We start from the raw sequence: 60,948 nt of genomic DNA, 5'->3' as shown, positions 1-60,948 counted from the left end.
CCGTTTTTCAGGGTGCTTTTAAGTAATGGCCGGCGCACGAGAGCACAAACAAAGCTGTGGGTAAATACAACAGGGGCAGAGAATGGGCCGCTTACAAATCAGACCTAATCAAAGTCCCAGCGTGAATCGAGGGACACTTGCGATGGCTGAAATGCAGTGGCAAATCTCAAAGACTCCATGAGGTTTTCCCCCCCAGTATACAAGCTGAATTTAATTGACTTCGGTGTCTAATATCCTAAAGAGTGCCATAAAGTATGATGCAAGTAGTTAGCCAAAATTTTTTATTTCACGCCTAACTGTTTTGTGGAACCATATTTATTATACAACAGATTGGATCAACGTACAGGTATAGAATACTTAACCTAGTCGTTTGTGTTAATGACAAGAAATGAAATCGGAAAAACTGCATTTTTTTGTTTTCTGCTTAAATTTCAATTGTCATCTTGATATCGGGGGTTGTTCTTCAACAGGTACTCCGCCTGAAACAAGACAAGCCAAAACAGGCAATCAGATCAGAGTGTCTGTGTCCGCTGATGAGCAAAGAAGTAGCTAGAATGATGCGTCCAGGACATGAACGCTCCTCTTTTAATAGTATAAAAGTGAGTTTATTACCAGGAAGTCCACTGGGTTCTGCGGCCGGGCTTTGCAGCATTCGATCAGGCCTTGGTTGAGGGTGGGCATGACGTTCTTCACCAAGTAGCTCCTCAGAGGGAGCGAGCGGGCCTCCAGCAGGTCATTCTCCTGCTGCTTCACCTCCTCCAAGCGCTTACTCTGCCAAGATACATTAAGCATCAATCTCCATATTAAGCAAACAGGGTTATCTATCAAGTACTTGACACTGTTAGTGTCAAACTCCACTAAAGGCGTTGCGTCAATGGGTCATTGTAGCTGCTCCACAGAGTGCTTTTATTTTGAAAGAGCTGCAGACGGGAAAAGCATTGGGCTCAGATTCGTCAATAGGCATAACTATAGTTTTGGTATTTTCTCACCGTGTACACAAATGTAAAGAAAAGCAGAGCTGAAACAAACTACAGCCACACACTAGTATAGTAAGTTACAACTATCTGCTTTCTGGAGCATGTTTGTCACTTTAAAAATGTCTAGGCTTTTCTTAATTGAATATCATAACCTATGTGAATTGCCAGTCAGTTTAGGATTTGTACACGAGTCAGTACACCAGAAAACAACCAATATCAACTTTTTCCTTATTGCAATACATATATGGATGAACACATGCCTCAGCCATTGAGACTTGAGCCTCAGTGGTTTTTGAAGTCGGACGCTACCATCGGACGCGACACAAAGCAACGCCAACGCTATGCCAATGCAATGCCAACGCTATGCCAACGCAACACTAATGCAATGCCAATGCAAAGCCAGCACAACAGCAACGCAGTGCCAACGCAACGCAAATGCAACGCCAACACATACAAAGGAAGCATTCCCTCCATGCTTGATGCCCGATGGCTGTATTGGAGCTTGGAGGGCATTAACATATCTAGTGGCAGCTAGCATTAGCATGTTCACATTAACATCAGTGTCTTTGCTAAATGAGCCTCCTGGCTGGTTAGCTAGCTAACAGTTAGTTCAGGTTAACTGAGCTGACTCTTCTCAAGCTACAACTCAGAGTGTTTTGGAGTAGAGACTAGAGCTAAAGACAAGACAGTTTACTGTGTCACAGTAACCTACATGTGGAAACAAATCCACCTTATCAGACTTGTTGAGGAAGAAATGGAAAAGTACCAATACTAAGCAACATTCCTACATGCTCACTTAAGGTGTAAATATGGGTCTAAGGTTACATATTAAGTGAGCATATAGGAATGTTGCTTAGTATTGGTACTTTTCCATTTCTTCCTCAACAGCCTATTCACCTTTACTTATAATGTTACTGAATTGATCTGCAACCACACCACAATTTTCATGTATCTCTGCTTGGTATATATTTAGACATTATTTGCACACAGCTAATTCTCCACTGGACCTCCATGATGACACCAGCTGTGCTTGATGGGAGATTTGTGACACAACTGCAAAGCCTCTACACCCCCCCTCCACATCCTCCCAGCACCTACCCACTCCTCCCAGCGCGCTGCCCTCTGCGCAGCCTCCTCCGCCTCCCACTGCTCCTCCTCGGCCTTCTCCCGGGCCTGCCGCCCGATCCTCTCGTCGGCCCTTCTCCTCTCCTCCTCCTCCGCTTCCTGGCTGCCGGGGCCATAGTTCCTGGGCCAGCCGACCGTCTGGATGATCTTCTGGGTCAGCAGCAGGTAGTCGGGGTCGTCGCCGCTGCTGTTCTCTGGACAGGATGACAAGTATGAGTGTTGTTGACTGAGAGGGTTGATGTGCAGTATGACACAGTCAGGGTTTCAGAAAGACAAAGATTTTTCAAGACCTCTTTAATGCTACCGTTTTTTTTATTCAATTTGAAAACCAAAATAAAGAAACTAAAAGCAATTTCCAATTCAACGAATGGAAGGTTCTGTAAATATAATTGAGCAGTATAAGACACCAAGAAATTAAATGTTTAGGGACATTAAGTCGAAGAAGTTTGTTATATTGTACTAACCCTGTTCTGTATTAATCTAAGAGTAGACATGAACATGAGTCAAACTTACTGAGACAAACTGGAAGTGCAAGTAATGTAATACAACATAAGAAAATGTGGCGCCCTCTCATTTTACTGGCATTAATAGAGATCAGAACACATATACACCGTTATCACATCTCTTTGGTGGGGAGCATTGCTCAAAAAGCCAAACACAAACTCTTTGGAAATTATAGCATGTAGCACCACAGTATTTTTGGAGTGTTGAAGAAACATGTTCATGTTACATGTACTGCGAGACAGGAACATCAAGTCATAGTCAAGTGTCAGACAAACCAAAGGAATGCGGGTTTGCAAGAACAGTAGACTGGCAGAGTACTGGCAGTAGTTGCATTATTGTACACATGCAAACATAGCAAGGCACACATTATTGTCAGATCCCTCCATAATTTACAGTAAGGGGTTTCCTCACTCAGAAGGAAAACTCATAAATTATGAGGAAAATAATTAGTTTAATTATAAAGAGGAGGGAAAACAGCGCTAACATATCAACCTCACCGGTGCGATCCCTTAATATGAAATCTGGACAATGGCACTTGGCAGTATGCGCCAATTTGAGTCTAGAGAGCCGTGAACACTAATGAACTGCCTCCCAAATTAGTCTTTCATCACCAAAAAAGTTGCTCCATTTTGACGCAAACCTCTCTAAGCTTCAATTCACTGTAGCTTTTAAAGCCATTCACTGGCGATGCTGTAATTACCCATGTGTTGAGGGACGATGTCCAGCTCATCGAAGTAGTTGAGGACGGTTTCGTCCTCGGCGTTGCTCTCCCTGTAGCTGGCCAGCCGTCGCAGGAAGTCCTCCTGGCGGTAGGAGGCTTCCTCTACCAGCCGCTCAGGCAGGTTCAGCACCCGATCCTTCAGGAAGGCATCAGAGGCATCCAGACACAATACAAATTCTGCAGCCCAGACAGAGGACACTGTTAGAACGACTGAACCACTGGACTGAAGCGTATTCTACATAAGAAGCAAGAATACCAAACGTCTCTACCGAACTACATGACTCAATGCTGCATTATTTTAGCTTTATAAAGGGTTCAGCGTGAAAAATATTTGATCATACTTTTCAGAGAGTATTAGACAGCATGAGGTAGGAATGGATAGCGCTAATGTGCTTCCCATAGGAAAAGATCAAGCTAGTATTAACTAGTGTATAAATGAAGATAGAGCATTTGTGCAGAGAAAACAGTAGTTCAATGGCTTTCATTTCTGTCACCATGAAAACATCTGGTTTTGTTATTGCCTAAACCTCCAATCCAGAATTTATTTGCCCATATAAAGTTTGGGTATATTTTCATTATTTCTTGAAGGATTTGACTTGTACGTGGAGGAAAAATGACAGTGTCTCGTACGCTAACTCCAAGACTTGTATAAGGAAAGGTTATAATTTCAGTTTAATGTCAGTTTTTACAAGCATTACTAACTTAAAGAGCCTTTACAGCTTGGAAATCCATGTAACACACTTGTTAGTTATCACACAATCAGTCCTTTTATCAAACACTCAGTGCATCAGTTTGAGAGTGAAAACCTGGGATAATCTTCTTGTTGTATGGGGGAATCTTGGATCTTTCATCCTCTGGTTCGTCCTCCTCAGCTAAAAAGACAAAAAAAACAACAACTATTAGCTTGAGATAATGCTATGGAGTAATGTAAAGTAAGACCAACCAGCTGTGTGTGTGTGTGTTTCTGCGTATGTTATACTGAGTGTATGTGTGTATTGCAGGGTTGGGGTCAATTCATTTTCATTTCAGCCAGCTGAGGAAGAATCTATCCTTCTGACTCCGGCTCTGGTGCACTGGGAGATTTGTGTCAGTCTCTCACCATAGAAAAGCTCCTTAGCTTGCTCGTAGGTCTTGGGGAAGGCATCCAGAACGAAGCCCTGGTTTCTGCAGGGTTTAGACTTCAGCTTATCCTTCATCACCCTGATCACAAGCTGCTCCTCCAAACGCCCTAAAGGAGAACAGCGTTCATTTCATCTATTACTGGACACTGATTAACTGATTAGATGCCACTAACCCATTTCATCATGCATATATTTTTGACATATGCTGTTTATCTGTATTCAAATTCGGTAAGAGAATCCAGCTCACATTTAATTTCTCCTTCTGTAAAAAGAGAGCCTCCTCTCAGTGTGCCCCCCTGTCAAAATGTAGATTTTGAATTGAAATTAATGGAATTTATCACCAACCTCTGTTAGTTAAAAAAAGTCTCCAAACCCACTCTTTGACTTGCTGTTTTGTTTATGTACCAGGACTGGGCCTTTTATTCTAAAAAATAATTCCTGATAGTCCCATACTGGGATTTGAGGTTGAAATTAAGACCTAAGGCCTCAACTGTGTCTTAAGCCTAGGTTACACTGGGTGATTTTAACGCAGATTCGAATCCCAATTGGAATCTGGACTAGTCGGTTGGGCCTGACAGTCAGTGTAGACTATCCTTTAGTGTGAACGGGCTCAAGACTGCCAACTCTGGCTGTTTGGCCTGATGCGATTTTTTCAAACATGTCACATTTTTCAGTCACAGCCTGACAAAATCAGCCAATGGGAGTTCAGCTCAAGGGGGTTAGAAAAAGAAAATGAACCAGAAGAGAAGTCACTTTTAACAACAACAACGCCCACCCGCGTAGCTATTTTATATCAGCAAGATTCCCAACTCCACTTGCTCCACTCTTGATAAGTTGATATACAATTTCACTTGGAGGAATAAAACTCAGCATTCCTGGATCAGTCCATATAAATATGCAATTACAAATTACGTAAAATACAAAATTCTATTTACAGTCAAGTGTTGTGGTCAAATGGGAAAACGTTTTGGAATGACAGATCAGGTAGTGTGTGATCCTTCTTCTTCACGTGTGACGCCCGTCTTTGTCCCATCGCGTAGTGTAAACAGCTTCCCAACCGGACGGCAAGCAAACCAGTCATTTAGTCTACTACTAGGCCCGACTAGGAACAGAACAGTCTTGTAATGTGACCTAGGCTTAACATTGACAACATGAGTCAGTGTCTCTACCTCCGTTCTGCTCCATACTGTCCTTCAGGGTGTCTAGGAGCTCCTGGGCTTCTGCTGCAGAGTCCTCCTCTACCTCTGGATCGTCGTTCTTCACAGTAGCTTCCTAGAAATAAGGATTGAAATTTAAGTCTGTGTGTTTTTTAATATCTGCATCATGTTTTCTAGCGTGTCTATGCTTGTGTGTGCGTGTTTGAGGAGCAGCTGACCAGTTGGGCGATGGTCTCAGAGATGGTCTCCTTCAGTCTGATGTGATGGAGCTTGTAGTGTTTACAGATCTGTTCAGCCACTGTGCTCTTCCCCACCGCAGGAGGACCCAGTACACACAGACGGATGGGCTGGAGAAAACACTCAACAATGAGTAATGCATTATCTGTTGCAATTTTAAGAGAACCAATAACATTGCCATTTTACTATATGATTATCAGGCATATGGGGAAATGGCAAGGTTCTCAGTTCTCTTAAAATTGAAGTCTGATTTAATTGGCCATTTCATTATAATATGAACAGTTTAAGATGTTTACACTATTGTATTCCTTGGCCATCTAAACATAGATGTACGTGTATTTTTTCAACCCAATCGTGGTCAGTTCAGCAAATATGGAGGAGAGCCCATTTGCTGGTAATGGAGGGAAAATAAATGGCTGCCACAGCCGAATCAGTACCATTTTAATAATGGCTCCAAGTCTGAAAATGTTCACGGCATTGAGTTGGACATGTAGACCGATTTTGGTGCTTTTACGCAAATCTGAATGATTCATGTATATTTAGCCTGCACTTTCTAAGTATTTGGACAGCATTATATTTGATATTTCTGCTCCACACTCTTATCCCTTGATCACATTTCATGCACTGCCCTCCAGTGGAAATTCATTCAGTTCAAATGAGAGATTTCATTGCTGCTGCAGCATTGCATGATGAAATTGCTGCTTTTAGATTTATTCTACTTATGCTTTGATTATACCTACATCAACTAAATGCAATGTTGTTTTACCCCGATGTCTGCAAGCTTTCTGTGATGATTTTGTGATGAAAACAGTTTTATCAGTGAATATAAGTTTTAACGAAAATAGCCTCCAGAACAGCCTGAATTCTTGGAGGCCTGGATTCAACAAAGTGTTAGAAATGGGTCTTGTTTCCATGCTGACTGTGTAGTGTCATGCAGTTCATCCAGAGTTTTTGGCAGCACATTCATGCTGCGAACATCCCGTTCCACCTCATTCCAAAGGTCTCCATTGGATTGTGATCTGGGGACTGCCATGTTCCTGAACCATCTTTTATCTTTATCCTCCTGAAAGTTTCCGTTTGACAAAAGCTAGACTGTGGCCATGAAGAGATGGACCTTGTCAGCGTTGTTTAGGTGTGCTTATGCTTGATATTTAAAAATGCTAAGTGTAGCGCCATTATTCTGTCTGAATACTTCTGTGTATCTTGAAATGTGTATGAAACATGAACAGAAACGTCTATAGCTTCTTCGATGTTCATCAAATATGGCTGAAAATACCCTGACAGTGTGCATACCTCATAGTCATCGTGTCATTTCATATCCAAAGTAATAAAAGTATGGAGCCAAAACAGTAAACAATGTGATGCTGTCTAAATTCTTTTGTATGAAGATTTCCGCTGAAAACATCTTCAAGAGCTGAGATTAACCCATGTGTGGAATATTGCTGCATACTGCTGTTTTTTGTATTGCAACAGTTTTTCATTTTCTTTGGCAGTGACAGTAAAAATCATACTTATTGCCCCTTTAAAAAGTTTCAAGGGCCCAAGGGTGATGGAAATCACTTACTCTTAGAATTCAAGTAAATTCAAGAAAACGAAAAAAACATCCAAATTTCAGTTGCATGCTTTTTCTGTGACAGTATCGATACAGTGTGTCGTGAGAACTTCCTTTAGGTCCAATACATACCAGCAGTCCCCTGGTCTGCCGGTACTCCTCCACCACCAGCTCTTTGCTCTCCATCAGACCTGCCTCACAAACCCAGGGGATGCTGAACAACTCCTTGAGGTGGACAGCCTCCATGCGAAGGTTGACGGACATGGAGTCAATTTCTATTTGCTGTAGGGGGGGAATAACGTGTTAATAACATGTTTTAGGGCTTTGTAGAGTTGTTAGTCATGGTTGTCTATGGAAGGTGTGTGTCTATTATAAATTGGTATAACATACGCTCAAATCCTGCGTGAGGAAGGCATCCTCAAATGGCTTTTTCTGGATCTTCCCTGGTCCAAGTGCAGAGGCAACCGTCTGGTGGAGAAAAGACTTACATAGCAATCAATCTACTGTATGTATGTATATATGTATCTACCTACATATCTAGAAAAGTATATATGGTATAAGTATAGGGGAGTATATCCACACAAAGAGGCCGGGATAATGTTGGATAATGTAATAACTTGTCAAAATATAATAAAATGTATGTATGTCAAACAGGGTCGAAAATGACTTATACCTGATATTGTAATTAGGGCTGCCCCCTAATAGTCGACCAAACGTTAGTCGATGAGAAGAGTCTTAGTCGACCAAGTTTTCATTGGTCAGTTAGTCGCAGGGAAAAAAACAAACAAAAAAACCCCCCTCAAACTCCATTGGGAGCTGCGCCTTGTTGTTAAAAAGCTATTAGACCAGGGTTGCACTTGGCGGGTGTATTGCTGGGGACCCAAGGATGTGCAGTGTCGGATTTGGTGCAATTTGGACACACCACACGTTCAATATTAATAAACTTTGAATAAACAAGCGAACAGCACTCTGTGCAGCAGCGGGGCTCAAAGCAAGCGACTAATAGCCTACGCCTATTGTGTGTTTTTTTTGGGTGAACCACAGTGTATTTCACCAGTGTTTCTGACCGCTAGAAGCCGTGACTTAGGTGTGTTTTTTCCCGTGAACCAGAGTGTATTTCACCGGTGTTTCTGACCACGAGTAGCCGCGACTTGGGTGTGTTTTTTCAAAAAATATATATTTAAATAATTAAATTCATATCATAAACGTGTGACGACTAGTCGACTAATGGCTTGAACTAACGAGTACTAGTCGACTAGGAATATCTTTGGTCGGGTGCAGCCCTAATTGTAATACTTCCTGATAATGTAATACATTATTACATTAACCAGCAAGTATTACATTCTAAGGGGTCTAACCGTTTTTTTACATTCTGGAGATGTTATTACATTACATTAACAGGTTTTATTACATTTTCAACCCATTTAGAAGGCCATTTTTTTAAGATTTTGACAAGTTCTTACATTATCGGTTGCTACACACACCTTCACAATGTCCTCCATGGTGTTGTTGGAATCATCCACAGCCAGCAGGTAGTGTGGCTTGGGCTTATGGTCAATGACGTTCTGAATCACACTTTAAAGCAAAGAAATTACAACGATTACTGAAATATACTCATTCTAATCATGTTGGACAGTTTATGCTATCAGTCACGCAGCTAGAGACTTGTGTAGGAGAAGATAAGCTCTATCCATGTTGTTGCAATTCCAAGAAAGCTGTGTGTATGTGTGTGTGTGTGTGTGTGTGTGTGTGTGTGTGTGTGTCCAACCTGGACAGGTCATTGATGTGAATAGTGGGGACGATGTTGTTGCCCTCTCCAAAGACAGGTATTGCATGTTCCTGACCCAGCCATGACATCTAATACAATAAAACAGAATATAATTCAATTATTTACATAAATTTATTAAAGAGTAACTAAACCCCAAACCCAAATTTGTGGTGAAGCCTGATGGTAAAAAGTGATGTCACCTTCTATAGAGTACATCACCTGGCACCAAAGACCAGCCAATAGCAGATGGCCAGTTCAGAACCCTACTTTTCACTACTGAATATTTCTGATATATCAATAGACAAAATCTACATACTGGGCCTATAAAACAGGATCGTGCTCATACTGGAAGTGACAATCAATGGTAGATGTGAGGTCTCACCTTGAAAATGAAGTGGAAGACTTGCTCTCCCATCCCGTACTGCAGTCCTGACGCCACCACGTACGTTGAGAACACCGTGCTTTTCTAAAAGCGACAACAACAACATGTCCATGCAATGTGTTTTTATGCAACAACATAAAAATGCACAGGAATTTCAAACAAACCGTTTTCCCCATTTTGACCGTCAACTTCTCCAGGTCGATGTGTCGTTTGAAGTTGGGATGTGTTCTTCTTCTCCTGTAGTCTTCATCAGTGAAAGGAATCTCTGGTTCGTCCTATTGCAAAACACAGACGCCATAGAAAACACCAGGAATGCCAATCACGAAAACCCAGATAGACAAAAACATGATGTGGACTGGATTGGGGAATAATAGATTACTTAGACTAATCTGATTAAAAGATAAATGGGTTACTGTAAAAAATTATATTCAGATTACAGATAGTTTTGAAAAGAATGGAATTAAAGGATAATCATTGCAGATTTAAGTCTCGTCCATTCCCCTTACATAACCTGACTACAGATGATGATTACAGTCTACAGTAAATTCTATGAATCTGAATAAACTGACTAGATAACTTTATACTCTATATGTTGGGGTCAAAGTAGCCCATAACTACCCAGGGTTCCTACTGTGGTTCTGATATAAAAGTCCATGATTTTTCAATGACTTTCCATAACTGGCTCAGCACGCTTAGCTAACAATTTGATACCTTCCACTTTCTTAATGTTGTTTCTCAGTCTGGTTTCCACTCTGAAAACTGAAAACCATCTAATACAATGCATGTGAGCAACAATACACTCTACTATATTCCTATAAAGTGACCCATTTGTAAAATTCCCTGACTTCCCCAGAGAATTTATCAAATTCCCTGACTTTCCCTGTCTGGAATACAGATTATATTATGAGGAGAGGGAAACCCAAGGATTTCATTATGTAGAAAAGTTTAAGACATCTTCCATCATGTTTCAGCCCCATGGCCTTCATCAGGATAGGTGATGTGGAGAAAAACTGGATTTACGATACACAAACACACAACACAGCATCTAGGTATCTACTCACAGGATCAGCTGGCTTGCTGCACGCCCAGGTCATCACCGTGGATATGAGGATGAACGTCTTTGGCCCACTAAAATTGCCCATTTCATTGTGGAGGGCTGGAAACACAGCACAAGAGGAGTCATAACCTAATGCATTCATTCTATTATACATTCATTCTCTCTATCTGCGTAACCTGCTTGGCTGGAGTCTATCCCTGCATACACTGGGCAGTCATAACCAAAAGGTGAGTGACGTGAATTCATATACTGAATATAAAAATTTCAAAAATATCTATAGATATTTAGACATACTAAGACAATCAGTTATGAAATTAGACACGAACAAGAAGCGCAAAGCTTTAGATTGCATTTTGGGTGACAGTGCCTTCATGTAGAGGATCCATATTTAACAGTAATTAATATATCTGTGTGTTTAGTGGGTAGCAATATTGGCTGTTATTATCAATACTTGTTATTGATTGTACATTTTTGGTCTAACACTGTCCAGACTTGGCCACACTGACATTACATGGATGCAATTGGAGCCTCTTGGCCAGAATAGAATAGAATAGAGCAAGTGTGAATGTACAGTCAGATGAAAACTCAAAAGGCAGCCTGTCAACCTGTAGTTAATTAGGCTGAGCAGGGGCTGAGGCAGGGCTTCACTGCTCTATCTGCCTACCTGAGACGGCCCAGGACGCCTCATCCACCTGATCGGCATGCTGGGTAATGTTGTAGATGATAATGTCACAGTCCATCAGTTGGTGGAGAAGCTCTTCCCTTCTCAGTTGCTGGCATACAGACATGAAATTATATTTTGTAAGAAACCTTGGCTTAATAAAACCTTTGTGAAAATAATTTACAGCAAACGGTAAAGACATCAAAACTATGAAATAACACAAATGGAATTATGCAGTGACCAAAAAAGTGTTAAACAAATCAAAACTATATTATATTTTAGATTCTTTAAAGTGGCCGCCCTTTGCCTTGATGGAAAGGCAAAGGCTTTGGGAAGAAATTCATACATAGACGTCAACTTCACTATTTATATTTGTCGAAGAAACTAATTTCAGGCATTTAAGCATAAGCCTTTAGATCAAAATGGCTTTAAGATGATGAAAAACATAGTACATTCAATCAGGTGTGTCCAAACTTTTGACTGGTAGTGTGGGTTATTAACCACGTTCAGCTACTTACAAAATACTCTTCCTGGACATATGGTCTTTCCTGTTCGGATTTGTCGGTAACGGTCCCAACGATCTGAAAGCATCTTTCCTTGCTGTGGTCTGTGTTCCTGCTCTCCTCCTCTTCCTCACTGTCCACCTCAGGAGCCAGAGGCGCTCCAGCCACACATTCAGACAACACCTGCATAGTGGATGAACATATGAACGAATGTAATGTTGTTTACCACAGGGAAACTTCTAGCATTAGGTAATTAGTTGAATTACCTGCTGTAAAGTTAGTTTGGGTCTTCAAACCAACCGAGAGCCTGCTGTGTTGACTCTGGTTCACATTAGCTATCAGCTTGACTAGCAATAAGTTAGCTAACGTTAACTGTTAATTAACGTTAGTCGGTCAGGTAAACATCCACATTAACATATTATATATTATACATTGCAAATAAAAAAAACGTTTACCTTAGCAATACATTTGGAGGCGTACGAGTCTATGTTGTTGATAAAAACTCGTTTGGGTGGCTGTTTGACTTTCTCCATCTTCTGCTCCGACATACTGATGTTAGCTGGTGTTGTTGTAGTGCTGTTGCCATGGAGCCGCGCTCCCTCGCGCCAACAGACAACGCGTACACGAAGCGTCAGCGCGCCCATTGTTTACAACGGCCAGACGCGCAACGAAAGCGTCAAACGTTGCGTCACCGCCTCCGCGCTCCCGCAGAGAGTAGACGGCTGTTTCTATGCAAAAGGCCATGACGCACGTTGTGATTGTAGAGTACAGGGGAGGACAAAATAACAGAAACACCCTATGAAAAAGGACTTATGCTTTGGAGATCTTAAACGTCTGACAGTCACCACTTTTAGGCTATATGTGAGTTGTAAAGTAGCATCCTTTACAGGGTGCTGGGGTGGCTGAGCCTATATATCCCAGCATGCAATGGGTGGAAGTCTTCAGTCCTTCACAGGGCTAACAGATAGACAGACACTCACATTCACACCTAGGGACAATTTAGAATCTCCACTCCAGCTGGCTGTGGGAGGAAACCCAGGAGAACGCAGAGAGAACATGCAAACTCCTCACAAAAAGGACCAGGAATCAAACCTGTGACCTGACTGTGAGGCCACAGTGCCAAACACTGACACACCGGGAGTTACAAAGAGGTCATAGTCAGTGCCTGAACTGAGCATCAGTCACAAAAAAATGCAAAATTTTATATGGAAAAGGGACACTGGACTAGACATCAGTGTATGCACAAAATTGGACACATGCATATACAGTCTTCATGCATTGTTGTCTCATTGTGAATCTATGCACGTGCACAAGCCTCATGCCCACTCCCACTATGAATGGATTTCCACACTTTGAACATGAATGTCTCGGCCTCCATAGACTCATTCTCGCCTTTGTCTTGCATTGGGAATGTCAAAGCAGCCTGTGAGGGATCTGCATGCAGCCCCTCACTAAACAGGTGTATAGTTCCTATGCACACACATACATTTCCATACACTGTACATGCATACACTCAGACACTAAATTTGCATTCTTTTGTCTAGGGTTTTTGGTGATGTGTTGATTTGCTAAAGATGGATCCTATTTAGTTGATTAATGCATTAGCTGGATTATTTTCAAGAGAGGTTTCTGTTTGTGTGTTTCGGGTTTGTTTCTGATCATCCGCTCTCTCTCTCTGAGGTTTACTTCCTGCTTCAGCATTGTCATGGAGGCGCGCCCATGAGAGTGTTGCTGAGAGGCCCTGGTGATTTCAATCAGCCTTATTGGGAGGAGACCAAGTGGACTGAGGAGAGGGGGGGAGGTTGTAAGGGAGTTAAGTTGTCTGTTTGATTGTTTAGGGGTTAAATGTATAGTTTGGGTAAAATGTTTATATGGTGTTTTGGAAAAGATTGTGTAAAGATAAAATGTTAAGTACTTAACATATGTATATATTTTTGCAGCTTTTCTTGTAAATATCACCCCTATTGTATTTGCAGTGGTTAGACACAGGGCATTTATATACTGGGGGGGTATTCAGTTATCGGGGTGGCTGGTTGTGGGTAGAGGGGAACCCTTGTACCTCTGTATTGCTGTTTTGTTTTGTAAATATAGCCATGTAAAGAATGCAGTAAACGACAGAGTTTTGATGAACTTGACCTCTGAGTGGATGCTGTGCTTCTTCCTCCTTGTTGTACATCTCAGTAGCCGCTGCTATCCTGCAGTATGTAAGGGGTACTCCACCACCGAAACCTTACACAGCCATTGTATCATTACGCTCAGTCATTATGCTCCGCTGTATAGCCTATTGTGAGCCATAATAGCCTATTGATTGTTAACAAGTGTAGGTCTAATTTGCCGTGTGATATGTGCGTTATTGTTGCACAATAGTACATGATTTAGGTGATAATATTGGAACTGAATTGAAGTGGCATGAAACAGAATTGAATTCCATGAAATTCCACTTCTAAGAGAGGCTGTCTTGACTCGCTAAACATTATAAATCAAACATTATGAATCAAATAAAAGACAGTTAAACAAATCAAATACATTCAATCATAATGTATGGATTACGATTACGTTATGCAGGATCAATTCTCAACTCATTTCCATTTGTTAATAAAGAAAATGTGAGTGTTTTATGTTCATCTGTCATTCTACACATTTTTCTAGTATGGCAGAACTAAACAAAAGTTTATTTGATAGTTTAATTGTAAATGTAAATAGTTGAAGTTACATACTGTACATGAAATACCACCTGAAAGGTAGGCTAGCTTTAACATTTTATGATATTCAGTATTGATAATATATAACATTGCATGTAATCTCAGATATGTGGTAAGAAAAAAACAAAAAAAACATGGAATTTCACAGAATTTAATTGAATTCCATTCAGCCTCCTAAAATTCCAGTTCAATTCCAATTCTTTTGCTGTAGGTCTTTTCAAAGTTCAATTCCAATTCCTCAGCTGAACTGGAATTGAGTTAATTCATGAATTGAACCCAACCCTGCACATTGCTATGACTTACAGTTGTCATGTTGTAAAATGTGGACATGCGCACGTTCTCACAGCACTTTATTATAGAAATTCTGATTTTTGTGTGGAAAGTGGCTTATGCAGTTTTTGTGCACGTGCATCGTTTATATATCTGGCCACTTGCAGCACTGCAGCTAGGTACTACTGGAAACTTTTATCCAAGACCAAAACAAAAAGATGCATAACCTGGTATAAAAAAAGCAACATTCAACTGTTCAGATATCTAGTCAAAATATGAATACTATGTAGTTATAGTTTAGTATAGGACTAGTATAGTATGTTTCCCAAAGTGGGGACCAGGTCAAGATCAAGAATAGTTACATTTCAATGTTGTTTAATTTACTAGAAGTTAGCCCAGTGACAGAAGGGGTTTGTGGCTTAACAAGCATCTCTTTAGGGATCCTTGACATGAATAAGTATGGGAACCCCTGTATTAGCTTAGAGTGCTCTTGGAGCTCAACACTACCTACTTGTTTGTCTTTTTTTCCAGCCTTTCATTCCAGTGAGGTAGGTCAATTGTTGCCCCTACTACAACCATGATGTGAACCAAGTACAACAAAGCTAACACTTCATTTTGAAAATACTTTATTGCAAAATAATTGAAGAACATATTTTTTTAATCAACAATAAAACACAAATCTAAAAGACTTGATCATCTCAGACTCTAAATTTCAAAGTGTTCAGTACATTACAATATCAAGGCAAAATATTTTACTGACTCAAAAAAATAATAAAATGTGCCATAGATGCTTTTATAAAACTTTACAAACCTTCCCCTTACCCCTTCCCATAAACAAATTCTAAAACTCTGATTATTTCTTTGGGACCAAAAAATACAAGCTATCACATTAAAGGGTTAAACAATGCATTAATCAAGTCAATAAATTAATCAAGGCATATTCACAGCATGGCTTCAGCAACACAATCATGGTGTCAAGTCAATCATTCTGCCTCCACAGCGAAGTTATCAAACTGAGCCAGTTCGAATGAGTGTGTTCCTATGGCTGCCCAGCCGTTCTTTGGTGTCAGCACCACAGCATTCTTCCATAGTGGATATCCATTCAGAAATCCTGAGGCATACTGGCCCTGGAGGAAAGACATGATCAAAGTGAGAATGGTTTTACTGCATAGACTCAGTGTCCACTTTATTAGGCACACCTCCTCATTTAGACAACCAGCTCATTCTTCCAGACAGTGAGACACACGGCTGGGACTCGGTATGTAAAGCATTCAGATGGGGTCGAGAGGTTCAGTTATCATGGATTTAGCCTATACTGCGAGCAACATGATCAACAAGTCACTGGAAGTTCATTCATCTCCTACAGAGCTGAGCGACCAGGGAAACTCGGCCAATGTGGGGACGCTCAACAGGCCGAGAAAAGTTGGCCACAGCTGAACTTTTCACAGTCATCAGCTGTCAACAGCCAATCAGATTTCCATACTCCCTTGTTTCCCTTCCGATGTGATTTCCTTTCACGAAACTAAATGGCCAAGAAGTTGATTACAGCCGTTCAAAGCTTCTCAGTTCTCTACAACTTTTATTTGAAAGACTACAGGAATAAGCATCCATCATTATGGTCGATAGTAAGCTCGGAAGTCATTTTATAGATTATAGATAGGTTTGTGTATTTTCGATTACTGCTATGTAATTAGTGCTTGCTAGATAGCCATGTTAACTCATCAAAACAATCATGCAATCAGAGCTCCTGGCCCCGCCCACAATTGATCAGAATAGAGTGACACATCAACCAAGTTGCTCACAGTGTGAATGCATGTTCGACTAAATGTTACAATGGCCAAGATGCATGATTTAAGCCTCTTTGAACGTGGTAAGATGGATCACACAAACAGCCAACCTTCTGGGATTCTCCACACCACAGTATCTAGAATTTACAGAGAAATGGTGCTATAAAGAAAAAACAACTCCAGTAAGAACACCTTGTGGATGAGAGAGGTCAGAGGAGAACGGTAAAACTGGTTCAAGCTAATACAAGCTCGGTACAACAGTGGTGTGCAGAAGAGCATCTCAGAAACACAATTGATCCATCCTGGAAGTGGATGGGCTAAAGCAGAAGACCATGCTGGCTTCCCCTGCTGTCAGCTAACAACAGGAAGATGAAGCTACAGTGGACACATGATCACACATGATGGCAGGGTAGCATGAATCCTGCATGGTGTCAACACTACAGACTGCTGGTGGTGGTGTAATGCTGGGGAATGTTTTCTTGGCTCACATTGGGCTCACTAGTACCAATGGAGAATCATTTGAACACCACAGCGAACCTAAGGTCCAGTCTAGCAGTTGTCAAATGGAAACTTCTAGCAGGATAAAGACGGTTCAGGAACATGACAGCGACTTGGGTTCAGTCCACATCTCAACCCAAGGTGGAGCAGGATGTTTGTAGCATGAATGTGCCGCCAAAAACTCTGTAGGTACTGTCAACACAGACCAAGATCCTTGTGGAATGTTTCCAGCACCTTGTTGGATCCAGGCCTCAAAGAATTCAAAAAAGCGGGGTGCTACTTAGTACTGGCTAGGTGTAACTAATAAAGTGGCCATGGAGTGTATATCTAGCTCCGTTTAAAAAAACTTTAGAATTACTAAAGATCAACAGAGGAAGTCTGTACTTACTTTTACTGTGAGTGTTAAGGTGTGCCAACCATACGCTCGGGTGCCAGACTGCCCCTCTGCAAGCACAGTCTTACCAGCTATTGAGGAAAGAAGAGCACAAAATAAATCAACAGTACACCAATTGCTGATAATGAGACAATGACAATGAGAGATTACCACTTTCCCCCCCATTTACTTTAAATATGTACTATGCAAAAAAGTACAAAGCTTAATGAAGCAGAGGGCGATTAGAGGGCTACTGACCAAGGTCATTGGTAACTTTGTAGGTGCCGTCGGCGAACACCCAGAAGAAGACTCCCATGGCGCTGCGGACCGACTGGCCTCCTTTATCCACTCTGGCCGCGAGGAAAACACCGCCGGTCTTAACGCTCTCCATGAAGACATCACACGAAACTGTCAGGTTCTCCCTGAAACACAGCAACATAAAGAACGCACACATGAAGAGAAATCAGATGGGGTTGTGTATAACTCGGTGGGTAGAGTGTGGCATGAACACAGCCAGGGTTAGAGGTTAAAAAGAAGTAGAGTTCAGATTCAAAAGGGATATATATTTTCCATACAGTTACAGCCCATTTACTTCTGTCTACATCTAGTTTACATTTCCCCCAATCATTTTGCAATGCAGGCTACATGTAATTCAATTACTTGTTTTTCACTGTTTTTTTCATTGTTTTTAAAATGCAAACTTTACAGTAGGGGTTCTCAAATATATAAATAACAGGGACACATATGGAAAAATTCTTGTTGTACTGAATTATCTATTCTGTGAATGCTATGAATACAATTGTTATTCTTGTACATTTTCTAATTGGGATTATTTTAGTTATAGTGAAATTCAACAGTTCCTTATTTTGCTGGGGGACCCACTGGAATTCCCTCAAGGACCCCTGGGGGTCCCTGGACCCCACTTTGCAAACCACTACTTTACAGTGTCAAACCTAGCTTAAAATTAAAATGTCTGTCCCGGGTAACAAAGATGACCCAAATAAGAATGAATGTGACAATAAAGTTTGTAAGGTGATATGTTTTTGAGGGATTATTTCCTGGAGATTTCCATTTCTTCCTGTGGGTGTGACAGACAGTAAGCAGAGAGTAATGTAATACATGCACTGATATGAAAACATTCAACTCATACACAATAGAAACTTTGACAAAACCAAATGAAGGCTTCATGTTTACTGTGCTGGATTCTCTCGCTCTGTGCAAGTTGTTTTTCATACTGTACAAGAATGAATGGCAGCAAATGGCTTCTTCTGACGGGGGGGGGGGAAATGAGCCTTGGGGTCTGTCTCAAGAAACCAGTTCAACATAGTCAGGGTGTCGTTGCGATAGCTCACTTAAAACCAAAAAAAGTCAAACCTGACTAACATGTAGTAACGTAAACACACATACACACAGGTATCCAAATGTGTAAAGTATGGATGTGTATTCCATGTGTTTACTACATGCATGACAAAACTTTACAGTATTGCAAACTGCTATGCCCTGCACACAGAAAAAGCAAAAGCCACAAGTGTTTTTCATGTATACTATCAGTGCGTAGTTGGTGCTTCGTGTGCTTATTCAAATGATGGTTTGTGTGTACTGTATTGATGCAAAAACACAATTTTTTAAAAGAGTTTGAAGAGTTTTGCAAGAATTGTTTGATTTTGCAAGAGATGTATAATGTTTTGCTGGTTTGGTGTAAGGTTTTGTGGTTAGTGTGTAGAGTTTTGCAAAAATAGCCTATAGTTTCAAAGATAGTGCCTAAGCAATCAGAAAAAACTGTAAGGTGTTGAAATTGTGCAACTGCCATCGCCTCACCATTGGTAGTCGCCTATGACACTGATGGTCTGGTCGGCGTCTGTCGCCCATGTGACGGGCCTCTGGGTGAGAACCTGGCGTAAGGTGAAGACGTGAGGTCCAGGGTCGGTCAGGTTGATGTAGTACTCGAACACCCCAGTCTGGTCGGCAAAGTCTGGAGCCTCGGTGAAGGGAGGGTTGGCTAATGGAGGTTAGAGGGATAGAGAGGGTGGGAGAAGAGGCGGGAATGGGACAATAAAGGCCTGTTCTCTTCATCTCTTGGTATCTAAGGACAATGGTAAGGCAAAAGCCGTTGGAGAGATATAAATACTCTACTAACTGCTTGGAGATTTGTGAAGGTTCACAGTTGATTCTTCAACATCACTCAGGATCACTTCAGGATGTAACACATCTAAATACACGTTCCCCACTGCGGCCCTGATGTAGAATTCCATGACTTTTCTAAGACTTTCCATACCTAAGTCAGAGAGCCTCCATGACCTAACAATGTTCTTCATTCTTGGTTTGTTAATTGTTTTTCTAAAGGGGTGAACAGTCTGGTTTCCACTCCACTTGGGCTGAAAACCATCTAAGGCAATGGAACAAGTTGGAAAATACATTCTGCTATATTCCTGTAAATTGACCCATTTGTCAATTTCCCTGATATCCCCCAACTTCTACAGAGAACTTTGAGCATTCCCCGACTTTCCCTCTCTGGAATACACTGGAATTCTATGACCAACGGAAACCCTGTAAATAGGTGAAGTTCTCTCTTGTATGTGCTGTACTTACGAACATTAAAGTCGTCCTTGTAGACACGGGGGAAGCGAGCAGAGGGAGGTGGGTCTGGGTATCTCCCTTTCAGGCCTGTTGTAATGGTAGTTAATGTATAAACCTCGTCTTCAGCCAGACTCAAGATGAACGAGCCATCCAAAAGCTGGAACCATCATAAACACGTATAAAGACATCAAAACTTTACTCGCATAGTTTTATAAAACCTTGTTAAAAGTTTTGTGGCTCAATGTGAACTTTCCACGGAGGAGAGAACTTGCTCAAAGCTTGAATCTCGCTTTCAACCAACTTCCAAACCCAGAGTTGTATCAAGCTGTCACATCTTGTCTCTTACCTTCAGCGGAGTGAGTTTTTCGAAGAAGGAAGGCTTTTTCGTCTTGAAGTCAAACTTCGACCGCCATACTTGGAGTGCCTTGATGGAGGCCTAGGAGCAACGAATACCCTTGAATCAGACGAAAGTATCAATCGTTACCTTTCCACAGTTTGATGGAAGATCGCAGAGGAACTTACAAAGGATCCCTTCAGCTGGAAGGTTGCATTCTGGGAGGTCACATTGTAGGCTGGGAGTGGAGGCCTAATGCAAACTGAATGATCGTGAGTCTGCAAAGGAGATGGAAAAAAAGATCATGTATCTCATGTGCTGTTTTAGTGTTTTAATGCAACATTGGTCTCTTTAGGTTAATAAATGGGTAGATATTACTTTTCAAATGAGAAGGCATTACTTCTGTGATACATCTTACTGGATTTATACAGCCTATATAATAACAGCAAAAGAAGAGCCAGATATACAGGAGGTTCCTTTTGTTCCTGGTTTCATAGGGGCAAGGAACACCTCTAAGAACCAATTTCTACAGAGTGCTACTAAATAACTGCAATCAATTGTATTTTCCTACAAACCCTCAGATTTATATGAGTAAATTCCAATTACTGGGAAACTTGGGTTTTTTTCTTGATCAATGAGCTGTCTCCAGAACAGCTAAATACCAGAAGGCTAAGCTTATCTTGCACACTAAAACTTTCACTGAAAATATAGTTCTGTTGTTTTAAACTGTCTCCTTGGGAAATATAGCTACACACTAAAGAAATTTACGAGGCAAATTGTTTAAGGAACTGGAAAATATAAATGTCTAATTACAGTGCCAGGAAAATCAAACCTTATAAGAAAAAAAAATTTAAAAAAAACCTTGCCATGGTTTCTATAACAACAGTGAGGTTTCCTTTGCCGTCAGTCAGGGCAACGTAACTTCCACCTTGTGCTAGATGTCCTACAGTCTGTAGGTAGGTCCATCCTGGCTGGGTGAACTGAGTGGTGTGGGCTGGGAAGAAGACAATATAATACAACATTTTACCACCAATATTTCCTCCATAAACCATTTCTTAACTCACTTGTTCATTAACATCAGTTGCTTTGCTACATTAGCCTGCTGCCAGCTAGCTATCAAAGCCAAGACTTTGATAGATTTGTTCTTTTTGTCCAATGGCAGAGAGTTGAAAATGCTTAGGCCCTACACAATCATAGTTTGACGACACACTCAGAGTCTAGCTAGCATTACGTAAGTCGGCTGTCACTAGGGTTGGGTACCGAACTCGGTACTTTTAAGGGTTCCGACCGAATTACGTCGGTACTACCGAGTACCGATTCACGTTAAATCAATCAGTGCCAGATTTCGGTACCTGAGAGCGCATCTGGGTGAGAGAGTAGAGAGAAAGAGAGAGAGCGAGACTACGAGAGCGAGATTACGTCACCCCTGCACCTTGTTCAACACAGTCAGGGCAATGGCAAGCCGAAAGCGGTCCCAAGTGTGGTTACACTTTTCAAAACTTGACGCAGACAACGCTCGCTGCAATATTTGTGATGCGAAATGCAAAGCTGGCCATGGCAACACATCTAACCTGAGGAAACACCTGGTCAAACACAAAATATTTCTAAAAGCTGAAGAGTGTACCGTATTTGATAGCCTGAAAGCCAAGTCCCCCACAGCTAGGGTGACCACATTTTCAAACCCCCAAACCGGGACCCTTAAAGTGTACCGCACGTTCATGCACGCGCACATGTATGCGCTTGTGCACACACCATAGGCGTTTTCATCAGGATGGGGGACAATTATTTCAGCGCTTAGCACACCTAGTGACTGCACCTTTCAACACCATGGACAGCGCCTCAGCAAACAAAAAAATATGTTTTGTCTCCAAAAATCCACCAAAACATAGTTTATTTGAAAACTGTATAATAACACTAGTAAACACAAAACACTGCTAAGCCACCGCTTATGGCCTTCTTAATATGATCTTTTATGTCGGCATTTCCACTGTGCGCGACCGAAAATGTACTCTTGCAGTGTGTGCAGAACGCAGCATTTTCGTTGCCGGCTACTTCACGAAGAAAAGAGTAAGCCTTCTGGAGGTCTTTAGAAAAGACTGACTTTCTCTTCGGCATGACAGCTAACCGTTAGCGTACTGACAGATTCTGTCAGACAGAGCCACAAGCGTCAAAGGCTAGCAACAGCCTTGACAACAACACATTGATTGATTGACACATACAGACAAATCAGTGTTGAATTCAGACACGTGGTGCATTGTTTATGTTTTTTGATTGGATTAGGTAATAATGAGCGGACAGAACATGATAAACATCTATGTAAGCGCTGAAAGCAAGTATAATACTATTATTAGTATTTTAATTGTGGTGAAAACCGGGACCGGGGACACCCATCTTGAAACCGGGACAATCCCGGACAAACCGGGATGTCTGGTCACCGTACCCGCAGCAGCCGCAGCTAACGTTAGCAGCACGCCTGCAGCCAGCGCCGAAGAAGTTGAACCCTCCATGGACAACGAAACTTTAAGTGAGGCATCGACAACTTCATCGACATGTTCAGCTAATTAATTAGCTAGTTGGATAAGTTGTTGTTGGAGATAACTGGGCTTTTTTCATTGTCTTGGCTGACGTTAGCTTAGCATTCTTACTAGCGTTATCATTATCATCAGCTTGTGAGTCGTGTTGTTTACACTCTTGCTTTCATTGACAGGTCACCCTGTCCCACTCTCAACCCACCCTCGTGTCACAGTGAGAGCCGCAGAGGTTACACCCTTCACCCTGGGGCAGAAGACGTCGTTACCCCTGGCTATACTTTACTTACTCCTCTTCATCCCCTATGGGACATAAGGCTGCAATGAGCTTCTCCCTGTGCTGTGACCTTGTCGTGGTGGAGAGGCTTGCGTGCTTCTAAGACCCTGAGAGCTATACTGGGGGGAGTCTATGGCTCCTGGTAGGTCTAACCATACCAGATTGGTCTCGGGTGAGGAGCCAGACGAAAGCCAGCACACCGGCCCTCCAGGTTTGGGGGTTGGGCGTGGCGCTAACAACGCTACCCCGCAAAAATGCACTGTTACAGAAACTACAATGAGCAAAACTATTAGCATCAGGCCCCACCCCTGGCTATGCCACCAGCTATGCCCTGGTGGTGACAGACTGTGACAGGTTGGAGGTTGGAGGTTGTAGGGACGGGTTTGGGAGGGGAGAGGGAGGTAGGGAGAGGTTTTATTTTGTGTGGTGTGTAAAATGTTCTAAATAAATAACAATGTTCTAAATAAATAACAATGTTGAAATTGAGAAGTTTGGACTTATTTTTTACAACTGAAATAGTTAAGTACCGAAAAAAGGTACCGTTGGGTACCGGTACCGAATTCCAGGTACCGGTACCGGTTCAAATGTGAGCGGTACCCAACCCTAGCTGTCACCATACACAAACAGAACGTGGTAAATCACATTTAGCACCATGGGACTATACAGAAGCTGTAGTTGTTGAGACATTGGATGCAGAAACGTTAGCATTAGTGTTAGTGATGCTAGTACACATTAATGGGGCTAAAAAGTCTGAATAATTACATGTAGAGCCTTCCAAACAGCTTTCAAGTTGTTTCACAACATACAGTAGATGATAGATACTGTAGAAGAACTTAATATGAGTTTTCAGATTTTTAGTCTCCAATTGTAAAAACTCAGCAAAACAGTGGTACAAGTGCTTTTTGGAAAGGCTCAATGGAGTAATAAATAATCATAAAGAAATAAAGAAACAACCTAGTTAATTTCACAATTGATGTAAAAGTACATCTAAAAATGATGTGGGTGTAATTTCCGGTTATTCTAAGGGGAAAACCACATAACCTCATTTGCATAACTTTGCTGTGTCCTCACGTAACGTTCCATTCAAAGTCAGAAATTCCCAGTTGGTAGGTCGTAATTACAACCTCTGTGTGTTCCAGTGGTCCAGCTCGGGAAAACCAGGGGAGAAATACGGACACCCGCAAGATTTTCTTTGTCCAATTTAAAATAGGAACTACTATTCCCCATGCAACAGCTAATGTCACGTCAAAGATATTTGGCAATGTTAGCTAGCATGTTAGCATAGAGCGTTAGCAATTGTAAGTGAAACTTTACATTTCAAATTTATAGGTTTAACCATTTACCACATTGATGTTTTTGATAGATTTAGGGTCATGCAATGCTGAAGAACACGTGTACTATGAGAATTATACATGTAATAACATTAATAACATGTTATGATAAATATGCTAAAAGTAATGCTGTGCAGCGTTTACAGTGTATGCTGCCATGTTGACGTGGCATCAGACAACATTTGCAGCAGCTAATGTTGCATCAAAGATATCTGTCAACGTTAGCTAGTATGTTAGCATAGACCGTTTGTCTATGCTAACACGCTAAATTGTAAGTGCAACTTTACATTTCAAATTTATAGGGTTAACCATTTACCACATTGGTGTTTTTGTTAGATTTAGGGTCATGAAATAAAAAGTGTACTATGAGAATTAAAAACTATGAAAAATATCTTAAAAGTAGCACTGTCTAGTGTTTACAATGTATGCTGCCATTTTGACATCAGAAACCTTGGGGGTTGAGAAATCTTTCCCAAGTTTCCAGCTTGAGGAGCGTTATATTATACATTTTTCCTAGTTGGAAGTCGGAATTTGCAACATTCCGACATCTCTGGAACGCAGCATTATACACTTAAGTCCAAATTTGTGAATTTCTACTCTCCCCTTTAGGTATTCCTGTACTATCTAGATGCACAGGGATACCAAATGTCATAATTGCGAAATATTCCTCTTAAAATGCAGGATGCTATCCAGACCTGTGATCCAGATGGGAGACTCCACTACATAGTTGCCACTCCAGGGCTCCTCGGCCGTCATCAACCCATCTCGTCCAAATGGCAGTTGCTCATAGTAGCTGGCAACCAGGTTCCAGGATATGGTGCTGGAATAAGAATCATAAGCCTCAGCCACACAGCTGCACACAAGGTTTCCTCTGCATATTAAACTCATTGCCAGTCTAATTTTTCCTGATATTTGTTTCTGACCACGTAAATATGCAAAATATGTCATCATTCTGAATGAATACCCAAAGTGTATTTTCCTTGTATTAGGACTTCAGAACAGTTCTAATAGTCTTTTTTTTTTCTTTAAAAGACTGCTATGTGATCTTGGAGTGTTCAGCCACCCATTCCCTTGTGAAAACACACCTGACTATATAGACTTTGCTGTCTACATCTCTTCGATACCCAAGGAAAACCCAGAAAAGGCAATGCAGGAGTACAATCTCTTCTTCATGATCCAAGGATGTAAAATACACAAGTGCGTGATCATGGAGGGATTATTCCAAATTGTAGCCCTCATCTATTCTTACAATACAATCTCCTACAATACAGTTAAAGTAATAATCTGTGATAGTCTACTTACGAAGTCATGCGTCCGTTGACGTAGTTCTGGTTGAGGATGCGAGCCCAGCAGCCTCCTCCCTCCTCGTCATTGAAGGTGCTGTAGTCCTCTGACGACCACAGCTTCTTCTGGGTCTTCAGGGCCTCCATCACCGTGATGGTGCCGGGGTAGTGGGCCCTGCCAGGTCACACATGGATATCAACTATCACACACACATTTTAAGGGTTTCATTTTTTTTTAAAAAGCTACCATTTTAGAAACAAAAGTAAAGTTTAAGATAGCTGAGAATTGAGTAACTTCCTACAGCAAGTTTAAATGGATGTCTGCAATCATTTGTTGGAGTGGGTGTCACATTTGTCTAATGCAGGATCTCTGATTATAGATTGAAACTCTTGTGCACTCTTGTTCTGTGTGCACACGGCCACAGAATAGGTAGCTCTGCATGAAAACCATACGTGACTGCACTTACATACAAACACACACTAGAAATTCACTTGTTATCACATGCATATTACAAATATTAGTAGAAATCATTTCTTACAGGGATAGATTGCGTGCTCAAATCTTTTACAGATGACTACAGGTTTAGCATTTCCATACAATCACACGTGACATCACATGCAATCGCATCAGGTTAAGTCAGGTTAAGATTCTCAAGGCTGAGAGATGTTACGGTCTCCGAAACGGAGACAAGAGGCCATGCAATACAAGCTTCATTCATGGGCACAGAAAAGGATCCTACCCTATCACGTCTACAGCTTTGCTGAGCTCTTGGTCTAGCAGCAAAAACAGGGTAATGGGCTCCCACAGGTTATCACTGGCTATGATCCTGACCCTCTCCAAGCCACTCTTGTCCAGAGTGTAGCGCAGGAGCTGGTGAACCCAGGCACAGTGGCACAGGGAGACGGAGAGGAGAGGAAGAAAGTGATTGTCAACTAGGCTAGGCTATACAGTATGAAATATTTAAATTGTACAATGGGATTTTTGCATTTTTCAAGGGCTTCAACTTTTCTTGACCTAAGGGTCAAGAAATATATCAGTATAAATTTCAAATCAATGTTTTTTTAAATGACCGCAGCAATATACTGTATATGTCCATCAACTTCATACATCAAAGTCAGTGACCTATGCTTATTAGTGACGATGCCATGCTTCAGTGGAAAATACTGTGGCATGCACATGGGCATAAAACACAGCAGCATGCACAATTGCAGCGTATCACGTTACTTTATAACTGAACTATCACTTTTGACTCTCCAAACGCAAGAGAAAAACAGCCACAAACATTCAGCTGTACTTGACCCAGCACACCAAATATGTCTTGTAAGAAGAAAGAACGATTTCTTTATTGCCCAGTTGAGACTTGAACACATGCCTACCTCATGAAAGGGTATGAAAATAAAAAGACACACCCGAAACCAGTGAGCATTTCACCATGTGCATCACATGTTTTGTAAATCAGTTATCAGGCACCAAAATCCCATCCAGTGAACTCAAAGAAAGTTATACAGACGTTGTGATTGCCATTGGGGCAAAGGAGTGATTATGCGGTGCAAGTTTCAAGAGTTTGTTTGTGCCACCTCTGGGTGTGACTTTGAGCCAACTCTACTTACCCAACCACCTCAACAGCATCGTTAAGGTAGGGGTCAACGTTCATAGTATTGGCGACGCTCCAATCGCCGTCCGCCGCGATGATGCCAACATCAGTTAGGCCGACTTTATCCAGCGTGTCCCGGAGCACCTTGGCGACAAAGGATATGCTCTCAGAGGAACCCAGCTATATTTAAAAAGGTTCTTGACTGCTGCGAGTCACACCTACTGTATATCTCTCACGTGGGACAAAACCAAATGTTGGTGGCTGTTTTTTTTTTCACTCTAATTCCCATTTAGGATCATGCTTATTCATACTGTAGTAAAACATTAATTTATTGATTACATCAATAAAAGGACATTGAAAGGTAAAGAGGTTAGGATTACCTTGATGTACTTGCTGTCAAAGTTTCGCTCATTCCAAATCTAAACAGATGAAATTGTATTTCAGTTACATAGCAGATTCCTTTATCTAGCTTTGCTAGATGCTAGCTGATGCTATGAAAAGTGTCCACAGTTGAGACGCTGGACAGATCTTATATAATCGACCTTATTCACACAGCGGCCATTTTGAACACTTGGGGTAGGAAACTCTACCTGGAAGATTATAAAAGTAGCATTACTTAAAAACATAAGTGAGGACAAAATACACATAAACTTGTTACCAAACTAGCTAGCACTCTTGACTAAACAACCACAATTACTTTTTGAATTTGGCTAGGAATTTGGCTAGAATTAGTTAATAAGCTACTAGCTACCAAGGCTAAATTCTGGTAGCTTGCGATAATGAACTAAATATATTACAATGTAAACATATCCCTCTGGATTCTTGAGCTCCATTTGTTTCGAATATGTTTGTCAGTGCAGAATCTGTGAAATGACAATTGCTTGTATGCATCTCGGTACACAACAGTATAGGACAGAATGGGATGGGCTTGCTCTTCCAGGTAGAGTTTTGCATCCCGAGTATTCAAAATGGCCGCCTTCTATAGCTCTACTAGGCATAACAAGGTGCCTGAACAGGGATGAGAAGCAAAGTACACACGTACACACCCCAACATAATCAATATCCAGATTGTGGTACTGCTTTGCGCCAAGGATCCAGGTCACCACATAGGATGCGGTGATATCAGGGAAGTCATAGGGCCAGTTCTTCCCATGGCCTACCCAACCAGGAAAGGCCCATGGCAAACCTGCACGCACACACACACAAACACACAAATGGTTAAAGGTGCCTTGAGTAGCATTTTAAACAGCAATATATCATTGTCAAATTAATAGTACCTTGGTATAATTACCGAAAACAAATGAGACCATGGTGGAGACAATTGGTAGCCTCTATCTCACACCGGTGGTATTGTTAGTACTAGTGTTTCTCAAAATGGAAACCACATTTCCCATAAACCCTGTTCCTTCCTGTCCTCCTTCCCCTCCAAGGAGCCTTTGTCTTTACTGAAGAGGATAAACAGGTTGGGAGAGATTTTTCCATCGGTCTTTCACTCCTTCCTCCATCTGCCATTGCCAGAAACTCTGAAGAGTGTAGAGGCCGGTAGAGGCCGACAATCCTCTCAGCAAAAGTCTGAATTGTTTACGTTAATGTCTCAAAATGAATGTGCTAATGATTTATTGATATTAAAATTATACGCACAGCACCTTTAATGAACAAAGATGTTTTGCATTAAGCTTGTCATGCCAGGGATTTTTAAGCTCATCTCTGTGACTTTTAGACACACACTTTATGTATTAAAACATTAGTTCATGTTTTTTAAGGAGTCTTTCTGATATATCATAAACTTTTAATCCGTCTAAAAGAGACACTTGAACTCAAAAACCAAGACTTTACACATAGGTTTCCTCTACTTTTCCTTTTTCAAAACAACTTATGTCCGTCTCGCTATTACATTCTCATGTGATCTTTATTTCCTTTTGACTTATCATGTGTTTAGCGCCTCATGGTCCGACTTCACTACAGTGTGCAGCATTAGCAAGAATGGCAATATGCTCTCTCACCTATTAGTGTGATATTTGGGTTCCTCTTCTTAGCTTCCCTCATAAGCCACCACTCGTAGCCCCGGAAGTAGTTCTCATCATTCTCATAGTGCATGTGAGACGGCTCCGTTCCATCTAGAAAAACAATGATCGCATAACATGAAAGTAACATATTTTTAGCATTTAATTTATCCAGGGTGCCCACCATGACCCTAATGTAAAAAACTGCTCATACTGTATATTTGGCCAATACTGGCCTTTTATTAATTATTAAAGAATTTCATTAGTTTGGGTTTCAGTGGAGAGTTTTAGTGTCCCATGACAGTCTAAATGCTGTTTCAGAGGCTTTTACACCCTGATAAGAATAATATTCTGGGGGAAACACTGAATACTTGGATTTTTTTGGCATGAACATTTTCAAAATTAAGATATTGAATATTGTCACAAAATACTGGCTATTAGCAGCTTCAGTCCAAAAAATATTATTATCAGTTGCAGCCTTCAAAAACCCATATTGGTCAAACCTTATACTGTACTACTATGTTAGTCTGTTAGAGGTCTGTTGTCCTGCACTACTGTACTGTACTCCCCATACTCTTTCCCATACCAGGAAACAGCAATTATCGGCATACATTTACATAACGCCACACAATCATTTACATTCTATTTCATTGCTTTTATTGTTCCATTCATTTTACTTTTACTGTTTCTACTGCTTGTTTTAGATTCTATTTGCGTTCTTATATTCTATGTTTCTTTCTTTCCTCGCTGTATCCTATTACTTTTGCTGCTGCAATGGCCCTCAAAGTTTCACTTGTACTCCACAACAGTGTAAAACTACTGGGATCCTTTTCTGTAAAGGCACCCAATGCTAGAAGTTTATTAATTCTGACCATAGACTTATTACTGCCTACACTGTAGCTAAGCGCAGTGACTGACCTCATCACTACATGATTGTATCACATGACTGTAACTAATTTCTTAGTTACTTAGACTATTGCACAAATCTCACCAGTCGTTTGAGCGTCCCCTCCGATTTCCACCTTCAGTATGTGCAAAGAGGCTCCAAAGTTAGGCTGGAGATTTCAAAAAGGAATAACAGTGAGTTTCCAAGTATTAGACGGAACTGTATGAATGATTTGGCCATGCATTAGGTCATACCTTGAAGAGGTAGTCTAATATCTGGCTGCGGTATGGTTCGGCATAGTTGACCAGTAAACGAGACGTTGCCTAAATGAACCAGGAGAAAGATAATACACGATAATGATAATACAGATATTCAACCAACTGTGGACTGTAACGAACCAGGAAGTAGATGACCAGACTAAACTCACCCCTCCACCGCTCAAACCTCCAATCCCGTCAAAAACTCGCCCTAATCCCACTTTGTCGTCCAGGACGTAGCTCTGACATGAGCAGAAATCTAATGATATAAACAGAAATAAAGCGAGAACTGCAGCCAGTCTGGGGATCATCCTGTTAAACTAGAATGACTGGGACGCGGGCGCTGCTCCCTGTCGGTGATCATGCCTCCTTTATGTCACGTGACAGCTGCGCAATCATGTGGCCTCAAAATAAATCAACAAATATTTTCAAAATAAACAGCTCTTCAAATAAAATAAAATCAAGTTAAATAAAATAAAATAAATTAATTAAAAAAACTAATTCAAATAAAATAAACATATTTTTGAACAAAATTAATTTTCTAATAAAATAAAAATGACTATTTTCAAAAAATATTTTCAAATAAAACAGCAACTATTTTCAAATAAATGAACTTGCCTGCTGAATCTATGCTGTGGATTTTTTTTGTTTTTACTTTTTGTGTTCAATTTTATTAATATTATTATTTAGTTATTATTATATTATTAATATAAGTGTTATTATGAATAATAATATCACATAAAATCAAATAAATCAAATTAAAATAAAACACATATTTTCAAATAAAATAAAAATAAACAAATATGTTTGAACAAAATAAACACATTTTCAAATAAAATAAAAATAAATATTTCAAATAAAATAAAGTATTTTCAAAATAAATATTTTTAAATAAGTCACTTGCCTGCTGAATCATATGCTGTGGATTTTTTTTCTCACTTTTTATATTCAATTATTATTATTATTATTATTATTATATTTTGGGGGATTCTAGGGAACTATGCAATGAATCTATTACTATCATAAAAGCAGGCCAATCAAAAGATCAACTCTGTGGAACATAGTGGTTGCTGTGGACCAACATACATGAGGTGTAATAAAGGAAACAGTCACAGGGTGTCAGTATTGTCTACTAAAATAAAGTTTACCTGCTTCCATTCTAAACAGCATCAGGCACTGTATCTCCATGGTGGTGTCTGCTGTTACATAATTGTGTGTAGATTACTCCATAAATCTCCCATAAACATCCCATACTACAGAAATACAGACAGGCAATACAAAAAAAGCAGGGTAGAAAGCATCCATAAATACAATATGCACACAGTGCTGTTATCTATGCTGTCTCTTGCTCAGTAAATGATGACTGTGACATTTAATATATTCAGACAAATGCACCCAAATGCACTCAAAGGTTTTTATTGCACTTATTTGGAACATTTTAGTGTTTGTTGCTTTTGTTCTTCGGTTTGCTGCGTTAACTGAGCTGTTTGAAGACATGTTTCTATTTTTAACTGAATGGACAAATACATTTGAACAATAAGGTTAAATCTCAAATCTTGGTTGAAAACAACAGGCATCCACTTAAGTATGTGCCTTCTATCAAGTTTAGTAATCTGTCGGTTTGGCATATAAATTGGCTTCTGATTAAGTTTAAATAGCTTGTTTTTATTTTGTTATTCACAGCCCACAAAATATCCAGCAACCTTGTGACACTTGGAAATCACTGTTTCATTTTGCCTGGCTAAATCAATTTTTGATCCATCAGATTATGACATCTCAAATCTAAATTAACCATGACAGAGTTGTTAAAAGTGCTCTAAGATCACAAATTTTCCATCACACTATCGTGTACACAGAGCTTATTTCAAGTCATCATAACAACATAATTTTGTACATGAATAACATTGCCCATTTTTCGTGACCAAATTTGTTTTCTCTTTATGGGGTAGGTTAGAGGTTGAATTTGAAAAATAAAAGAAAAAGGTGGTAACATAAAAAATACAGCTGTTACACATCTTCAAGTTTAATTAATACATTCTTTTGTTGCAACAGTCAAAATAAACTAAAATATTCCATAGAGCTGCTATCAGTATACCAATGTATATAATCCATATATATATATATATATGTATATATATATATATATATATATAGTACATGCATATTAATCCACATGATTCATACACACATTGAAACATTAACACACCAGGTGCATATATACCAACATGCCTGCACACAAATCCACAAGTAAATGTAACCCTGAGTGAGAAATGACACATCTACCATGAAGCCAATGAGATAAACCCTCGCATTAACACAGACATACAGACATAAATGGATGCATAAATGCATATGCAATTACATCAGATTCAATGCATAGAAATCCTGGTCTAGGTTCGACAAAAGCATCCCCGGCTAAGCTCATCCCAGTATCCCAGTCCATCATTAGTCAATAAAAGATGAACTCAGCCCTAAGATGCACCACCGAAAGCACGCCCAGATCTATATGCGAGGTTTAACTGCTTCTACTGCATTCGAAAGAGCTTCTAGTGCTTGTTTACTGGCACCATTCACCCATGCAATTGACAGTTCTAATACTAGTGAGAAAGGACAACTTCCACTGACTAACACAGACTAATAGGTTTCCACCTTGAGACTAACGCATGCAAGTGCCTAATGGTTTACCCATCCGATTCATTCTCTTAAGTATTTGTTAAGTAAAAAACATGGAAACTCTAAAAGAAACACTGACTACAATGACAACACAAAATTAAGAAATACCACCATTTTTTTTTATTGTAGGAGACATTTAGACTTATGCTTAATTGACCCTCTTGGTAAAAACGTCATTTCTCTTTCAACTTCAGCCTTCAGGTCCTCCATCCTTTGTCGCTCTTCTGCCTTCAGCTCCTTTAAAAGCTTTCGCTTTTCTTTTTTTCTAGCGCTTTTTGCTTTTTCGAACATCTTTGTGGTGTAGTGCCCCCCGCCATTATCCATAGTCATCTTGTCAATTTTATCAAGAAGCTGATTGGTCTGTGAGTGGTCCTTCACTTCGTTGTTGAAGACGTGATATCGCCCATGGCATGTGTGAATGATGTCTTTCAGGTCTTCACTCTGTGAAACAAATTCTTTAATTGTTTTTGTCTTCAGTTTGTCTCCATGAGTGAACAACACCATTGAGTGTTTCGCCGACTCTTCACCGAAAGTGGTTTGAATCATCTTCACTGTTTCTTTCTCCTCCTGCGTGAACCTGCCCAGCTGAAGAACCACCAGGAAGGCATGAGGACCAGGAGCAGACAGAGAGATGCACATCTTGATCCTCTTCAACACTTCCTCTTGGGTAAAATTTGTGTCAAACAGCCCTGGAGTATCGATAACGGCAACCTTTCGTCCTCCGACCTCTCCCTTGGCTTTCTTGCATTCAGATGTCTGGGAAGTCGGAGACAGTTCAGACTCAAAAGCTTCTCTCCCCAAGATGGTGTTTCCTGCTGCACTCTTCCCTACTCCGGTCTTCCCAACCAAAATTATTCGGACTGCATCAGTCTTCCGAGACCCTGTAAAGATAAAACATGCCACAATCTTTTTTTAAGATTTTGCGCTGCTACTGCTTAACCTCAACACATAGAGGTTTGTAGGTTAATAAAAGTATAGTACCGTACATCACAGTGCAAGTTGCCTGACATCTTTACCTAGAACGTCAAGCAGTTACATTGTTACATAAGAATCCAGATAGAAAGGCCTTCACAACAGGCATCTACAGCAGTAATAGCTCACTACTTGCAGACTGTGGAGTTATTTTAGTGATGGCAACCCACTCCAGCAACTTTCTTTACACTTTCCCGCCCTCTATTCCTACTTTCATGCTAGTGTTTCTTCTTCTTAATGCACTTTCTTCTTCACTAGTCCTATCTCAGTTACACACTCACACTAGACATATAATAATAACAATAATCAGCATCAGCATCATCATCTTTATTTACATAGTACTTTTCAAAACAGTTACAAGGTGCTTTACAAAGGAGAAGAAAGAACATATGATTGACAGCAAAGGCAATAAAATCAGGGTAGAAACTATAAAAGCAAGGCAAGAACCATGGGAGGTCAAAAACAATGAATAAAAGATCATCACATGAAAGCAAATCCATAAAAAAGATGTGGTTTAAAAGATTATACAGATTTTGCAGCCTGACCCCCTTAGGCAGGTAGATCCAAAGTCTAGGAGCCATGATGGTAAAAAATCGCTGTGATGTGATCTTGTCTTTTTATTCCAGTAAGAGCCCTAACTGCTGCATTTTGTACAAGTTGGAGATGAAAGAGGGATGATAGACTGAGGTAGGAATACAGAGAGTTACAGCAGTCTGAGAGAAGATGAAGTGAGAACAGATAAAAACATGGGTGACTTTTTCCAGATCACAAAAAAATTGAAATATTCCTCAGTTGAAATAAACAAGATTTGTGTCAAAGCTCAAATTTATATAAAAAATACACCTACGTTTCTTGCTACTAGCTTTACATTGACAGACACAGTATCTACTTCATGGTGGATTGATTTGATGGAATTGGGTGGGCTCAAAATGACTATTTCTGAACAATGGAAATTCTTGTTATGTTTGCAGTTATTATGTCCAATTTGAAGCATAGAAATTGAGAATAAGATGGGGCCCAGAATTGAACCCTGCGGGACTCCACTGTGATGTCTGCTGATGATGAGTTGCCTTTGTTGACTGAAAGCCCTCTGTTGGAGAGATAGCAGTTCAACCAGTGAAGAACTTTTTGTGTGAGACCACCCAGTTCCCCAGGCCATCTAATAACATGGTACAGTCTACAGTATTGAAGGCAACAATAAGATCTAAAATAATTAAAATGAAACATTCCCACGCATCTGCTGCTAAAAGAAAGTTGTTGGTCATGCGAGCAGCCTCTGTGCTATGTAGTGCTCATGAACCAAATTGGAATTTCTCAAAGATATTTTGACTCAAAATATATCAGTTTGGTTGATACAAGTTTACTAAAACCTTAAAAAAACACAGCAGTTTGGAGTTTGGCTTGTAGTTTGCAGGAGACATGCGTTCAAGAAGTGGAAGAAGTGTTCAAAATCCACCTAGACAGTTTTACATAATTTATTGAGAGGCTACATGTACACAAATAAAGATTCATATTCTATCATAATAAAACATATTTTAAGTAAATCATGTTATTCAGTATTCAATCAGTATTCATTATCAAACCAAGAAATTGTTAAAGATGTAAAATAATACAAGTTGAATTGCTACACATATCGCCAAACCGTGATCACCAGTGTCATGTTTCATGTAAATTAGCATCTGTATATAGTAAGAGTTTACATTTTAGCAGTTGCAGATTAGGCTACTTAATGAAGCAGACTTGTAGCATGACAAATCAAATAAATCCTAATCATCAGGATTCAACTGTATTTCCTTATTGCACATTGCATTTATCTGAGATTTTAATTGATACTGCGCCAATGGCAGCTCCAACAGCTGCTCCGGCTGCTGCTCCTACTACCAAACCAACTGGGCCTGCTACAGCTCCAAGCAAACCTCCAACGGTAGCACCACAAGCTGTTGCTATAATCATTACCGGAGCTGTGACAAAGTCATTTGATCTTTCAGCTTGAGCTCTGGCTTTAGCCTCATACCTGAGATGCACAATTTTCTCTTCCCTGTGAAAGGTTTTTCCGACAAATTTGACCCTCAGTTCTTCCAGTTCCTTTTGCCTCTGTTCCTCAGACTCTTTCAGGAGTTTTGCTTTCTCCTTTTCTATGGCTTTTTCTGCTTTCGCGAACATCTCATTGGTGTAGTGCCCCTTATTAACCATAGCCATCTTGTCAATTTTATCAAGGAGCTGATTGGTCTGTGAGTGGTCCTTCACTTCGTTGTTGAGAACGTGATATCGCCCATGGCATGTCTGAATGATGTCTTTCAGGTCTTCACTCTGTGAAACAAATTCTTTAATTGTTTTTGTCTTCAGTTTGTCTCCATGAGTGAACAACACCATTGAGTGTTTCGCCGACTCTTCACCGAAAGTGGTTTGAATCATCTTCACTGTTTCTTTCTCCTCCTGCGTGAACCTGCCCAGCTGAAGAACCACCAGGAAGGCATGAGGACCAGGAGCAGACAGAGAGATGCACATCTTGATCCTCTTCAACACTTCCTCTTGGGTAAAATTTGTGTCAAACAGCCCCGGAGTATCGATAATGGCAACCTTTCGTCCTCCGACCTCTCCCTTGGCTTTCTTGCATTCAGATGTCTGGGAAGTCGGAGACAGTTCAGACTCAAAAGCTTCTCTCCCCAAGATGGTGTTTCCTGCTGCACTCTTCCCAACTCCGGTCTTCCCAACTAGAACAATCCTCCGTTCATAGGATTCTGTTAAACGTCCAGACCCTGTCAGATAAAAATATACCTTTTGTCATACAGTGCGTGGATGTCATAAAAATGAATACTGCTTGCACACTCCAGACTGGGATATGGATCTCAGCTGAAGAAATGCTCAAGCTTCATGATTGCATTTTAGATAGGGTGAGATAAGAGATAAGATTTTGATGAGTGCAGAGTGTCAGAGTGCATTTTTTAATTCCAGGCAGTAGCAAGGTTACAATGACCAGAGGTTAATAATTACATATATATATGAAATAACAATGTATATAAATAAATATGTACCTGTATATTTCAGTTGTATTGTTTCTGCTTTATTCTACTGTTTCCTTGTCTTTTACTTTTTACTTTCTGCCTTTATCTGATTTTATCTGTGTTTTATTTCCTTGTTTCTGTGAAGCACTTTGTCATTGCAATCTGAAAAATCCTGCTCACAGCATAATTAAATACCTGTAGCATAATTAAAAGGATGTACCTTGGTAGAATACCAGAAAATGTCTTCCATGTGCTGCATTCAAGGGTTTCTTTCCAAAATATTAATAAATCATCATCACTTTTCAACACTCACTGTAGCGTTTTTTCTTTTTTTAATTCAACAAATTGTGGGGAAAGATGAATACAAGGGAATGTCACCGTAAATTCTAATACCTTAAATATGCCTTTTTGCATTTATCTTGTTATGTTGAGGTTCATGTAATATTTGACCCCTAATTTCATTATCTCATAGCAATCAATGTACAATGTGTTGATAAAGCCTTGTAACAACGCATTATGTAATAACATTGCATTATGTAATAATCTGCTGCATTTTGTAATACACAGCTTGAACGCAATATGTAATAAATTTCCCCACATTTTGTAATAAAATATTACATATTGTGGTGGTTATTACAAAATGAGGGAGTTGCACTTTTTTTTTATGATGAAAATGTAATAATACAGTGCATTATGTAATAACAAACCAAAATGGATGTCTTCATCTGTACACATGTTATATTTTTAACAATTAAGCTAAATTAAACTTCCCAAATATTAAATTAGACCGGCGTTATAGTTGACTCTGATCTTAGTCTAAATAGCCACATAAAAGCAGTAACAAGATCAGCTTTTTATCATCTTACAAATACAGCCAAACTCAGGGACTTCATGTCAAAAGCCGACCTGGAAAAACTCATTCACGCTTTTATTTCTAGCAGACTACTGCAATGGTCTTTTGACAGAGCTCCCCAAAAAGACCATCAAAAAGCTTCAGCTTATTCAAAATGCAGCTGCTAGAGTTCTTACAGGGACCAAAAGGTCAGACCACATCACCCCGATTCTTAAGTCACTACACTGACTTCCTGTCAGCCACAGAATTTAATATAAGGCAATGCTGCTTGTTTATAAATCAATACATGGAGTGGGACCAAATACATTACAGACATGTTTAAAGAGTACACTCCTGCCAGGCCTCTCAGGTCAAGTGGGAGTGGGCTGCTAGCAGTGTCCAGTGCCAGGGCTAAACTTGGTGAAGCAACCTTTAGTCACTATGCTGCGCATCTCTGAAACAGACTCCCTGTCAATCTTAAAAGTAGCCTAATCCTCGAAACTTTTGAATCAGAACTGACGGGATTACATTTCACTGTGATTGTACCTGAATGATTACATGTGACAAATAAAAACTTGATTGATTGATTGATCAGGACTCAAAACCACACTGTTCATGGATGCTTTTAGTTAAGTAATATGTAATAAAGCAATATGTAATAAAGCAATATGTAATAATTTATTACGAAATGCGGGGAAATATATTACATATTGCGTTCAGGCTGTGTATTACAAAATGCGGCAGATTATTACAAAATGCGGGTGTTATTACATAATGAAGTGAAAATGTATTACATTTTGTCAAGTTATTACATAATGCGGTGTTATTACATAATAGCCTTTTCGTAATAATTTTTTTGTAATAAAGCAATATGTAATAAAGCAATATGTAATAATTTATTACGAAATGCGGGGAAATATATTACATATTGCGTTCAGGCTGTGTATTACAAAATGCGGCAGATTATTACAAAATGCGGGTGTTATTACATAATGAAGTGAAAATGTATTACATTTTGTCGAGTTATTACATAATGCGGTGTTATTACATAATAGCCTTTTCTTGCATGCTACAGATTTGACTTCAATGAAATTCATTCAACAATCATTTTCGTGCAGAATAAACTAAAACAGAATTCATTCAGCACAGTTGTCTGGTTCAACTATATAACTAATTTTCTCAAAGACCACATATAAGACAAAATACAGAAAACATGTGACATAAAACCAGCACAAAGAAATAGTCTTTGGCTTATATGTGTATTGACAGTAAGTATTTTGAGAGAGGAGTTAGTGAGGTGAAGCATAGCAACTGGAAAGTCGTGGGTGGAAAATGATGTCCCGTCTATCAAAATGACAGTGAATAATTACATTGTAATTACATTGTAATGTGAACTCAGTCTTACCTTTATAGGTTACAACACTCATGTTAAACAGCCGCACTAAGCGTAAAGGGATCCCACTGTTGTGTGTCTTGCGATGTCTCCTTTGAAAATGACTAATGAATTCTTCTTCACAACTTTATAATTCTTACCTCTGCATGGGCGTTCCCTCCCACCGCTGCAGGACTGGAATTTCCCACCACGAGGAAGTTCAGCGTGTTTTTAAAACCCTTGCACATGTTCCCTGCCACAGAGCATGTGCAATGTTCAAAATCACAGGCATGATCATTAAAGTGATAATTATCATAAAGTGATAATATTAGGGAATCGCCTCAAACTCACTCAAAGCATCCCATTTCATAGATTAAATTTCTTGCTCTAAAGCCAACCTTAAAATAATACCCCAAAGGTCCACATTTTGAGAGCTGAGAAAAGAACTTTCAGGTGAAATGTCAAAGTATTGTTGGTAAAATCAAAGACTAGGCTAAGCCCCGTCACTATGGTACAGATGTGTGCTTTTTCCTCTTTCCTATCCCTTCTGTGCATCAATAACTGCTTCTCCAGTGACCTCTCAAATTCAATGCCTGGTGAGACTTATCACTCACAACAGCCAGCCTGTAAGCAGAAAAAAACTGGTCTGTCCTGGATCATGGTATACTGACAACCTGAGGCTCAACACACTCTAAACAGCTGAGATAAATAGTTACTTCTGCATTCACTCAGCCTCTCACCTTACAAAGCTACAACATACCTTTTCTCACATATTTGACAATGCAGCCAAGAAAGACCATAAACAACTACACCAAAATCATCATAAATAGCTCTATCATCTATACACGCTGTCGTACACACCGATCCCGAGCATCCCAAACATGCTCAATGGGTGACATGTCTGGTGAGTATGCAGGCCATGCAAGAACTGGGATGTTTTCAGCTTCCAGGAATTGTGTACAGATCCTTGCAACATGGGGCCGTGCATTATCATGCTGCAACATGAGCTCTGGTGGACATTCCTGCAGTCAGCATGCCAATTGCATGCTCCCTCAAAACTTGCGACATCTGTGGCATTGTGTTGTGATAAAACTGCACATTTTAGAGTGGCCTTTTGTTGTGACCAGCCCAAGGCACACCTGTGCAATAATCATGCTGTTTAATCAGCATCTTGATATGCCACACCTGTCAAGTGGATGGATTATCTTGGCAAAGGAGAAGTGCTCACTAACACGGATTAAAACAAATTTGTGAACAAAATTTGAGAGAAATAAGCCTTTTGTGTGCATAGCAAAAGTCTTAGATCTTTTATTTCAACTCATGAAAAATGGGAGCAAAAACAAAAGTGTTGCGTTTATATTTTTGTTCAGTATAGTTGTTCATAAAAATGTTGCTCCATAGCATAGAGGCTAAGGCTCATACCATAGTTACAGTGCTTTGAGTTCAGCTCTCAAGTTGTGTTTCTGTACTGTGTTTCCTGTCTCTCTTATCTGCTGTACTCAAATATAAAAAAATGTGATCGTAAAAAATGATCACAAAAGTCTTTGTTATGTAATTTTTTGTTATCCAACACTGCCAGTTATCGCCTCTAATTTGCATGACATTGTCTAGGAGGGGTTGAATCATAGTGGTAACATTTCAGAGGCTTGACAAAGATGATATCTGACATCTCAATCAAATGTTTTGATTGTCACGTTTTGGTGTCACGTGCCAAAATAAAAGAAGATGTTAAAATCTAAGTTGAAGTCTGAAGTTCTTTGTGGCCTGAATATATTTACATTTTACATTTTTCTGTTGAAGAACTGTTTGAATCCCTTAAAGTAACAACCAGCAACATTTTCAGATAAATAAATAAATGTCTATTTTGATCCTCTCTATCTGATTGATATAGCACAATAGTGATTCAACCCATGTCCAGTTCATGAAAGCTTGCACCAGGACTTGGAACTTGGGAAGTGTAGTGCACAACAACCCTATGACTGTCTGCTGTATTTATTTTTGGTGTTCATGCTATATCACTGTGTTAGTTATGCAACATCCATTAATGTTCTCCAATGTTCATCCTCTTCTCCCTGGAGGATGAGCTTTGGATCCATGCTGTTTGTGAGTTAGCTAATGGAGGCACATGTTGTTGGGCTTAAAGTAGCCTGTGTAGTGCTGCTAATAAACAGCCTTTTCATCCAGTTGGCTCTTGACGTTGCACTAGTGAGAATGCACAAATGGATCTTCATGTAAAATGTGAATGGTTCATCTTGGTTCAGTGATAGTTCAATAGCACCTTTATTGATTCAGTGATGATTCTGTCATGTTGTTATGTGGCTTGAATAGTGGCGTATCGGTTTGAGGCTTGGAACATAGTTACCAAAAGGCACACATACATTTCACATTATATGCAAGCCCTCTGCTCACATAGCACAGCCACAGCAACTGGTCTCCTTGAGCCTGTCTGAGGATATAAACCTTTAATCCACAAGCATTGACTTTTGAGCTGTTGTGTGCATGGCTTACATCGACCATGTAACGGGCCAACATATCTGCCTGCAGAGCTATATTGACCTTGTGTGGCCTTCGCTCTAACATTGGAGCCAACCAAGTGGCTCTAAGATCCTTTTAAGAAAGGCTACAATATATTTGGTGTTTGATGTTGTTCCAGGTGTTGGACATCCAGAATATTAGCTCTTTTAACTCAAAAGGAGATTTTTTTGGTGGTACCCAGGAATTCATGAAAACAACTGTTATCAATTAATTTTAAATGATTTCATAATTCGGTGGTGTACAGTGCATATTTACCATCGTCATCAATGATGGATGACATACTTTCATTTCTGGGAAACACCTGAAATTACTGTTTACTGAATGCTCTTGCTCTCGGCGAAGACAAAATGCTAAATAATGTTACATGTGTTGACACTAGCTGCAAGTGGATGCTCACAAGTCTGTTGTCTTTCATTTTCATTTTATATCTAGTGTTGTCGGCGGTTGAGGGCATGCTTTTGTTCTTGCCATGGGAATTACCAGAAATGGCTGTTTGTTTTGTTTGTACTTTTCGGTAACAACCAACCCATGTCAACAAGAGAAAGGTGCAATGCAAAAGGTATGACTGGTATGAACAGTATGTAAGATTAAAACAACCTCTCACTTCCTTATTAACCTCTTGCACACCAATTAGCTGCAAACTGACACCAATGCTTGTCCACAAATCTGCTGATTCATTTCTGTTGTCATCCTGGGGATAATGGATGCTATAAAAAAAAAAGGCCACAATGCTTCATAATGAGCCACTCATCTGACTACAAGAGACAATTTAGGCTCTTAAATTCTCATGTTGGAGTTCAAGTTACTGCAAACTGCCACTTGATGTCAGTATTGTCTGAGGATAACGTACAAGGCAACCCTCATCCACTGACTGTTTCTATTTGTGTGCAAACACACACACAGGCACAGGCACAGGCACAGGCACAGGCACACACACACACACACACACACACACACACACACACACACAATGCCCATTCAAGTGTCAAGTGTAGTCCAGTACACACATTTTGGAATTGTCGTTTTTGTGAAACTGATTGGCTTCCGAGCCGCTCTCTCTGTCTCAACAAGTCCGCTGCCTGCTGGACCCCAAATTAATTTTCAAAGTCACTGATTGCTGTACTATTTACTCTACAACTGTGCATATTATGCACATCCAAAGAATGGCAGCCTCTCGAAAGGAATTTAATTTGGGCAGCACTTCGGTCTATTACCTGTCACTTATTTGAAGAGCGGAGGATTTCAATTTGAACTGTCTGTGTGTTTGACTGCCTCGCCCCGGCCCTTCAAATCATATTGTTTGTAAAATCCCACATTAACTTGTCTGTTCTATATAAGAATGAATTTTACAAACCAAACTCCTTTCTTTTTTCGCTGGCGACTCCGCTGAATGTTTCAAGTGGATGACAGGTTGTAAGAGCAGTCAGTGAAATTATGAAGCATTTGCATACTGTGACATTTCAGAACTGGCAAAGTCTCTGTGTAGGTGGGCTGCAGCCTTCGTGGCAACCTGTCAAGATTTTTCTGATTTCTTGCATTTAAAACCGAAGTCACCCCTTTACTGTGATTTGTTTTGACATTTTTGATATTTTTAGCTATTCACACAGGTTGCACCTTTGTCTCTCGATCTTTATTTTTCACATTATTGCTTGGTTCTTTCAGAGTTATGAGTTTGCAAAATGCAAATGCTAATGCTGAGTCTGTTTTGTCAGAGATTTGATGAGGGAAGTGACTGAATTTCTATTCATAGCACCGACTGAAGCTGAATAGCCTCCATTCTGGTTATTTCTCTTGCTGTTCCTGTCAGTTTTCAGAGATCTTACCTTTGTGTGGCACAGTCAGTAATTTAACTCCTATAAAAGGTGTTGAAAATAGGGAAGTAACGAAAGTTTGCGACACAAAAATTTGTAATACAAAAATTTGACAATATGCATTATGGAGTTGAAAAAATGTAGAAAAAATGTGATTTCAGTTGCAGTATAATATCTAAGAAATTACATTCAAAATGGTCTTTTCTCTTTTGCATTGTTTGCACTCTAGAGAGCGCAAGGCTAGCAAGTTTTAGCTGGAAGCTAGAAGTTTTAAGTCTGCTGCACAGCAGCATTTAGAGTTTCCAATTAGGGAAGAAAACAGCAACAAGACAAATGACAAGACAAAGACTGTTTGCAAGTATTGTAAGAGAGCCTTGCCTTACAGGTAACACTAACAACATGCTGCACCATGTACAACCACATCACAATGAAAAGCTCCAGTTGACTGTATTTGGTTAAATGCTGTTTCAGAGGTCTTAAAAACATAGCTGTTTCTCTTTGCACTAGCTGCGTTTACATGGAGCCTTTTAATCAGAATAGTAGCCCAATCAGAATAAAAATGCCTCCTCATATAAACGCCTCAGTCAGAATAAACTGGCCGATCCGAATGCAATTTCATTCCGTTTGAGAGGGGTGGTATAACCCTTTCATAATCCGGTCGATGGATACAATTTCGTCATGTAAACACTCACTTTCCTTATCTCGCCTCTTTCTGCACATGCTCGCGCATTTAAAGTAAGTAACGTCAATTATGTTACCCTTTTTTTCCTGGAGGATTCGAATGGATGTGCTTGTTATTAACCCCGGGGCGCTCGGGCTTGATGTAGGCGGCGCAGCCCGTTTTTATATCAAGTCCTGACTCCGCCTCTCCGGGCCAGTTTCGGTTTACAGTGGTGAAAATTACAAATTACAAACCCAATCATTGCGGGGGCAAAACAAAACGTCTTTTTCTGACACTTATGGAGTCGTATGTTTTGATAAAACTGTTGCTTCATCAGAAAGAACAGCAGTAAAGAAATAACCAACGCAGGTCCATCTTTTAAAAACGTAAGCCGCTGGATTCGGTGGTGTTTTGCGCATGTCAGAAACTTTTATTCTGATTACATACTGTGGAGCATGTAAACACACATCTTAATGCGATCGTTATATTTAGTGCTCATGTAAACATTTGTGTAGCAATCTTCCTCCGGAATGATTTCATTCAGAATGAAAAAAAATGTCTCATGTAACCGCAGCTACTGATCTTCTAGTGAGAAATTTCCCTGGTTGCACAGGTCAGTAATAATTGTCATCATTCAGATTTTGTTCATAATATCGAACCGTGAACACAGTATCGTTTATCGAACTGAACCATTAGATGAATGTAGCGTTACATCCCTAATTGAAAACATTTTGAGCCCAAAAGATCACGCAAATAAATCCCATTTCTTGAAAACATTAGTTACAGTATATTTTACTGCAAATCACATTGTGTTGGGAGTGTGTCGAATGGTACAGTCCTGGTGTCAATGATAATGACATGGCACAGTGGGAGATACCATTCTGTGGATGGCAGTGATGCCATTATGTGGGGCCAGTCAGTGATTGACACAGCTGTGTGGGAAATGTGTCAGCTCACCTGCAAGGTGGCCCCATATACGATGACTATATTCTTGGAGGAGGAAAACAATATAATAAGAGAGAAGTCCTGCAGCAAGGAATGACAGATTGGCTATAGTATCTTCTGGGGGCTGGGGAGGGCGAGAGGCTCCCTGGGGAGGAGGAGGTTTGCTGAGGACTGATCCTCCGTTCCCTCTGGGGAGGCATAAGGAAAGTGAACAGCCCCTTTGGAACTTCGGTTTCCCACTGCAGAGCAATGTGTCGCACATGATGACACACACTTAGGGCCTCCGCCGCTGCCAGCGCAGAGGCTGAGAAAATAGGCTCTAAGGCATGGACCTCAATCAGATCCTGGAGGCCTCAGGCAGATGGAAACCAGGACCAAGAACAGCATACTTCAGTTATGGATGAGACAGAGAGACAGACAGCAAGGTCAGTGAATTTGGTTTTTTCGTTAAGTTGCTGGTGGCTAAGGCGAGAACCATGTGACTGTGACATCCTTCGTTCAAATCTGGCCTGGGACCTTTGTAACATGTCACTTCCCCCCTCTCTAGTCCAACTTTCTCATCTCTCTTCACTGTCACTATTCAGTAAAGCAAGAGTGCCATTAAGAATCATTTTTTAAAAGCTACAATATGTGTAATTGTGCCTTGAGGCAGCAAAGGGTCATGCTGTGTTCCAGAGATGTCGGAAAATTGGAAATTCCAACTTCCGAGTAGATAGAATGCAATGGAATGGCCTTCACGTTGGAATTCCAAGAAGGAAACTCCGGCAAGATTTCTCAACCCCAAGCTTTCTGATACACAGTTCTCTGACATTATGTCAATATGGTGGCATACACCGAGCCGTTGAAAACATGTTGCCTTTTCTTTTGATTTACTATTAACACACTCACATTTCAAAAGAGATCACCATTGTGTGCACTGACTCTTTTTAAGCTTGTGACGTGCACGCATTTTATATATTGAGAGCACATTTCACTATTTCCGAAGGAATGATTGTATCTTGTGCGCACGAATAAACCAAAACGAGGGCTCATTTGAACCAAATCGAGGAATGAAATATATCTTGTGCGCACGAATACAACAAAACAAGGGTTTGAACTGCAAAGAAAATCTTGCATGCGTCCATGTTTCTCCCCTGGTTTTTCCAAGCTGGACCAGTGGAATGTACAAAAATTGTAATTTCAACCTACCAGCTGGAAATTTCTAACTTCCCACTTTGAATGGAACTAAGCATTAGTCCCACCTTCCTCCCCTCAGTTGGCCAAGTTGCCACCCCAAAGTTTGTCGATCACCTTGATGAGCCATCAACCTTGACACAGCATCTAGCCTGAGGTAATCTGCATCTGTAAAGCCTCCACAGGTGTTGAAGAACTCATCTGTTGACACCAGACAGCACTAGTAAGATTATATGTTCTCTCGCTAAGATAATTTATGACACATCAGTACAGCATGTGTATACAGTGCTATAGAATAGGAAAAATAGCTGACAACAGCGTGTACTGTGTATGAATAAGACTTGTGAAACACACAAATGAATAAAAATGAATAATAATGAAGAGATTTTTTCATCTCTTCACTATATGAAGTTCCTGAAAAGAAACCACTTGCAGAGATCTAGAGGTAGACCTAGATAGATAATTGAGTCATAGCTAAAAGGGCATCTAAATGAACTCAGTCAGTTGTTGTGAATGCTTATGCTCAGCCACTGCTTAGGGGTTGCATCTGTCCTGTTTAAATCACCAGTGCTACCCCACAGAGGCTCTAATTCTTCTTTTGCTCTTATGTTTCTTTACTGCCTGCCCTTTTAATGTGCTCAAGGTGTCTTATATCTTAGACGTGCTGAAGTAAATTCAGCTGAATTTGGACTGTGTCAAACTGCAAATGAGATTCAACGAAGGGTGATACACAGTTGTATGGAGGACTTTTAAAATCCCAATATGTGCTTAAGGTAGAGGTAATTGGACTTTCCCCTCTCTTTGTTAAATCATGTTGCACTATTTCTTCTGTTTTTATGTGAAGTGCTTCGTAAACTCTGGTTTTAGATTGTGCTATATAAAGTAAGTTGCAAGTTATCGTGATTTATTCTCATTGGCCAATGAAGGCATTCTGAGGTCAGTTATTTCTGAATAACAGACAACTATTTCATAACAGACTGCTGTTTCACATCTAATCATATCACTCTGCAGTCAAGAAATCTCAACATTTTTGTTGATTTCCAATCAAATCAACTAGCAACACCTTGAGGCAAAAAGTCATTACTGCTTGGTTACTGCAGACAAACACTCGGCTAACTGAGGTTAGAAATAAGGATTTTTCACACAAATCTCTCAATGGCTGGTTAGAGGCTGAATTTGTTTAGGTTGCTAGGGTTACAGCTCTGCTACAGTGTAGACCATGAATGCTAGCTAAAGATGTTTCAGTTCTGCTACAGTGTAGCCATTAGGGATGGGACGATTATCTCACCATACGATTCGATATGCGATATGGGGTTCACGATTCGATAAAACCATGATACGATGTAATAAATAAAAGTTCAATGACGCTCAACATTTGTCAAATGAAGAGCACTAAAACCTCAAAAGGGTTTTCCAGTAATGAAGAGCTAGCTACAGTGTAACTACACTAGTAAATTAACTTTTAATGTCATACCATCCTAGTTAGCATCAGCATGCTAGTTAACCAGCAAGGTTAGCTTTTGCTAAAAACAAACGCTTTACATTCTGGGGCATGTATTTTTGTCACTCCTCTTGTACAGCTGTGAGAGGGTGCGAGTACAAATCAAGCACAAATCAAGGATCGTAGCTTTAACAGCTAAGTTGATCACCTGGACAAAAAACTTGATGTATTCCTTTGAAGAATACAGAAGACTAGAGAACAAAACAACAGAATGTTCTGAGGACCTTCATTATTGTGGGGACTTCATCGTTTCTTTTCTTTTTTCCGGCAGGGGACTACATTTTAGTACCTACTTCTTGGTTCACAACTATGACCACTAAACCTCTTAACATTGTGCTGTATAGCTCAATGGGTATAGAGCATGAGTCAAACACTGCCAGGGTTAGTGGTTTGCCTCCCACAGAGGCCACCAACCCTAAAATTGTACAGTGTACGCTCATATACTGTAAGGTCCTTTAGATAAAAAAAGTTGACCAAATTACATACGTATGTCAAATTTAACAATTGTTCTAGGTTGGAATTTACTAAAGACCTGTGTAACAAGACTCAAGTTTGAAGTGGTATCTGTATATTTTTGAATATACTGTAGATAAAGTACCTGTTACAGCTGTCTTATATACTCGCATTTCATCAAAAACGTATTTTTCAAGGACATTCCCTGTAACACTGTACTTAAAGTGCATTGAGGCATTACCAGCAGATTATAAGCCAAATAGATACTTATCTTACAACATAATAACTGGACAAATATCTAAAGATTACATTCAATTTAACATCATGCCATTAACTATACAGTTAGAAAGTACTAACTCCCCCATACAAATTATTTTGCACACTAGGTTTGTTCTGATATCATTGTATCTGATAATAACAATTATGATGTACACAAAATGTGCTTATAATGTGCCTTTGATGCCTTCTAATTCCTTATGAGCACCACTTCAAGTAAACTGTTACCGTTTGTTTATATTTCTATCAATGAGATGAGGCAATTTCTGCATTTACTGGGGGAACTGAAATGTACAGCTCTCTGAATGCCATTACTGTTATTCTTGAGATGAAGTGGAATCAGAAACATTTTATTCAGCGGCCATATCATGCTGGCATAATCTTTTTTTTGCTTTATTCCAAGAAATAAAATGATTCAGAAGCCCCCGCCCTTCCCTTTTTTCCACAAATTACAATTTATTTCATTAAAAGAGTTTGCTTTTGTTCTTGACAAGCGCCCACAAGGCCTTTCAGTGAAATAGCTTTTCCAATCAGGGTGAGAGAGAGCGAGCAGATTAATAGCTCAGCAGGAAAACGCTCTCAGGCTTCATGGTTTATCAATCAGATCACTGTGGCGCAGTCGGACGCTGGGAACCCGCTGCCAGAAAGTTTTCCCTTTTAATGTTGATTGTGAGTTTGTGGAGCAGTGCTAAGTACAGGCAGAGCAGAACCTGACATGTTGTTTCATATGGCATCTAGACCTGCACTACGTGAATGGCAAGCACATAGTGGAAAGTAATGAAGAAAATGGATACTGTGCCTCGTGTGCGAGAGAGAGAGAGAGAGAGTGCGTGTGAGAGAGAGAGAGAGAGAGAGAGAATATATCTGCAAGAGTGTCCGCATGTGAGCTTGAATCCCCGGACCGACTGGGAAAATGTTGGTAGGGAAAAGTGAATCAGCAACACTCTCCCTTCCCACAACAACCACTGTCAAGATATCCTTGAGCAAGATACCGAACCCCCAGCTGCTCCACTGTGGTTGTACTGGGCAGCTCCCAGTGGCCTAAGGTAGAAGACTGTAGTTGTACTGAGCAGCTCCCAGTGTGAATGTGTTAAACTGTATGAATGTGAAGCAGGCTGTTGCTGGAAAAGAGCATGGAACTCTGTCGATTTTACCTGGATAAATCAAGGTTAAAAATAAAATTTTAAAAATGTGTGTGTATCTGTGAATACATATACGTACATTATATATCATACTTACATGAATATTACATGCAGTGGAACATAATGTGAGCTGGTTGTGTCGTTCATCCCTGTTCAGTCCGGTCTGGGTCTTGAGTTTGGTGTCGGTCGGTCTCGGTTTTGAGTCCGGTCTCGGTCTTGAGTTCAGGCTTGGTCTTGAGTCCAGTCTTGTCTTGAGTCCGGGCTCGGTTTTGAGTTCAGTTTTGGTCTTGAGTCCGGTCTTGGTTTTGAGTTCTCTCTCGGTCTTGAGTCCGGTCTCAGTCTTGAGTTCAGGCTCTGTCTTGAGTCCGGTCTTGTCTTGAGTCCGATCTCGGTCTTGAGTTCAGTGTCAGTCTTGAGCCTGGTCTAGGTCTTCAGTTCACTCTCGGTCTTGAGTACAGTCTCGGTCTTGGGTCCGGTGTTGTCTTGAGTCCAATGCCAATCTTGAGTTCAGTGTCAGTCTTGAGCCTGGTCTTGGTCTTCAGTTCAGTCTTGGTCTAAAAGTTTTCAAAGATTTCAACTTTTGTCTGTACCTGGTCTACCTTCATTTATTTTCTCCCCAGCACTACAAACACTTTAAAGGAATAGTTCACCCTAAAATGAACATTCAGTCAATAACTACTCACTCCCAGGTCAGTCAAAACTCCATTGAAGTTTGTACATAAACCAAACACAAAGCAAGTTAGCCCCTGTACTTCCATCTCAGCCTTCTCCCAATCTATTGAAGTTAACGGTGCCATCTTTTAACAGCTCCAACAAAATTGCTAAAATGCCCATCAAATTTCTCCATACAGCTTGTGCAGCATAATCAAAGTGTTTTGCAGCCAAATGATTGCACTGTGGGTCCAAAAGTCTAATATTTACCTCATTATCTTCTATATGTCCCTCACAGACATTACTTTGTTCCCTCTGCTATAGGCTGACATGCAGCCTATAGCCAGCAATAGTTCATGAATTTCATTTTGGGGTGACCTGTTCCTTCAAGGAATTACACCTGTGTATAGTCTGTAATGCACTATGCACTGATTAATCAAAATCATATGCATTGATCACTTGGATGTTAAAGGGTATAGTGCAGAGCTCCTACAGATAGATCTACATCTCTGATGATCCTTAAGAAACTCCTTAATCATTATTTTTACGTTTAAAAAGACATGTACACTCCTTATTGGTCTTGGTCTTAAAAAGGACATGATTTGCTCTGGTCTTGGTCTTGACTTGGTCTCGACCCCCTTTGGATCTGGTAACAGCAATTGGTGGAGAAGGCAGAATGGAAATGTCAGTCTTGATCTGTTTATAACTGCAGGTCAAAGAGTGCTGAAAGATGCCGAGAGTCATTGATTGGCCTTGAAGCACCGCTACGAGCATGACTGGTGCTGCTACATCCTCATGAAATATTCATATTGATTGCCATGTAATTAGGACAGGTGAAGTGTGCTAACCAAAGCAGAATTTATAATCTGTCCGTGATTTGAAGATGACTGCTGAAAATAATTTTATAAGCTTCCAAAATCCGCAATATTTTGCTATTAGAGCTACTACCTTTTCAACTAGAAAAAGTGTCCTTATCCCCAGAAAATTAATCACCTTCTCATCTTTTCCATTCTATTCTCTATGAAGCTGTACATCACTGTGACATCAATATGATAGTGAATATGCACTGATACTGACTGTACCAGGGTCTAACATATTTCAGAACTGAACCACTTCAAAACATTGTATATGCATATCAAAAACATTTTACTTCTTTTAGTTCTCGTAGCATCTCTATATTGTAGTTACTCTCTATGAATGGAACCCCTAACCAAGGATTGGTTGATTCAAATAGCCATAGCAGCACCTGTCAGTACTAAGAGCATGGACTATGGACCCAGAACTCTTCTACTTATACTAATGTGCTTCTTCGATATCGAAGCAAGACTGAGACCCTGTTATTGGCTGTCTTAAAGTCACAAGGAAACAGCAGTTTGATGGTGTCTTGCTTCCATAATTCTACGTATTTCTGGTTGAAACAGGATGTTGAGGGGGGACAGAACTCAGGGAGGGACTGTTCAAAAGTGGGCAGGTTGGACTATCACAAACATGGAAAGACAAAGGCAGTGAAGTCCATTGCATACTTGGTGTAGTTAGTGAAGCAATCCACTGTGAAATGTTTTGCGCATAATCTTGAGCTTTCACAAATTCTAGATTCTTCAAAATGAATAAATTCCAGCCACTGGGACTCAACTATGATGTCTTAGGAAAAGGAAACAGGGTTTTCACTGCCGTACCATGTTGACAATCTGATACTCTGAAAGTTGTGAAGTTGCAGGTTTTATATGAATGTAGGGGTGGAGGGGGAGTGGGGGATGTTGTTCCAAAATATAGGTGTATGGTATTTTTGTTTGAATTTTTATGTATGCCTACTGGTACGCCATATTACCACTAAAAATACACTGTTTTCAAGTAAGTAAAAGTAATGGCATTTGATATAAAAATACAGAAAAATTAAAAATACATGTTTTGGCATTGATTGTTAAATAGGTGTATGTTAATTAGCTAACAAGTGAAAAAGCATTTTTTCAATTCATTGTGACTTTAAGAATAGGAGAGGATGAATGGACTCTTTTTGATTTTTACCGTTACTTACTCTATCACCTAGCTTGAAATGCAAACTAGATGGCTGCTTTGCTGTGTGGAAGAAAAGACAAGGTAGCATCTGCAGATGCAGCACAGATTACGTACATAAGTGTACCTTACTGGTGGTTTACCGTCAGTGTTTGCCACCATAGCCAGAAGCATTCAAAATGAGAGGAACGCGTTTTATTGCCGGTGCAATTTCAAAGCAAAGTGCTAAACCATTGTACAGTCATTTTCTGAAGCGGTTAAATTTTGCTTCATGCCTGCACCTAAGTGGTAAATATTTCAAAAGCTATGAGCTTCATTGACTGCATATTTTTAGTGCTTTGTCACCTATGTGGGAATTCATATTAAAGAGAAAGCCACTAAATGTCAGTTCTGAAATATGGTAGACGCCTGTAGGCCTAGAGTCAGTATCAGTGCATATTCACTACTGTCCAATACAGACAGAAACAACAGAATCTCTCCATCATATTGCTGTCACACTGATATACAACTTCATAGAGAAATAATACATGTTTTTTCCGGGGACAAGGACAGTTTCTGGTTGAGAATTAAGAGCACTGCTATAGTAAAAAAAGCTCCTTTGGACTTACAGTAGTTCCCAATGTCTGCCATTCATTGGTAATGAAAGAGCTCTGGGCTGTAGAGTCTGGATTCTGTAGTTTCTGGCTTTTAGATAAAGTCGATCATACATTCTAATATTGTTTGGACCGTCCTACACCATGGTGTTTATCTTTAAAACCAATTCTGAATTCTCATGAAAACAGGCTGCATAGTCACTCTCACCTGGGTATTGGCTTTGTTCAGTTCTGATTGGCCAATGAAGGCATTCTGAGGTCTTTTATCTCCCAATAACTGACCACTGTTTCTAATCATATGTTTCATATGCAGTCAAAAAGTCTGATTTTGATGATTTCTAATCAAATCAACTACCAACACCTTGTGGCAAAAAGACGTTACTCCTTGGTTACTGTAGACAAACACTCGGCTAAATGAGGTTACAAACATGGACAATTTTTACAATACTTTTAATTTTAAATAATGAAAACGTAAAATACAAGAAAAAAAAACACTTTTTCTATCAAAAATTGTAAAATTCCTTCATTAGGATACCAACCACTTAAATTACTATTATTTTCTATGGATATTCACAGAAAAAACGATGGAAAAAAAACATAAAAAGCCAACATAAACCACAAGGCAATAGGCCTGCTCAGAGGCAAGAAGACATAATAAGTGAGCGTTTGTAAATACATTCTATCTCTGCCCTTTCCACTCTTATTCCATCCCATCCTACTAACCTAGTCCCACACACCAGTCCAAAATAATAATAATAAAAAAAAAAGGAAAGTTGTTGAATGGTTGTTTAACCTTTAATAATGAGGTCATAGATCATTTGATTTGCGTTTGAGGTAGGTTGGTGTTTGTTTCACATCACTAATTAACCTAGTTTTCTTTTTGATGTACCATGAAATTGGTTGTACTATTCCCCTTAATGCTCATTATTTAATGTGTCAAAAGCACAACTTCTGCAAATTGCCTGAACCTCTGTAATTAAGAAAATGGCTTTTTTTAAATTTTATTTTCCAATGAAATAAATCTTTAATAATGCATAAAATTAATGATGGTGACCAAACAAGGGACAGCTCAGGTTTTTCTCGAAGGTTTGAAAAATGAAAAAAACTGAGCTGGGAACATATAAGGGAAGAAAAAGAAAGAAAAGAAAACCTTGTTTCCTCGGAACATGATGAGCCTGCTTTTCTTCCTCGTCTTTCTTCGTATTTTCCTCATCTGCTCTCATTTCATCCTCTTTATCCCTCCATCCCTGCTTGTCTGTCTTTCTCTTAAACTCGTCTGTTTTCACCTTCTCTTGTTCTCGTTTTCAATGCCAGACCTCCTCTAGTGTATCTGCATGTTTTAGAAAATCACATTTAAGACTTTTTAATACATTTTCAGCGCTACCTTGAATTGAATTTAAGACAAATTTACCAAGCTGTCAAAAGCTACTGAAAGTTGTGAAACTATAAATGGGCAGAATAAGAAAAAAGACACAAGGAAATTAATTGTTAAGGGACATGAAGTCCAACTGTGTTTAGTAAAGCAGATAGGATGCATATTGTACTACTAACCCTGTTCTGGATTCATCTAAGAGTGGACATGCAGTGCTAAGAAACCTGTCATTACATGGTGAAAAAATAAGAACTGGATTTAAAACTCCTTACTTTTAAGGAGGCTGATAACAGTCAATACCGAGAGCGCTGCTATAATAAAACGTTCATTTGGATGTACAGTAGTTCCTAAACTCTGCCATTCACTGCGAGAAACAAGAGAAGGGAGTTTGTCTCTTTGCTTTGGGTTGAAATTTTGTAGAACAAAAGGGAAAAATCTTGTGGCTATTGACATGCTGCCAGAGTCAGCTCTGACAGCAAAATGTTGTGGATTATGGAAGCTTATAAAATTATTTCCTGCAGTCATCATCAAGTAAATCACTGACAGATAACAAATTCTGCTTTGGTTAGCCTTGATCAAGTTTCATCCTATCTTTTATTTTCTCCCTTTTTTGCTGGCACTCCTCTTTTTTCCTCCCCAGTTTTTCCTCCCTCAGGCGTTTTTTCGTCCTCCTCTTTCTTCCTTCCTCTTTGTTTTTGCTTTTTCATAAGATTAAAGTTTTTAACCGATCCCTGTGGGAAAACCGGTCATCGCAGCAGCAAATAGTAATAGGATACAGTAAAAAAAAAAATAGAAAATAGAAAATAGATAAGAATATAGCAAATGGGAGTTACAGAAACATAATACAACCAACAATTTCAACACTCGAACATGTTAAATAGTGTGTATGCATGGGGGAAAGTATGGAAGAATACAAAATATGTATGATATTAAGATACACCAAAAATATGATCTTTTTTTTTTTTTTTTTAAACACATAAGAAACATGGAATTCTAAACATTATAAAAATAACAATAAATATGCAATTTGTAGCAATAATAAGGAGATGGGAATATGAAAAACAGAAATGTGAATTTAGTCAAGTTACTTCAGTTACATTTTACTCCATCAGCAAGTCAGTAATAATATTTATACTGATAATTCGAGTGAAATAAAAGCTCAATTGCTTAGTTACTTTAAAATAGTATAAAATCATCTTTAGGTTTTTTCTATGTTTTCATTGTTTTCATTTTTCTATGTAGCCCACCACCCTTACACCCAAATAAAAAACAGGATTCCCGGTCTTGCTGTTGCCCTGGAAAATAATTTTGTAAGTCATTATCAGCCCAGGGGGATGGTCCCTTTTTAATAATACCAACAGTAGCAGCATGGATTATAGCTGTTTAACTAGAATGACTGTGCTTACTGTACTTAGTGTTACTCAAAAAATGATTCAGAAGTAGAGACACTTTAATGAAATAGAATCTCCATAGAAACAGCATGCAAATACATTGCATGTATATATAAAAACCAACTATGTAAAACTATATATAAAAACAAACAAAATCATGCAATAGGCAAGGCAAAAAATTACATGGCACAAACAGTAGCAGTTGAACAGTGGCAGTAGTGGTCCCATAAAAAAAGTGGCAGTCAATAAGAAAAAGAAAGGGGAACAAATAGAAACATGAGGCAGGAGGAAGAAAGGAAGTCAGACATTAATAGCAGTTTCGAACACGTGGGTTTTGACGGATGTTTTGAAAATTGGGAGCGAAGTAGCGTCTTGTCAAATAGCTTCAACATTCATCACTTTTATATTGCTAAGTCGCACTGGGCATTAAAAAAAAACAAAAAAAACATCAACCAGTGATAATGACCTGCAACCGGCGCTAACCGGCTGAGGAGTTTTGCCTGTATTTAGAGAGAAAAACAGGCAGGTGGTCAAACAGTTGGTGAAACATTCCGTCGTCCTTACGGATGTCGTTTTCGATATCTGGCGAGATACGAGGCAGAAAAGCAGAACCGCAAGGGCAAGGATGAGTCTTCCGATAAGGAGGGAGGATGAGAAAAGTAAATTTGAGGAGGAGAGGAAAGAGCAGCTGGTGGAGAACTCGGGGAGATCTCAATTGCCGCAGAGGTCAAAAGCTGGTGCCTGCGGCGCCCGGGGAAAAGGCCAACGTACATCATTGCAATGATCTTTCTCATTACGCTTACTGTCCCGCTTGCCTGCCCCGCTATGGGAATAAATATGACAGTGTGCCTGGTGCGCTCTGGACACTACATCCTGGGCGCTGGGAAAAAGAGGAAGGGGGGGTTGGTGTAGAAGATGGAGCACATAAAAATAAAAATTATGCTTTAGGAGAGCGTGTCTTACAGCCGAGCGAGGTGATAGATGGAAATGAGGTGCGCCCATTTTGTGAAAGCTGTACTTGGATTTATTGACGTAGGTGCGATTGTACAAATACGGCTCCATGATGAAGAGTCTTGTCCACAGCAGCAATGATCATAAGACAAAATCAGCTGAAAGGCCAGTCCAAAAGTTCTTCCCCTCTTGGCAGCAAAAAGTGGACAACCAGCAAAACCGTTCCCTATTACAGAAATAGTGCACTAGTGTGTCCACCATTTGTACTCGTGTCCGAATTCTCAACGGTTAATTTGATTCACTATATAGTTCACTATAAAATACCTACAATGCACTGCAAATTGTAGTGAACAGACGATGTACCCTACAATTTCTCCTGTATAGCGCAGCAATGCGATCGTGTCTTACAGAAGAGTAGCTTGCTAGTTGCTAGCTTCTGAGCTAGCTAACGTTAGCTCACAAGGTTATTGTTTGCCAAACCAAAGCAGCTTGCGACCATTAGCAGACAGCACCTTAGTTGACAAAACCACACTTGCACATAATTAGAATTTCAACAATTTTTTTGTAATTTAATGTTCAAAACTTCCTAAAATCAATGCAGCAATGATGTTTAATGTAGTGTCCAAAACTTCGTTCAGTTGTTGCCCATATAGTTCACTATATGACAAACACTGCATAGGGAATAGTGAGTGAACGAGTGAACCATTCTGAACGCTGCTACTGTCTGAACTAGGGATGCACTGATACCGATACTGGTATCGGTATCGGTGCCGATACCAGGCTAAAATGGAATATCGGTATCGGAGATTTTACCCAAGACTAAATCTGATACCGAAAGCCATGAGTAACATGTAAGAAATAAAAGCAAACTGTCTTGATTTTATGCATTTGTGGCACATAGAAGCCTGTATTTCTCAAAGAGTGGGAAAAACAAGGATTTTATCTCAATAATTTTGTCCATTGACCCCAAACTAAGGAAGTAAGCCTGCACTGTTCAGTAAAAGTAATGGATCGGATCGGTACTCAGTATCGGCCGATACTTAAACTTTCATACTCGTAATCGGTATCGGCATTGAAAAAGTGGCATCGGTGCATCCCTAGTCTGAACTACATGACAAACTCTCTGTTATGGTACAGGATTTAAAAAATGGGGCTCTTTCCAAAGCATAGCAACTAAGGACTACAAACTCTGCCCATTAAAGCTGCACTAGGCAAGATTTTTATGTAAAAAAATCCAGCCGTCTCTTTCAGCCTAACTCTGTAAGTAGGGCTGTAACAGAGTAGAACATCCCATCCCCACTAAATGAGATGCTATAGATTCACTCTATTTATCCAAATGAAATTCTGGACACTGGTAAGGAAGTGACAAATCGAAACTGGAAAATGTGTTATGAACAACTGTTTTATGAACATCCTTAAAATCAAAATACAGGTTACCTCAAAGCAAGACATTTCCACTTTGTCGAAAACGTTAAATCTTGTTCCCTCTCTCGTCCCTTTGGTTGGTAAACTTGAGCTTGCTGTGTGCAGTTTACCGACCTCACCTTACAGGATTTCTGGGTATTGAAGTTAAAATTGTTCAAACAGTTACCTCTCCCTGCCATTTGGAGGCACCAACATTCAAAAATTGCATAGCACAGCTTTAATGAACTGATCAACAGACACTGGAAATCAATCAACTCTAATTTCCTTTAATTTCCTTTTTAGCAGTAAGCATGAATGTGTGACAATACCTGACAGCTGATTACTGATGCTGCTAAAACTGCTGCTTTTTCTGACTAATTATCAAGATGAATAAGACTTAATAGCTGGCAGGATGAAGCAAAAACAGCTTTATCCTCTAACTTTTAATCATTGCCTTGTCAGTATGAGGGTTGTCTCTTTCACTAAGATTATTTCCCATTAGTGTTATACTGATATGGTAGTAAATTCTTCAATTACGAAACTACATGGACATAAAGTTTTGACACGCTTAGTTGCTTAGTTACATACATATTACTGTGTATGTATATTTGCTGCCTATAATTGTTGTGTGTATCATTCATATAGCTCTTTGTTACCCTCGGATACACTGTTAGATATTATCAATCTTTGATGTTCAGTGCATTCCAGCAGTTATTTAGTAATTGAAGTGCTGTAACTGACTTTTTTGGTGCACCTACTTTCTCTCAACCTGCCTCATCTGCTTCTACTTCAGTTACTGATTGCCTACATTGCCCAGAATACCTTTCAACAACCCCCCAGAGAAGGGGCCAGAACTTGTTGCTTTCAGCTGTGGGTTATACATGTACATGGAGAGAGCGATAGCAATAACGGAGTGACAGTTTTTCCAGGTGAGAAAAAGTGAGAGCTGCACTTTACTCAAAAAACATGTCTTGTAGCTGCATTGCATTCTGGTCTATTGAGGCTACTGTTGGTGGAGAAATTGGTCTCTCTCCTCGTATGATTGTTGAACATCTCTTGGTGCAAAATGGCGGCTCTAGAAAGAAGCCCTCGCTCTTTGATTCTGAGGGACTGACACCAAAACCTGACGTTTACCACTGATCTTTTAGCTCACTGAAACATTTTCTGCTATCAGACTCCATTGTAGCTGCTGGAAATATCTGGACCACTTCCCACCTTTCTGGAGCAACATCTTGCTGAATTGGTGCATGCATTCTTTCCACTGAAAGGGCTGATCAACCAAAATGACGGATGAATGTTTAACACTTTGGAAATCTCTCCATGACAGTATTGTGATGCATGACGCACGACCAACTCTGTTCTGTATGTGTGTGAGTGTCTGATCCAGTTATAAAATAAACAGTGGCATTGCACCACTGGTGCAATGCCACTGTGAGTCATATTGCAGAAGTAGTGCAAATTAAAAGCCCAAAGTCCCAAAAATCAAAATCCCTCCGTCGGATTAACCGATCCTGACAAGTCTGGCTAGCATGAAAATATCCTTGGGAGGACCCGGCGCTTTAATCAAAATCAACTCTGACACATTGTGAGGGCATTCCCAAGCAAAGCTGAGTTAATACCTGCTGTGCTACCTGCTTGACAAGGGATACAGATCAAAATCCAGGCCCGAAGAGGATTCATGGGTGTTCGACGCGTACTGCCTGTCCCCTATGGTCACAGAAGGAAAACCAGCTTCAGGGGGGGAGGAGCTCGGCACAATAGCTGCCTGAGGCTGAAAACAGTGTTTACTGCTGGAGCGCCAACAGCAGCAGTGCATTGTAGCAGTGGCTCTCAACGTGGGGTCCAGGGACCACCGAGGGTCCTTGAGGGGGTTCCAGGGGGTCCGCAGCAAATTGATGAATTGTTAAACTTCACCATTATTTAATTTGCAAGTTAACACAATAAGAGAATGTAGAGAAGAAGACAGAGATAGGGCCAGATGATCAACAAATAAAATCCTCTTTGAGCCTAACCGGTGATGCATTAGTATTTCATTATTGATTGCGCAAGGAGCTGATATTGTGCTCAAAAGCAACAAATTCTGCACACACACAAACACACACATACACTACCTGTATACGTGTGTGTTTGTGCCCAAGACTCCTTAATTGTCCCATCAAACAAACACAAATAAGAGTGATGTTGACAGAGGCGAGGCGTAGCGGGCTTTTTGCTGTAAATTGGTCCGCGGATCGATTGATGTGCGGCATGAGGCCGCCGCGAGCATCGATCGATCCGCGCGCGGGAACTACCTCAAAGTTTTCGGTCCGTTCTGTTGTCGTCGCTAACTAGTGCCGGAGGAATGGGAATCGCTATCGTATACGTATACCTAGAGAGGGAAGACGCGCGAAGGGAATGTGTCGACGCGCCGCTGCCACGGGTTCATATCAGCAATCTTCTCGCCGGGATTCTCTTAAGAAGCTTAGGGCGGTCGGCGGCGGTGGGGATCCATTTGTTATTGGCTGTTGTGGAGTATGTGGGACAGTGGGCCCAGGGGGATATGGCTGAATCAACAACAGGGTCACCCAAGGACTCTTTTTATTTGTTCCTGCAAGCAACATGGGCCAGGAATCAATTGGAGGCAGCTGCAAATAAGCCAGGCTTTCCTCCAAGAGAAGCTGTATTCTAATGGGCCCGTTCACACCCAGCCTGTTAGGAGCGGTTTATTCAAACTCTGGAGCGGTTCGGTTAGTTTGGTTGGTTTGGTCAGGTGAGGA

At 40.1% G+C, this 60,948-nt stretch overlaps 4 protein-coding genes across 5 annotated transcripts; all 4 read right to left on the bottom strand.

The window, feature by feature from the left end:
• Positions 1-379: 379 nt before the first annotated feature.
• On the bottom strand, positions 380-12,409 carry ak7b (adenylate kinase 7b). The gene is made up of 18 exons (XM_071899140.2): positions 12,221-12,409; positions 11,781-11,948; positions 11,266-11,374; positions 10,606-10,700; positions 9,709-9,819; positions 9,545-9,628; positions 9,163-9,251; positions 8,879-8,969; positions 7,785-7,862; positions 7,527-7,676; positions 5,824-5,952; positions 5,618-5,720; positions 4,427-4,555; positions 4,134-4,199; positions 3,307-3,504; positions 2,076-2,296; positions 613-771; positions 380-479 (listed from the first exon to the last, which is right to left on the bottom strand). Exons 1-18 carry the CDS (start codon positions 12,407-12,409, stop codon positions 432-434), a joined length of 2,217 nt encoding a protein of 738 aa, XP_071755241.2. The 3' UTR covers positions 380-431.
• A 2,945-nt stretch (positions 12,410-15,354) lies between these two features.
• galcb (galactosylceramidase b) lies at positions 15,355-30,799 on the bottom strand. 2 transcript variants are annotated; one of them, XM_071899143.2, is made up of 17 exons: positions 30,637-30,799; positions 30,464-30,532; positions 30,315-30,378; positions 29,324-29,437; positions 28,367-28,506; positions 27,701-27,739; positions 27,337-27,464; positions 25,745-25,900; positions 25,138-25,262; positions 21,173-21,300; positions 20,495-20,584; positions 20,319-20,408; positions 19,985-20,129; positions 19,214-19,394; positions 17,654-17,817; positions 17,411-17,487; positions 15,355-15,864 (listed from the first exon to the last, which is right to left on the bottom strand). In XM_071899143.2, exons 1-17 carry the CDS (start codon positions 30,775-30,777, stop codon positions 15,721-15,723), a joined length of 1,995 nt encoding a protein of 664 aa, XP_071755244.1. In that variant the 5' UTR covers positions 30,778-30,799; the 3' UTR covers positions 15,355-15,720. The 2 variants fall into 2 exon arrangements, with proteins under 2 accessions (XP_071755244.1, XP_071755242.1); XM_071899141.2 differs by lacking the exon at positions 27,337-27,464 and adding an exon at positions 26,466-26,596.
• A 1,067-nt stretch (positions 30,800-31,866) lies between these two features.
• On the bottom strand, positions 31,867-39,431 carry LOC139911597 (GTPase IMAP family member 9-like). Its single transcript, XM_071899139.2, has 2 exons — positions 39,354-39,431; positions 31,867-34,020 (listed from the first exon to the last, which is right to left on the bottom strand). Exons 1-2 carry the CDS (start codon positions 39,373-39,375, stop codon positions 33,260-33,262), a joined length of 783 nt encoding a protein of 260 aa, XP_071755240.1. The 5' UTR covers positions 39,376-39,431; the 3' UTR covers positions 31,867-33,259.
• On the bottom strand, positions 34,424-39,441 carry LOC139911595 (GTPase IMAP family member 7-like). Its single transcript, XM_071899138.2, has 2 exons — positions 39,354-39,441; positions 34,424-36,870 (listed from the first exon to the last, which is right to left on the bottom strand). Exons 1-2 carry the CDS (start codon positions 39,373-39,375, stop codon positions 35,906-35,908), a joined length of 987 nt encoding a protein of 328 aa, XP_071755239.1. The 5' UTR covers positions 39,376-39,441; the 3' UTR covers positions 34,424-35,905.
• Between the last annotated feature and the right edge of the window lie 21,507 nt (positions 39,442-60,948).

Source organism: Centroberyx gerrardi, chromosome 17, assembly GCF_048128805.1.
Source record: "Centroberyx gerrardi isolate f3 chromosome 17, fCenGer3.hap1.cur.20231027, whole genome shotgun sequence".
In the NCBI taxonomy this organism is placed as follows: Eukaryota; Metazoa; Chordata; class Actinopteri; order Beryciformes; family Berycidae; genus Centroberyx; species Centroberyx gerrardi.
This window is presented reverse-complemented; position numbering and strand designations above follow the sequence as displayed.

Bases quoted from the DNA above. Each gene is read 5' to 3' on its own strand.
- ak7b (XM_071899140.2), bottom strand. From the start codon at position 12,409: ATGGGCGCGCTGACGCTTCGTGTACGCGTTGTCTGTTGGCGCGAGGGA. The intron at 2,297-3,306 runs GTAATTACAGCA...CATCCTGTCCAG, and splicing joins CATCGTCCCTCAACACATGG to AGAACAGCAGCGGCGACGAC. The intron at 480-612 runs GTAATAAACTCA...GTCTTGTTTCAG, and splicing joins AGAACCCAGTGGACTTCCTG to GCGGAGTACCTGTTGAAGAA.
- galcb (XM_071899141.2), bottom strand. From the start codon at position 30,777: ATGATCCCCAGACTGGCTGCAGTTCTCGCTTTATTTCTGTTTATATCA. The intron at 25,263-25,744 runs GTAAGTAGACTA...TTCTTATTCCAG, and splicing joins GTCAACGGACGCATGACTTC to CACCATATCCTGGAACCTGG. The intron at 20,585-21,172 runs GCAAGGTTTTTT...TCTCCTTTGCAG, and splicing joins CTGTTGTTATAGAAACCATG to ACTCACGATCATTCAGTTTG.
- LOC139911595 (XM_071899138.2), bottom strand. From the start codon at position 39,375: ATGAGTGTTGTAACCTATAAAG. The intron at 36,871-39,353 runs GTAAGACTGAGT...TTTATCTGACAG, and splicing joins GAGTGTTGTAACCTATAAAG to GGTCTGGACGTTTAACAGAA.
- LOC139911597 (XM_071899139.2), bottom strand. From the start codon at position 39,375: ATGAGTGTTGTAACCTATAAAG. The intron at 34,021-39,353 runs GTAAGACTGAGT...TTATCTTTACAG, and splicing joins GAGTGTTGTAACCTATAAAG to GGTCTCGGAAGACTGATGCA.